At 40.6% G+C, this 59,263-nt stretch overlaps 2 protein-coding genes across 7 annotated transcripts; both read left to right on the forward strand.

Annotated features, from left to right (window-relative positions):
* Positions 1-4,785: 4,785 nt before the first annotated feature.
* SPAST (spastin) lies at positions 4,786-36,689 on the forward strand. 5 transcript variants are annotated; one of them, XM_084512469.1, is made up of 17 exons: positions 4,787-5,307; positions 8,433-8,519; positions 9,831-9,914; positions 14,954-15,049; positions 21,906-22,093; positions 22,873-23,006; positions 23,304-23,397; positions 26,283-26,357; positions 27,631-27,702; positions 28,209-28,284; positions 28,851-28,942; positions 29,650-29,729; positions 30,525-30,567; positions 31,224-31,303; positions 33,539-33,609; positions 34,434-34,474; positions 35,544-36,689. In XM_084512469.1, the coding sequence occupies exons 1-17, from the start codon at positions 4,866-4,868 to the stop codon at positions 35,664-35,666; spliced, it is 1,878 nt and encodes a 625-aa protein (XP_084368595.1). In that variant the 5' UTR covers positions 4,787-4,865; the 3' UTR covers positions 35,667-36,689. The 5 variants fall into 5 exon arrangements, with proteins under 5 accessions (XP_084368597.1, XP_084368598.1, XP_084368599.1 ...); XM_084512470.1 differs by having other exon boundaries at positions 8,436-8,519; XM_084512471.1 differs by lacking the exon at positions 14,954-15,049 and having other exon boundaries at positions 4,786-5,307.
* Positions 36,690-42,233: 5,544 nt separating this feature from the next.
* On the forward strand, positions 42,234-56,271 carry SLC30A6 (solute carrier family 30 member 6). Of its 2 annotated transcripts, none has more exons than XM_084512475.1 (14): positions 42,234-42,329; positions 43,310-43,396; positions 44,241-44,325; positions 45,258-45,300; positions 47,974-48,039; positions 48,489-48,569; positions 49,737-49,772; positions 50,886-50,980; positions 51,804-51,852; positions 52,727-52,846; positions 53,139-53,241; positions 53,519-53,566; positions 54,174-54,242; positions 55,753-56,271. In XM_084512475.1, exons 1-14 carry the CDS (start codon positions 42,327-42,329, stop codon positions 56,248-56,250), a joined length of 1,383 nt encoding a protein of 460 aa, XP_084368601.1. In that variant the 5' UTR covers positions 42,234-42,326; the 3' UTR covers positions 56,251-56,271. The 2 variants fall into 2 exon arrangements, with proteins under 2 accessions (XP_084368601.1, XP_084368602.1); XM_084512476.1 differs by lacking the exon at positions 42,234-42,329 and adding an exon at positions 42,557-42,696.
* Positions 56,272-59,263: the final 2,992 nt, after the last annotated feature.

The raw sequence follows: 59,263 nt of genomic DNA on the forward strand, positions 1-59,263 counted from the left end.
CCTGGTCCCCAGTCCGTCCTGGTCCCCAGTCCGTCCTGGTCCCCAGTCCGTCCTGGTCCCCAGTCCGTCCTGGTCCCCAGTCCGTCCTGGTCCCCAGTCCGTCCTGGTCCCCAGTCCGTCCTGGTCCCCAGTCCGTCCTGGTCCCCAGTCCGTCCTGGTCCCCAGTCCGTCCTGGTCCCCAGTCCGTCCTGGTCCCCAGTCCGTCCTGGTCCCCAGTCCGTCCTGGTCCCCAGTCCGTCCTGGTCCCCAGTCCGTCCTGGTCCCCAGTCCGTCCTGGTCCCCAGTCCGTCCTGGTCCCCAGTCCGTCCTGGTCCCCAGTCCGTCCTGGTCCCCAGTCCGTCCTGGTCCCCAGTCCGTCCTGGTCCCCAGTCCGTCCTGGTCCCCAGTCCGTCCTGGTCCCCAGTCCGTCCTGGTCCCCAGTCCGTCCTGGTCCCCAGTCCGTCCTGGTCCCCAGTCCGTCCTGGTCCCCAGTCCGTCCTGGTCCCCAGTCCGTCCTGGTCCCCAGTCCGTCCTGGTCCCCAGTCCGTCCTGGTCCCCAGTCCGTCCTGGTCCCCAGTCCGTCCTGGTCCCCAGTCCGTCCTGGTCCCCAGTCCGTCCTGGTCCCCAGTCCGTCCTGGTCCCCAGTCCGTCCTGGTCCCCAGTCCGTCCTGGTCCCCAGTCCGTCCTGGTCCCCAGTCCGTCCTGGTCCCCAGTCCGTCCTGGTCCCCAGTCCGTCCTGGTCCCCAGTCCGTCCTGGTCCCCAGTCCGTCCTGGTCCCCAGTCCGTCCTGGTCCCCAGTCCGTCCTGGTCCCCAGTCCGTCCTGGTCCCCAGTCCGTCCTGGTCCCCAGTCCGTCCTGGTCCCCAGTCCGTCCTGGTCCCCAGTCCGTCCTGGTCCCCAGTCCGTCCTGGTCCCCAGTCCGTCCTGGTCCCCAGTCCGTCCTGGTCCCCAGTCCGTCCTGGTCCCCAGTCCGTCCTGGTCCCCAGTCCGTCCTGGTCCCCAGTCCGTCCTGGTCCCCAGTCCGTCCTGGTCCCCAGTCCGTCCTGGTCCCCAGTCCGTCCTGGTCCCCAGTCCGTCCTGGTCCCCAGTCCGTCCTGGTCCCCAGTCCGTCCTGGTCCCCAGTCCGTCCTGGTCCCCAGTCCGTCCTGGTCCCCAGTCCGTCCTGGTCCCCAGTCCGTCCTGGTCCCCAGTCCGTCCTGGTCCCCAGTCCGTCCTGGTCCCCAGTCCGTCCTGGTCCCCAGTCCGTCCTGGTCCCCAGTCCGTCCTGGTCCCCAGTCCGTCCTGGTCCCCAGTCCGTCCTGGTCCCCAGTCCGTCCTGGTCCCCAGTCCGTCCTGGTCCCCAGTCCGTCCTGGTCCCCAGTCCGTCCTGGTCCCCAGTCCGTCCTGGTCCCCAGTCCGTCCTGGTCCCCAGTCCGTCCTGGTCCCCAGTCCGTCCTGGTCCCCAGTCCGTCCTGGTCCCCAGTCCGTCCTGGTCCCCAGTCCGTCCTGGTCCCCAGTCCGTCCTGGTCCCCAGTCCGTCCTGGTCCCCAGTCCGTCCTGGTCCCCAGTCCGTCCTGGTCCCCAGTCCGTCCTGGTCCCCAGTCCGTCCTGGTCCCCAGTCCGTCCTGGTCCCCAGTCCGTCCTGGTCCCCAGTCCGTCCTGGTCCCCAGTCCGTCCTGGTCCCCAGTCCGTCCTGGTCCCCAGTCCGTCCTGGTCCCCAGTCCGTCCTGGTCCCCAGTCCGTCCTGGTCCCCAGTCCGTCCTGGTCCCCAGTCCGTCCTGGTCCCCAGTCCGTCCTGGTCCCCAGTCCGTCCTGGTCCCCAGTCCGTCCTGGTCCCCAGTCCGTCCTGGTCCCCAGTCCGTCCTGGTCCCCAGTCCGTCCTGGTCCCCAGTCCGTCCTGGTCCCCAGTCCGTCCTGGTCCCCAGTCCGTCCTGGTCCCCAGTCCGTCCTGGTCCCCAGTCCGTCCTGGTCCCCAGTCCGTCCTGGTCCCCAGTCCGTCCTGGTCCCCAGTCCGTCCTGGTCCCCAGTCCGTCCTGGTCCCCAGTCCGTCCTGGTCCCCAGTCCGTCCTGGTCCCCAGTCCGTCCTGGTCCCCAGTCCGTCCTGGTCCCCAGTCCGTCCTGGTCCCCAGTCCGTCCTGGTCCCCAGTCCGTCCTGGTCCCCAGTCCGTCCTGGTCCCCAGTCCGTCCTGGTCCCCAGTCCGTCCTGGTCCCCAGTCCGTCCTGGTCCCCAGTCCGTCCTGGTCCCCAGTCCGTCCTGGTCCCCAGTCCGTCCTGGTCCCCAGTCCGTCCTGGTCCCCAGTCCGTCCTGGTCCCCAGTCCGTCCTGGTCCCCAGTCCGTCCTGGTCCCCAGTCCGTCCTGGTCCCCAGTCCGTCCTGGTCCCCAGTCCGTCCTGGTCCCCAGTCCGTCCTGGTCCCCAGTCCGTCCTGGTCCCCAGTCCGTCCTGGTCCCCAGTCCGTCCTGGTCCCCAGTCCGTCCTGGTCCCCAGTCCGTCCTGGTCCCCAGTCCGTCCTGGTCCCCAGTCCGTCCTGGTCCCCAGTCCGTCCTGGTCCCCAGTCCGTCCTGGTCCCCAGTCCGTCCTGGTCCCCAGTCCGTCCTGGTCCCCAGTCCGTCCTGGTCCCCAGTCCGTCCTGGTCCCCAGTCCGTCCTGGTCCCCAGTCCGTCCTGGTCCCCAGTCCGTCCTGGTCCCCAGTCCGTCCTGGTCCCCAGTCCGTCCTGGTCCCCAGTCCGTCCTGGTCCCCAGTCCGTCCTGGTCCCCAGTCCGTCCTGGTCCCCAGTCCGTCCTGGTCCCCAGTCCGTCCTGGTCCCCAGTCCGTCCTGGTCCCCAGTCCGTCCTGGTCCCCAGTCCGTCCTGGTCCCCAGTCCGTCCTGGTCCCCAGTCCGTCCTGGTCCCCAGTCCGTCCTGGTCCCCAGTCCGTCCTGGTCCCCAGTCCGTCCTGGTCCCCAGTCCGTCCTGGTCCCCAGTCCGTCCTGGTCCCCAGTCCGTCCTGGTCCCCAGTCCGTCCTGGTCCCCAGTCCGTCCTGGTCCCCAGTCCGTCCTGGTCCCCAGTCCGTCCTGGTCCCCAGTCCGTCCTGGTCCCCAGTCCGTCCTGGTCCCCAGTCCGTCCTGGTCCCCAGTCCGTCCTGGTCCCCAGTCCGTCCTGGTCCCCAGTCCGTCCTGGTCCCCAGTCCGTCCTGGTCCCCAGTCCGTCCTGGTCCCCAGTCCGTCCTGGTCCCCAGTCCGTCCTGGTCCCCAGTCCGTCCTGGTCCCCAGTCCGTCCTGGTCCCCAGTCCGTCCTGGTCCCCAGTCCGTCCTGGTCCCCAGTCCGTCCTGGTCCCCAGTCCGTCCTGGTCCCCAGTCCGTCCTGGTCCCCAGTCCGTCCTGGTCCCCAGTCCGTCCTGGTCCCCAGTCCGTCCTGGTCCCCAGTCCGTCCTGGTCCCCAGTCCGTCCTGGTCCCCAGTCCGTCCTGGTCCCCAGTCCGTCCTGGTCCCCAGTCCGTCCTGGTCCCCAGTCCGTCCTGGTCCCCAGTCCGTCCTGGTCCCCAGTCCGTCCTGGTCCCCAGTCCGTCCTGGTCCCCAGTCCGTCCTGGTCCCCAGTCCGTCCTGGTCCCCAGTCCGTCCTGGTCCCCAGTCCGTCCTGGTCCCCAGTCCGTCCTGGTCCCCAGTCCGTCCTGGTCCCCAGTCCGTCCTGGTCCCCAGTCCGTCCTGGTCCCCAGTCCGTCCTGGTCCCCAGTCCGTCCTGGTCCCCAGTCCGTCCTGGTCCCCAGTCCGTCCTGGTCCCCAGTCCGTCCTGGTCCCCAGTCCGTCCTGGTCCCCAGTCCGTCCTGGTCCCCAGTCCGTCCTGGTCCCCAGTCCGTCCTGGTCCCCAGTCCGTCCTGGTCCCCAGTCCGTCCTGGTCCCCAGTCCGTCCTGGTCCCCAGTCCGTCCTGGTCCCCAGTCCGTCCTGGTCCCCAGTCCGTCCTGGTCCCCAGTCCGTCCTGGTCCCCAGTCCGTCCTGGTCCCCAGTCCGTCCTGGTCCCCAGTCCGTCCTGGTCCCCAGTCCGTCCTGGTCCCCAGTCCGTCCTGGTCCCCAGTCCGTCCTGGTCCCCAGTCCGTCCTGGTCCCCAGTCCGTCCTGGTCCCCAGTCCGTCCTGGTCCCCAGTCCGTCCGCACTGGTGGGTTTGCTGAGAGTGTCAGGAGAATATGTTGCTGCATGTGTTAATTCTATGCTTTATGTGCTAACAGAGCTCATACTGTTTTGAAAATAAAGCTGCCCTCCTCCTTTGAGAAAAGCAGTGCACGTTACCAGGAGCGGTTTTCTTTACTAGGAATGTTTGTATGTGGCATTAGCAGGCACGAAAGAAACATAGTTTAATAATAACTTAGCGAAAGATTGAGACATTTGGGACAGCAGTCATTTCAGTTTGGTGTGTCCCCCCAGTTGAGCCCTTCTCCTGCCCCTCCAATTCCTTGCTCTAACCCGGCGCAGCTGCTGCACTGCACTAATTGCCATCTCGGTACGCCCCGGGGACAGACTGGATCCCTGTGCACAGTTCTGGGCTGTGGCAACGCCGAGTTCGTGCCGCAGTGCTGTGTCTGAGGGCCCGCAGGGGCACAGGGGTGCGTGTGGCGGCAGCGGACACAGGAACAAAAACCTCGCTGTGGGGCGGCCGCTCCCGGGCCCACCCTGCCCCCAGCCTACAGCTCCCGTCAGGCCCTGCTGCGCTTCGCGCGGCGCCGCGCCGTTGTTTTGCGGCGCGAGGCATGCTGGGAGCTGTAGTCGCTGCGCGGCGCCATCCCCGCCTCCTATTGTGGCCCGGCCCGCGGCGCGCCGGCAAGGGCGGGGAGGGAGGAGGAGGAGGAGGAGGAGGAGGGGGCGGTCGTCGGGGCGTCGCCGCCGCCATGGCCGGTTGTTGTCAGTCGCTGGCAGCGGGGCATGGCGACGGCGGTGAATGAATTCCCCGGGCGGCCGAGGGAAGAAGAAGGGCTCAGCCGGCTGCGGCTCCGCGGCCTCCCCCTCCCCGCCGCCCGGGCCGGCTCCCCCCGTGGCGGGGGCGGCGGCGGCGGCAGCGGCTGCAGCAGCGGCGGCGGCGGCGTCCCCACGGTCTCCCCGGTGCCCCCGGTCGCCGTCGGCGCAGAAGCGGAGCCTGTACTACTTCTCCTACCCGCTCGTCGCCGCCTTCGCCCTGCTGCGCTTCGTGGCCTGCCAGCTGGGGCTGCTCCTCGCCTGGCTCTGCGAGCGCCTCTCCCGCGGCGCCCTCATGGCCGCCAAGGGCGGCGGGGCCGAGCCCGGCGGGGCCGAGCCCGGCGGGGCGGCCGAGAGGGTGCGGGCCTGCCACAAGCGGGCCTTCGAGTGCATCTCCCTGGCGCTGCGCATCGACGAGGACGAGAGAGGTGAGGCGGTGCTCGGTGCTCAGCGGCAGGCCTCGGAGTGCGCTCCCGGCCCGGCTTCGGGGAGGAGGAAGGAGGTTGGAGCAGTGCGAGGGGCCTTCGGGAGAAAGGGCCTGCCGGAGGGGCCATAAAACCGAGTGTGCGCGTCTGGCGGTGCCTCCACAGCTTGGGAGTGGCGGTGGAAATCTCTGGGGAGGGGGGGGAAAAAAAAAAGAGCGTTATGGGCATCATGGTTAGCTGCCAAGGGATGCGCGGCCCCAGGGGTGGCCGTGGCTGCTCAGTGCCAGGTAGCCAAGCGTCCAGCTGGCAGGTACAAGCCACAGCAGGTAGCTCGGTGGTTCTAAGGGTAAACCTTCGGATCCTGAGCCTTGTCAGTGATTTGCTTCATGGATACTTTGTCACGTATGAATTAGTTGCACAGGTCATGGATTTGAACGAGAAAAAACCTCTGCTGCTAGCACAAACAGTTGCAAAGCTGTTTTAACCCTGCAAACGCAATAGCCATCTCATGGAGACAGGAGCTCACTTTGTTTTAATGCATAGCCTTGTTATTTGCCTATCTGTTTTTATTGGCTGTACCACTGGAATATGTGGCATAGTTTTTAATTTATTTGTTAATTAAATAGATTTTCATAAATTCCAACAGAAAATAATATGCCACGTATAGTATATGAACATTGGGATTTTTGGACTGCTTAATACCCTGTCAGTTACATGGAGTTGTTGCTGTTCTGGAGGCTGTGCATACTTCAGTAGTTATCATATCAGTTCTGATAACTTATACTCCTAAATTATTGTTGAGTTGTTTTGTTTTGTTTTGTTTTTTTTTGCTTTGGTATTTTCAAAATCAAGCTTAATACTTCATTTTTCTCTGGGCAACCACACTGAGGCAGCAGCAACTGTGGTGAGTTTTATGGAAACCCCAGCGAGCAGTTGAGCACCCGCAGAGCTGCTCACGTATTCCCTTCAGCAGGGTCAGAGGAGAGCAGAAGAGAGAAAACCTGTGGGCTGGCGTGAAGGCAGTTCCATGAGTGAAGGAAAGGGGAGGAGGGAACAAGTGATGGAAAGGCAATTGCTCACCACATATTTGCACACAGAGCAATGCCTAGCCAGTTTCTGAGCAATGAAGGTCAGCCCCCTACAAGTACACCAGCCCTGTTCTTCCCCTACCTGAGTCTTTATTTCTGAGCGTGGCATTATATGACACGGAATATCCCCGTGGCCAGTTTGGGTCGGTTATTCTGCTGCTGCACTCCCAAGGGAGTAGAGTGAGAAGAAGAAATCCTTGAGGCTGTGCAAGTAGCATTCAGCAACAGCCAAAACATTGGAGCGCTGCCAGCGCTGGTGTAGTCACAAATCCAAAACAAAGCTGCGGACAGGCAGCTATGAAGAAAACTAACTCCTTCCTGGCACATCAGAGACTCGTTTCATGTCTTCATCAGTGAGAGCTGGCAAATTGTTCCGTTTGGACCCAGAGCACGGCCCTTGCAAGCAGCTCGGCTGGCTGTCTCGCTTTCAAAACTCCAGCTAGAAGGTGGAAGCGGGATTTTAATGATGTGCTGGGCACATTTGCAGCTGCTCTTCAGAATAGCAGAGCAATTCAGGCAATAGCAAAGGTGGCTGGAATCACCTCCAGTTTGATTTCTGATGGCTTTCAGCAGCACTGAATTTACACTGCAGTTGAAACTGCTTCTGTAGGTGACAGGGGAAACTTAAAAAAGGCTGCAGAGGAGATCAAAGTCACAGCTTTTGCTATCTCATTTCAGTAGCGCTCTTTAGCAGTCAGGCTATGTGATACTGGTGGGGAGAGGGCAAAAATAAAGCGATTCCCAAGGTGTGTGATGTACGCAGCTCTAGGGAGGCGCTGCTCCTGTGGTTTCTGTTGTTAAAAGAGCAAAGTAAGGAATTGCCTCCCCATGGTAACTTGCCAAATGTTGCTAAAAGATTTTTGCATCTGCAGAGGAGGAAGAGAAAAACCTTAAGAGGCTTCTGGAAATGTATTTAAATAATTTCCTGGCGCTGCAGTTTCATAGAAAATAGGTTTGGGAGTGAAGTTACGAAATGGTTTGAATGCAGAAGCAACACAATCTTTGGTACATGGTATTCAGGAATATTTTTATCTTTTCTGAAACAGGGGTAACCAAGATTTCATTCTGGGTTTATTTTTTATTTTATTTTATTTTTTTCCTAGTACTGGTAGCTTGTTAATGCTAGTCAGGTTTAAGTTGTGGTACCTTATGTGCTATATTCCTTTGTGGAAAAGCACGCTCCGTTATGACATTGCTACCTTAAGAGTGCATGCTTCAGCGTGCAGTGAAATATATCCTGAATAGAGAGTATTTATAGAAAGGGAGGGATGGGAAGTAGATGTGAGTATCTTTGCGATAGGGCACTTGATCTCAGGGTGCCAGGTGGTGCGGGTTCGGTGTGGGCGTGCTCGTTGCTGCATGTGCTGTAATTTCCCTTTTGGACGCTGTTGGTACACCAGCGTGCTCCCAGCGCTATGTGCATTTTATTTCACGGAGAAGCTGACGTTCACCTGCAATACAGCAGTTTCATGATAGGATGAACAAAGACATATTGCTGTGGCAAATGAGCTGCTGTACAAAATTAACCAGAGGAAAGGTATCTCCTTTCACTTGGGGAGTATCTCAGGCTCGTTGGTTTCCTTCCTGAATTTCCATGCTTCCAGTGTTACTGTGTTGATGAATATCATTGGAAGATTAAAAGGCATGGCTTGGTTTGATGTTCCAGAAAGAAAAATAATGTTAACTTTACCATTTCTATTGTGAATATGTGTAGGATACCTTTTTTTGCCTTATTTTATTTTAATTTTTCTATGTATATTTTTTTTTTTTAGGCGAGATGATCTCTTTAAGGTAGATGGAGAAGGATTCCTAAATCAGGCAAAAGTGATTTGAGGCTGGTGTAATACCTGTTTATAATAGAAAAGCTTATTTGAAACCACATAGCTACAAAGTTGACAGTGTCCCTTTAAATGTTTCTTTAAATCATAGAATTTTGTTCCAATATATCTTCCTTCATGTTACTTGTTTTACACAATTATATGGAAGCATTCCTGAGCTTCAGTTCGCTACGCAAAATAATGGGTTCACTTCCTTTTTAAGCAGGACAAAAGGAACAAGCTGTTGAATGGTATAAGAAGGGAATTGAAGAACTGGAAAAAGGAATAGCTGTCTTAGTTGTTGGTCAAGGTAAGCCAGTTTTGGGTTTTGTGGGAAAGATTTGCCTTATTGATTAATTCTGGTTTATGGCTTCCTCAAAGCGAGAAACCGATACTGCTAAATACGGAAGGTGCTAGGAACAGCCTGCTCTATGAATTTATATGGGTGTATTTCTTGTTTCAGCTGTAGGTGAACACTGGTCCATTTCTCTGTGCTACCTTAACATTCTGGTCTGCAATGCATGGGACTCCTACTCCAAATATTCTTGGGTTGTACAAAGTCATAAGCAGTTCATGAAAATAAGTCTTAAGTAAAATACCTTCTTTCTGAATATTTTGGCATTCCCATTAAGAGTCAGGTTTTGGTTTTCCAAAGCTGACAGAAGTGGTTTAGTTCATGTCTTCATTTACTGTCATTTGGAATGGCCTGATGTTGTATTTCTAGATAGCTTATGCCAAAATATCAGAATGCTTCCAACACAGGAAGAAAGTCTATGTATATGGAAACATTTTAAGCTGTAGTCTAGAAGGGAATATGCACAATGGAGAAGTAGCTGTAGTGAAGGACTCAGTAAGAATCTCTGTCCTCAAAATAAGTGTGTGTGTGTGTGTCTGTGTGTATATACATATGTACATATATATACATTTATACGTATGTGTATATATATGTATATATTAAAAAAAAAAAGAAAGCAAAACAAAATGTAAGATTGCTTTGCCAGACTGCTGTTTTGTTTCTCAGGTATATTTAGAAATGTTTGTGAACAGTATATGCTGACATTTTTCTTATCGAACAGCACCAGTGGCATTTGATATAACCTAAATTGCAGAATTGGGAGGAGGGGGAAAAAAAAAAGCTTGACTTGAACAGACCACTTTTAAAGTGATGATATCACTGCCTGTAATTCTATGCCTTTTGAACTGTAAAGGGACACGGTCAACTGAATTTAAGTCTCTTAGTTTTGTCAAAATGAATGATTTTGAATTATACTTGCCTCTCAGTCACTTTTCAAGCTTTTTGAAAATGTAATTTATATGACCGCTGTTTAGAAAAATGTAGTGAAAAGGAGCATATATTAGGTCAGCATGAAGTGTCAGAGAACAGGTTCCCACCTCTCTACAAGCGGTATTGTAAAAGAGATGGTGAAAACAAACTTGAAAACTTTATTTAATCAAACTAAATTTGGTTAAATAAAAAGCTTCATTAGTTTTGCAGTGACAGTTAGTGGAGGGGTTAGCTAAGGGGTGGGAGGGAGAAGAGGGTTGTCTGGATGTCAGTTTTGTAGCTCTTTAAGAGGTTAATTTGCCAAATTGTGTTTTAACATTGATTTTTCTTTGTAAGGTGATCAGTGTGAACGAGCTCGACGTCTGCAATCTAAAATGATGACAAATTTGGCAATGGCCAAGGATCGCTTGCAGCTTTTAGGTACCAGTTACAATTCATGACTTTGGAAAGTTTTTCATTACTTGCACAAGTTGATGTAATGCGTTCTTCTAAACTATGACTTGTGATTTTTAAAGTGAAGAAGTCTTTCTCTGTGTAGGCTCTCTTAAGTTTGGTTTTTAGCTGAGTATAAGTAATATTTGTCAATGCTGTTGAGTTCTGAAATTTTCTTAGAAAATAGGTGTAAAGGTAACTGAAGTCTTTTTAACACAGCATGCTTGACTTGTAAACTGGACAAGTGTTATAGATGTTGGAGTTAGTTTAGGATTTCTGTGTCAGAACTGTAGTAGAACTTGTGATATATTGCTGATCATGAGTGAGAAGTGCACCTTCTGCAAGTGTAATGTCTTATTCCTCTTAGTTCTGCTGTCACATTTACAAAAAAAAAATATCCTGATTATTCATATGTACTTACATATATACTTAAATAATAATTCTTCTGCATTATGTAGACCATAAGGTTGTGAAATCGTAATTCTTGTAATCTTTTTTCTGGTAGTGTTCTGTTTAATACCTAGCAGGTAAGGTTACTTCTTTTCAGAAGCATAATGTTGCATAGTTTGGGCTTTCCTGAATTTAAGTGGTGTATATAAGCTCTTAATGGAGAGAATAAAGCAGGCAGTCTTGGCAGTGACATCTTACAGTGCATGATAAACAGAGAAAAGCCCTCCCTTCAACTCACAAATCCACAGCTTTGTGTGCTGTAATCCTCTACCTTGAGAGTTTTGAAGATGCTTCCAGTTCAGTAAGTAGAGTGGAAATAAGGATATATATTGTTCTGTTAGGGTAGAACTAACAAAAATACTGTTTAACTTGCACGTTTGTAGCTTTATTCTTGCACTGTGGTCTTCTCAGTTCTACTAACGCCCTCTCCTAGCAGCATGTAGAGCTGGCAGGAAAACTTACTTTTTTTCTGTGGTTATACTTTGTGAGTGGTGATTGTGGTTGTCATAACATCTCTGCCAAAGTGAATTCTTCTGGTTTCTGTTGAGTTCCTGGTGTCCTTAGCTCTTTTTGTCAAGATATGTAGGGAAGGTGGAATAAAGGAGGCATGTCTGTAGAACCCTAGTATGTGCGGAAAAGATATCTCACCTACAAACAGCTATTTTGCTCGTTAGGGTTGGGGCTGACTACCAGAGGTAACAGAAACTAAGCAACAAAAAAGTGAAAACGATTGCATGCTAGCAGTATTCAATAAGGCAGGGCTTGTTGCTGACATCCTAATGGCAAGAAACTGTGATTCCTTTAATTCACTGTTCTCTGAACCTTGAAGTAGTAATGTGTCAAATTTTGTGGGTAGTGCTTCATCCTTGCGTGAGTGCCGGCAGTAGCACTTACGAAGTAGAGTTGCTCACTTGCTGTGTTCTGATTGAGAGGATAAAATGGGTAAACTTTGCAGATGAACCTAAAGTCAGTTGCGGTCAAGCTGGTGTCCTCATCTTTACCACCATAAAGTCTGATCACATGCTATTGGTATTCTTCATTCAGTGTGCAAGTTGAAAGGTAAGCAGGTAAACTAGTGTTTATTGCATAAGTTGCTGTCCGATATGATTTTCTATTTTATTTACTTTGACATTATTAGAGGCTTAGTACTTTGTTCAGCTTAGGCTCTTGTTCAGTTTGCACAAAGAATCTGCCTCAAGCAAATACATGGGAGCGAACCTTGGATAGGAAGGAGCAAGTGAAATCATCTGCCCTGTATGAAGGAAAAAGATGTTTTTTGGGGAGATTTGCCAATTAACTTAAATCCCTACAGGCTTGATTGTTATAGATCTATTTGAGTAATACGTGCTTGATTTTACAAGTCATTTTACGTGGAATTTGTGGAAATTTAAGGTGATCTAGAGTTGAATTGCATGTATAGGTCTAAACATAGCTCTGAGCTTGCTACTTAGGGTAACAAATTATCTGGAAGCTTTCCAGTGGTGCCTAGAGATGCCTGTGTAATGGGGCTAAACCTGAGGCTCGTGAGGCTCTTAATTCTGAAGATCAAGGAGTAAACTTCTTTTCTCTTGTTATGGGGATTTTCCCTGTTTCTTAAGGGAGAATGAAATAAGTCTTTTATTGCATTAGCTAGAAGGATCAGACGTGTTTAAAGTAGACAATCATGTGAAATATCCTGTTTGATAGACAAAGATGTGATTGCAGATTGCTTAAAATTTGACTAAGTCATCAAGCTCAGTGACATTGGTAATATGTATAAAATGAAAATTAAGTTGTATGGATTATAACTGTCACTGAAAAGCACTCGTTGTTCTGTCTTTCGAAGTGCGTTGGATCATCAATGTAAGCTTAACTTACATGACACTGCTGATAGTAGTGGTGGTCTTGGCTTTCCTATTTTGATCCCTATTTCATCTTGTTGTAAATTACTGTCTGGTGTTCTGTTCGCTGAAGCTGAAGGTACTCCAGGAAGGCTTCAGTGGACCTCAGGGTGACTCAGGCACTCTGGCAGTTCAGTGGCAGTGGTGAGTTCTGCTGCCTGTCAGGGGCTTCCAAATGTTACCACACTGAATTGGTGGGGGCCCTGGTTTTTGAGAGAGACTCAGTGCACAGTGTTTTAAGGGATGCTAGCTGTGCAGTAATTAAGATGAATAGATAAATCCTGCTCTGATAGCCTTCATAGATTTGATTGCTCCTGGATGGCTGGTCACCCATGTTAGAATCGTTTTCTATTTTCCATTGTCAATACAAAAACTCTGTTTTTTTCTTCATAAAGATAGACAATCACAATGTCCAGCGCAACACCACTCAAGTTTAAAGCTGTGTGTGTTTTGCACCATCTGTGTTCTTCAATTTCAGAGAGATTTTCTGTGGGGGGACAGATTTTTGTCAGCACAAGTACATTTCAGTGTACTATGTGTAGCTTCAGGTGCTCTGCTTGAAAGATCTGTGTGGCACATAGCTCCAGTATCTTCCACCAATATCCTATTTGGTAATAATTCTGCCCAGGTACAGACGTGAGCTTTAGTGGACACCTCTGGGGGCTCTTCCAGCTTCTTGGAGGTGCTGTTTTTGTTTTGGGCTTGTGTTACATGATGATTTCTCTTACTAGAAATCAGTTGCCTTGAACTCATTGCTAAACGTAATGTTGCATGAATAAGATTACAGCTGCAGTGGTGCTTATTTGCTAGGATTATGCCAATGTCGTATCATTAAGGAGAAATAATGAGATTCTGTAAATGATTGTTATCCTTTTTTTTCCTAATGCCTAGAGACATAGGAAAAAAGCATTAAAATGGAAGGTGATAGTATCCTATTAATCCCCTGGAATAATATTTAATAGCTTTATTTATTCCAGAGGGCTCTGCAGCTCCACTGCCTCTTAAGAAAAGTGATATAATTGCATGATGTCATTTTATGTGCAATAACAAAACTGCATACTAATATGTAATGTGACGGGAGGACACTGTGAATTGAAAGAGGGCAACTTTTGGATTACTTTGTTGTTGCAGTTTTGGAGTTCCTAAATCTGTGCAACTGTTTTGGATATGGCAATTGATAAGTGCAGTAAAACCCCAGTCTCAGATTGCATTGCAAATTGCATTGCAAATCTCAATTTGCATTGAGGCAAGTGGGATCTCCTGAATTCCTGCCCAAGCTAATTGATCTTGTTATGTTTACTCACTAGAGCTTTCTTCATACAGTTCAGAAAATAAACCCTGGGTGCCTGTACTACTCTGAAGTTTGGGTTTTCATACTTGCCTGTGGTTGCTAACCTTTCACTATAAACTACCTGTCATTCATTTTGGATGTTATTAGTTGAATGTTATCTTTTAAACAACTGGATATGAAGGTACTTCTTGGGAAAGCTGCAGTGTGAGTGATCTGCAAACAGGCAAAAGAAGGAAGGAATCAAACAGTCTGGGAAGAGAACTGTGCTAGATGAAGAAGCGGATTTAAGGAAGTGGTTTTGCTTACTGGTTCTATGCTTGACAAGCTCTGAACGGCAGTCCTCCCTCCAGTCAGGGCTTCTACATTCTTGGGTGTGAACTTTCTCAGTAGAATTCAGCTTCTTCTGCAGAAGTTCTTTGTTGCCAGAGGACCTCCCTCCTCTACTTGGCCATCTGTTTTCCTGCACCTTGCTGACCAAGTACGCCTTGCAACCTTACCACTGGTGTTTTGCTTTTACAAAAAGGGGTGGGGTGGGCGCAAAATAAAGGTGGAAGATCTTGTAATGGAGCTCAAAAGCAAGGTCTAGGGTGTTTTTTTTTTTTTTTTTTTTTTTTCCCCCCCAACTGCAGTGGTACAAGCAGGACTGGTGAGCTACACAGAACAAATAGACCTGAGACTTAACTCTTGTTTCAGTGGGGTTTGCAGCCTTGTACCTCTTTGATTTATGCTTCGGCTAGTTTATCATGAGTTCAAGTTCATTTCTTTTTCCTTAATCTTTAGTCTCTTAAATCTTGTATTCAGATGTTTCTGAAGTTAATCCTCTTAGAGAGCACAGCTTGCGTGACAATTTTATTGACTTCCTTTTTCAATTGTATTTCTAAATAGAAATCTTTAAAGACATCTTTATCATGTCTACATGGTGGTTTTATTGAATAAATGAGGTTTCTGTAAAACGTAGATTGGCTATTACTACTTCAGTGAAACATTTAATATGTAGAAAAGTGACAACTGCAAGGAGTCTTCAAAAGTAAGACTGTGGGGAGGACTTTGAGAAACGGGTTATCAACACAAATCTTAGTAAATGAAATATGAATGAATCCTGATCATAGCTTGTGGCAAGTAACTACAGTCACTAAACTGGAAAGATTATTTTAATGAACTTCACCATAAATGACTACTTTTTAAGCAGTTTTCATTCATGTACATACTGACAGAATTTTCTTTCAACATTGCTGAATGTGTAGAATAGATAGAAGTAGTCCTTTTATCTTTAACCCTATGTTGAGCGTAACAAAGCCGAAGCTGACATTTGTGTGTTTGGCATACATAAGTTTTCTTGGTTCATTTTTGTTTTTTGTTTGTTTATTTTGTCCTTTTTCCTCCCTTCCCCTCTGTCTGTTATGTAGAGAAGCTGCAGGCAGATTTGCAAATTTCCAAGCCGCAAATGGAGGTCTATAATGACAGTACTAACCTGGCATGCCGCAATGGACATCTCCAGTCAGGTGGGTTTGGTTTTACCAGCACCTAACAATTAAGGGGATGTTGTTCAGTTTCTGGTATACTACAAGGAAAAATATGCTATGCTGTGTGTTGGCCCCTCAAACTTTAAAAAAAAAAAAAGTTTCATATTTCTGTTTTTGTAAAGGCTTTACATTAAATACATCCCATCCTTTCTATGGCTTTGACAACACTTTTATTTTGTAGTATGAAGTTCTGTCTTAAAGTAACTATCCTTGTTTCCTATTCATTAAATCAAATATTAGAATCCAAAACTACTTACAAAGACCACATCTTAGAAAATTATTTCTCATGTTATTTACTTAAAGGAATTAAACCTGTTTTAGAACGTGTCAAAAATCAATGTAGGATATATAGGCTATTTAGTGTGCCTAAATAAGCAGCTCTTCCTTTCCGATATTGTGAGAGTGAATGTGCATTTGCGTTAAGTTTCCTTACATTTCAGGGACTTTTAAGCTGGCAAAGTGATACACAGTTAAAAACAAAGGGGAAAAATGCTTGTGCTAGAAGGATGTTTTTATCCTTTCCTGGAAGTAAATCTCTGTTTGTCTGTGTACAAGGAGTGAAGTTACTGTGATGTTTGTGAATTGTTTTCAAGGAATGTTTTAAGCCAGCAGTAAGCTATTATCAGTTGAGATGATGGATGTGATAATTTGTACAGTAGACCATAACATAACGAAATTAAGTACAATAGTGAGCCAAGAAGCAACAGAATTCACAAAGCTTGTCTATTGAGTGAAGAGTAGTATTCAGGTTTTCAAGTAATTAAACTTGAAGCTTAGTGTAAACTGTATGCTTTTTTTTATTATTATTTTCAGCACTATTCCTAGTTCTGAAGTCGTCTTAGTGTTTGTTTTATTCTTTCTGATGTATGAGGAGTTAAACTAGTGGAACTATGAATGCAGTGATATAAAGGTGTTTAACAAAACACAGTACTTTTGTCAAAACAGCATTTGTAGAAAAGATGTAGCAAAAGTGGTTCTTTGTTGTAAGTTTCTACGTAGACCCTACATAGACCAAATCTGAGAAAACTTCAGTTTAAATGATCTGATAAAACCACTTTACTTTTACCAGGTTGGCTAAAGATTGAACGAGTAAATACATGCATACACAAACGTTGATAACGTGCTCCATCTGATTCAATGTGAACGGCTTTTCTTAAAACCCATTCCTTCTGATTTTTTTGTACATTTTCTCAACATAATCTCAGAACAGGATGCTGCAGAAGAAGGTCAGCCTGAACCTTCTTTCCTGTTAAAACTGTTACTTGAGTTACTTCCATTTGTCAGTAAACAAAAAAAAAAAAAAAAGCATTAGTATCTACTGGAGATGAAGAAACACTCTGCCTGCTGCTGGTTTCGGAAAAGCTTAAGGCTGTGTCAGATGGGTGCTGCAGAGTCCCTCTCTCAGGAGTGTAGGCTGAGAATCCTTCATATACTCAGCTCAGTGGGAACTGAGAGGAGGCAGAATGAGTGATTAATTTCAGCAAGACGTCCAGAGGCTTGTTCCATTTCCATTTGCCATTTACCTTGCAAAAGCTAAATTTTGGTTTCATAACATGTGGAAGTCCAGATGTTTACCCAAAGTACTGAACTTTTCCTGCAGGTTTTAGATCCCTGCTAGGGCCGGAAAAGACAGCCTATTAATTGTCCTGTGAATTCTTTTTAAGAGGTTCTTGATGCATTCTCTCTCTCTCTCTTAGTCTTGTTTATGTTGGTGCTGTGCTTACTTCTTGAAGTATTAGTTCTGCTTCAGTCCGTTAATTGTTTTGCCATTGTGCTTCCTTAATGCATCTTGTATTAAGGATGGTGTTTTTCACACTGACAGCTGCACTTATTTAAAAGAATGCAAAATACACAATAAATCCTTAGAAAAAACATAACAAATAAACCAGCAGGTCACTTGGGATTGGATTACTGAGAAAGCAGAGGTACTAAGACAGAAGAGTCAGGTATAAGGTTCATTTTTCTGTCTCTGTGAAGTATTACCTGTGCTATTGCCTAATAAAGCTGGGCTTTTGATAAGTCTAGCATTTCAGGAGGTATGACGTACAGTCATTTGGGTTTAATGTCAAGAAGGGGCCTTTTTGCAGAAGGACTGAAACATAAGAAATGTTTTCCTTTATTTGCTCTTAAAGCTGGGACTCCTTACAGCATCTTTTTGCAACTTAATTCTGCCTGGTATTATATTTTTACTTTTATAGTGCACAGTTCTTACATTTCCAGAGTGTTACTGATTTGAGATTCATGCTTCTTTCAAGATACTATTTCTATCAGCCTTCTAGATAAACATACTTGATTCTAGCAAATGTGACTAACTATCCCTGTCGTCTTCATTCACCGCTTTCTAACTGAACTGAACACTTGGAAATTCTTCTTGAAAATGTGTGTTATGGGAGTTCTGTAAAACTACGTTATAGCCGTATCACCTGCCCTACAGCTGCAGGAGACTATACAGGAACTTGTCTTAGGAGTGATAACAAGTAGCCTCAACCCAAAGCTTTATCTTGGAATAAGTATTTTTTTAATATCCATCAGCCTTGAATCAGATGTAAAACTAGCTGTCTTGAATCAGATGTAAAACAATTTATCTGGATCTCTTTCTTCAGACATGCTTGTTTTCCTTTGTGTTGTGTTTGTTTGTTTTTAGTGTTGTTGTTTTTAAGGGAGGTGCAGAGGATTATACCAATCTTGCCAAAGGCAATACAAGATTGTTAGTGTTGGAGTAATTCCAGTATACCATTTTACATTTCACCCATAAATCTCAGCATGATATGCAGTCAGCAAAGGTGTGATATTTCTCTTAATGATAAAGTTAGTTTGGCACAAATAACTAGTGTTTATTTTAGTTTTCACTTGGTAAGATTTGCTAGTATCTCTCTAATGGTGTGTATATATTGGCAACGTTTTTTGAGTTGTTGCAAAAATTCAGCAATTAATACTTAGGGTTTTTTTTTTTTTTAAGGAGTTTCCCAAAACAGGAAAACAAATAGCAATAAAATTGGTTTTAACACCATAACCTGGTAGTAGATGTTTGGCTGACATGGCTCTGCCAACTGAGAAAGGAAGACAACTGTATCCCTGAGTGGTGTAGTTATGCTACCATTGAAAATACGGAACAGGTTCTTGTTAGCTGCTGAAGTTCTGTGTTTTTTTATTACTTGAATACTTGAAAAATCTGAATGCTATCTTAGAAGAAATTATTATTTTGGGTGATATTGTAAATGTCAATCCTGTATAATATTGGCTTGGAATTGCTGCATGAATTTTGCTATGCAGTATTTGCAGAAAACATGTAGCTATACTTCTTAATTTTATATATATATATATATACATAATAACTACGTACATTTCTAGTCCAGTCTGTTTTTGTTTTTTTTTTTTCCAACTTGGGGTCCACAGACCACAAAGGAAACTTTCTTAGTCACTCTGTATGTTATCAATAGCCATATGCAGGGAATTCCTGAGGAATATTCCCTGATGATTTTCAAGGTATCACAACTAAAGGCTGGAAACTGTTCTGCAGTGTTGGAATCGCTGCTGCTCATTTTTATGCTAACTTTTTTTTTTTGATGTTTAAGGACTTGAAAAACAGCAGAAACTTCTTCATTTAGACAGGTGTTAATAGGTTTTAGATGCATAAAAGAAAATATAACTGGGGTGCTTTTAGAAATGCGGAGCATACTGTTATCTTGATTAAATAAGCTAGAGCTGCATGCTTCACAGAATCACAGAAATGTACGGATTGGAAGGGACCTCAAGAGATCATTGGGTTTCCCTGATTATTTCTTTGTTTCCAGGGGTGTAGTTTAACCAACCTTCTGTGAAAGTTGTTCAAATATATCCTTGGTTTGTCTTTAAAAACAGTTAAATATAGTAAATGAATTTTAATGTTCCTTTCTGTAAGGGAGCTTGGAATTAGGCATGTATGTCTGCAGCTTATCACAGTTTAACCAGCAGAAAACCTCACCAAAAATGATGCTCTTTGCTTGTTTGTGACTTCTGATGTGTATATATATTTGGATGGAGGATTAAGATTGCAGGGCTGTTTTCAGGATCAGAGAGTGATTTCTGTATGATCTAGTGGCATTTGCCAGAAGTCTTAAAATAAATTACTCTGTCCAGTCAAGAATGGGAGAGTAAAAGTAAAATGTTCAATCTCTGATTACTCTCCCTTGTAAAGCAATAGTTTTACTATTTACAAAAACAATAGAATTGTTTAATGATTTAAATACACTTGAAATACAATGCTCTCTTTTTGTGATCTCTAGGGCCTTCTTTACAATTTTATATGAAATAGTGAAACATTTGGTGAAAGGCTGCTAGAGATACTACAAAGGTTTTATGGCCTCTTGCAGCATATATTAGCTTTAAAAGTATGTAGCTGAAAAATAAGGAGAAGACATTTTACATAATGAAGCTGTAGGGGCCATCAGTCTGACAAGTGACATACATACATTATTAAACACTTCACACTTCATAAATCAGTAATCTTAGGTAGCCTTTCATTTTGAAAAAGTTTGATCATGCTTTTTTATTTACCCCTTCACTGAGAATTTGTTTATAAAGCAGAGAATGCCGACGGAGTCGAAACTGAACGCCTGTGTTCAAGTCCAGTTCTTCAGCATTTCTTTCTGTGTTCCCCTGTATATTCTGTGACCACAGAATATATGTGAGCTTAGTGGGTTTGATTCCTGCAGGTACAAGTAGAGAAAACAATCACTTATTTTTAAACCTTTCACACTTCCCTTTCTGGGAGAAAGAAATTATAATTTGCTTTGAAAATTTTGTTTACCCTTTTTTGTTCTTCCCGTGTTTCCAGCTTCCTGAATTACTCCTTATCTGTGCAATTTCTGTGATACTAAAAATGGCAATGTGTGCCTGTATTCTTCTTAATAGGTGGGGAAAGTTCTGGAAAAGGGTGATAATTGAGCAACGTGTTGGGGTGAAGGAGTTAAGAGAGAAGTTATTTTAGCTTCTTGAAGCCTTCCCATGTTGACTTCACACCAGCTGTGCAAATGGAACCTTAAAAAAAAAAAGTGCCTTCTTTTGATTAAATTGGGCAAGTCAAAAGCAGTTGGGGTTTTTAACAGATTAATAAGCTGTGTTTTGAACTTGAGTTACTAAGCATGCCCAATTTGAAGAGCTTTTGACTTGGAAATTACTGTGCAGGAACAGCTAAGTGAATTTATCAGCTCCAAATCTGTGTGTGATTTGGTCAAGTAGCTGCTTCTTGGAAGAAGTCACATCAGACCTGTAAGATAATAGTTAAATGTATTCTTCAAGTTCCCCTGTGTTTTGTGTATTGATGCATCTGCATTATTGATGATAACCCCTGCAGAGTTTCTTTAACTCTCCAAAGGGGTAGATTTGTTACTGAGAGAAGGTTTTAGAAGATTGTTAGCCAAGTAATTCATCACATGGACAACTGCAGACTGTAAGGATTTGCTTGTGGTAATATGACTTTGTTTAAAGAGGCTGAAAACGTGGTAATAACTAATTTGCCTTTTTATGGTAACTCTTTGAAGCATTTTTACTTGAATTTTTAAGCAACTGTCAAAGTGGTATGGCATGGCTTTCTACCTTAAAGTATTTTTCACTAAACTGCAATTTTGTAAACAAAAAAATCTTCATAGAGGTGTTAGTCACCTTAAAAATCAGTTTTTGGCCAGTTGTTAAACAAGACCAATTGAGTTTCAGATTTCTAAAATCATACTGAAGAAACTTGTACCTAAAGTCAGTCCTGAGCTTCCTTACCTCTGATGCCATATTTCTCTACCTAATCATAAGGTTTCTTAATCCCTTTTAAAGGATATAAAATAAGGCAGTGTTTACAGTTTTCACTGCAGACAACAGTACTGTACAGAGTCCAGTACTGTGCTCCCAGCACACAAAAAGACAATCAGATGGTGCACTCAAATCATGAACAATTCGCCTGACCAGGCTGTGTGCTTGCTTCTTACCTCTCGATGTTCTACACTTGCCAGTTCTGAGCGAATGGACCTTATTGCATCATGTATCCCAGGTGGAGAACATAGAAATCAGGCCACTTCATTTGCTCTAGACCAAAAATGGTCTTCGGTAGCTTGATCGCCTGTGGCCAGTACGTTAAATTACACGTCCCCAGATGAAAGAATGAAAAACCTTCCTGCTCCATCACAGAGGTTGGAGCAAGTATAAGTATGAATGGAATGAGTGGTGATGTTTCAGTTCGGTGGTGTAAAATCTTAAAACTTTATTTGAAGTGTAGGAAGGGAATCCGTCCATTCAAGTTTACTACTTGAGATTGCTGAAGTGAAACAAAATTGTAAGCAAAAGCTTTCAGTAGTTGCTTCCAGGTATAGCTATTTTAATTTTCCCAACTTCAAGTTCCACAGTAAAACTTGTGTGTGTGGAAGGTGCTGGACAGTGTTAGCTAGTGCCTGAAGTAACTAGCCTGCTAACATCACTTAATGAACAAACAGTCTGAGTCTCAAACAGCTTGAAATTTGCTGTTTTATTATAGTGATTGTTTATAGAAATTCTGGGGAAGAAAAATCTTCTGGCTGGCATTTTAATGACTTCTGTCTTAAGAGAGAGATGCTATTCTTTCCTTGCTACACAACTTGGGTGTCCCTAGCTTTTGTAAGCTGGGTTTTGAGAGCTCCTTAAAAAAAAAAATACAAAACTTTAGGATGAATTTACAATTAATATATCCTTGAAAGTAAGAAACCTCTTCAAAAATTTGTATTATTCTGGTGTGATAGTGTACTATCTGTCAACAGCACTATCTTCAAGTTAGGATTGATGGTGAAGGTACAAATGCTAAAAATGCTCTAATAACATTTGGTTTTCTTTATAGAAAGTGGAGCAGTTCCAAAAAAGAAGGATCCCTTAACACACACAAGTAATTCCCTTCCACGTTCAAAAACTGTTGCAAAAACTGGATCCACAAGCCTTTCAGGTCACCACAGAACACCTAGCTACAGTGGGATATCGACTGCTCCTGCGTCTAGACCAGCAGTAAACCCTACAACTTCAACTCACAAGGTATGGTGACAACAGATAGAGCGCTATATGCTGGGGGAGCTGATGTAAAATCAAGAACAAACCCTGCATTTATTGCTTTTGTGGCAGCATTGCATTGGTGTGATAGCAACAAGATTTTAAGGAAAAACGAATGACTAAAACCCTAAATTTTTGGACAAGCCTTTTGAAGTAGGCTGCACAGTGGATTTTAGAAATCGGGGGCATTGGGTGGCCAGGTGGGCAAGTGGAGTTGAGTTGTAATGACAGTAGAAGCGTTAATACTTTGTTCTGAAAATTGCATGGGAAGCTGAGGAAAACTGAGCTGGGATAAAAATAAATGATACTCCCAGTTATGTAGAAGGTGGAGGGAAGGGAGGAAGTAATCTCTTGGTCCAGACCTATAGATTTTTGCCCACATGTTCCTTCTCCAAAACATGCATGCCTAGGTTGTATTGCAACCATATAGAAAAGTAAATGTAATTTAAATTATGGTTGAAATACAAAAGTAAATTCTGTACTAGTAAGAGGAAAAAATGCTGTATTTCTTTTGCCCTATTTGTTTCCTTTTCCTCCTTATTTCCCCACCCTGTCCTACCCCTACAGTAAAGTAGAACAAAGAGTAGAATGTGCAGACAAGAACATCAATGTGGTTACATGTTACTGTTTCTATAACCTGATGGCTTTTAAGTGGCCTGCTGTCAAAGTACTGCAGCAGTAGAAATTCTCGTTTGTAGATATTTAGCATCTGAAACAACGTGCTTAAAAAGTATTAAGTTGTTTTTTATTTTTCTCCCCCCAAGGCTGTTCCTAAAAATAGCAGAACAAATAAGCCTTCTACTCCTACCCCAGCTGCTCGAAAAAAGAAAGACATGAAGATATTTAGAAATGTGGACAGTAATCTTGCCAATCTTATCCTGAATGAAATTGTTGATAGGTAAGTCTGAAGATCAGTAGTCTTTTTCAGAGCAGAAAACCAGTTCTTCATTCAACAAAATCCTGGTGCTCTTGAAATGAAAAATTGCACTTCTTGTTTGTTTCTTTTTTTTGGTTACCTTGTAAAATGAAAGAAAATTCACATATGAAATGCTTATTTTTTGAAATGCATAACAGTGTAAGATGTAGATTTCCTCAAAATAGTTCTTTATAAATCGTCAAATACATTAAATTAGTCAGCTGCAGCTGAAAAGAGTATCTCATTGTTAGGCTAATTAGTATTCCATTTCTTTGTTAGTGGGCCAGCTGTCAAATTTGATGATATCGCAGGACAGGAACTGGCTAAACAAGCCTTGCAAGAAATTGTTATCCTTCCTTCTCTTAGACCTGAGGTAAGCAGCTTGGTATTGTTATTGCTCTGACAATCAATGAAATTTGTTGTTTAACACACAAAGTGGTGATTCTGTTACGCTATCTTTGCTGGTTATGGTCATTATCTATAGTCAGTGTAGCAGAAAGTGACCGAGGAACAGCTTCAACACCCACCACTCAAAACAAACAAACAACAACAAGCAAAAACCACCTGAAAATTGGTGAGGCTGACTGTTCCAGATAACTATAGCTGTGTGTGTGGAAGTGTAGAGGACAAAGCTCAGAACTGGAAGAGTGAAACATGGGAGATTGCATAGGTGACTTACCTCATGGCATTATCAGATTTAGAAAATATTAATTTTTTATTGTGGTCAGTTCTCTGGATAATCTGAACAGCCTATTCACAGCAGGAAAGGATGCAAGGAAGTACAGCAGTGAACAAGTATATTGAAGTGTATAACATCTGAGGGTAGATTTGCTTTTTACTTGGCTGAGTGGAGATTAGTTATTTAGGTTTTTGATTAATCTATTGTAGGTGGTACCCAAATTACTTTGACTACTCGGATTGAGGTCTAGCCTATATTACATTGGAATTCTGAGCTTTTTTTGTGTGAAGTTAGTGGTTTCCTATAGTTGCTGCACTTGCTAGAAACTCTTGCAGAGACTGCATGCAGTGCTTTACTGCAGCGCTGATTATTCAAGTGAAATTGCCATTTGTTCTTTGTTTCTGGGGAGTCTTTTGTGACATTGGCTGGTGACTGGAGTTGCTCTCTGCTCTTCCTGTTCCATGTAATTCAGTTTCTGGATTTGAAGTGTGGTGGGGAAGAAACTTAAAGCTGGCATTGCATCAGAGGAATACCAGACCCATGGGAAAAAAAGCTTTGGCATTAAATATGCATGCTCAGGTGTTCTCACACAGAAGGCAAATGTCATTATACCGTCTCTGTTATTACAGTGCTTTAGTATGTAAAGTTGGTTGTTCAGTAACGCCAGTACAATGAGCTCTGGGTGGGAAGGACTTTGAAATGTGAGCCTTGGAATAGTTATGACTCTTTCAATAATAGTTGCTGTTTTCAGTAAGATCTCTTTCATAATAGTGTAGTTAGCAGTGGATCCGATGTTGGTGTAGGTTGAGATATAACAAGTACAGAGAATCCTATGAATTCTTAAACTTCATTCCCTGGAGGAAAAAAGGCATTTTTTTTCTTGTAAGCAAACATGGTAAATGTGGCAACTATAGGGGGGTTATTTAATCAATTAAATAGTACTTCAGTTTTAACCTCAACATTCTTGTTTAAACAAACCAATTAACAGTATTTTTGTAGGAGAGAAAAAACTGAGGTGAATGAATATGCTGGCTAGAGATGTGATGGCAACCATTTCAGCAATAAGATGCCAATAAAACAGTAGCAATTAGTTCAGACCATATTTAATATTAGTCTATTAATAAAAACTTCAAAAGCTTAGTGTTTCTCAGTGATAAATAACAGTTGTAGGTTAACTGTATAGGAGAAGATAAAGGTGAGAGTTGTAAATTTGGTCTGGAATATCTGAAAATGGTAGAACTCTGAAAGAACAATTCCTAATAAAAAAGAGTGAGGAGGGGGTGCATGGAAAGCAAAAATACAGAGTCATCCAGGTGAATAAATCGTTGGTGCAGGTGGTATGTATTAGTTACCATGTTAACATGTTCCTGTGCCCTGTTTTTAGGGATCAAGCACAACAAGCAATGCTGTTTCTAATGAAATAATAGAGAAAATCCATGTTGGTTGGTCATGTTATAGAAACACTAAGTTGTTAATAGAACCATTTCTGATGTTGGATAATGAGGAAAAGGAGTGTCTGTTGCCAGTGGGCTTCAGACATGGTGCATATATAAGTGCCTCCATACTGTCCATTCTCTTTGTTTATTGGAATTATTGGAAGCTAGAATGGAGGAATGAGAGTGAAGCCAAAAACAGAACTCTGAAACTCTTGAAAGTGGTAAAACAGGCTACAGAAAAAACAGATGCATTGTGTGAGAAAGCGTGCACTTGCTTTCTGTGATGGGAGGTATGATATGTGCAATATCGTAGTGTAGGAAAAATGAATCCAGTGCGAAGTGGGAGTGAGGAGATTATCAGTGGAATTTGGAGGGAGTAGGTGGTGGTGAAGTAATACTTTAAATACCCTCAGGTTAAGGCGTAAGTCTTCAAGATCTTCATTTAAAAAAAAAAAAAAGATGAAGTGGTTTTTCTATGTGGAGTTAATAGGAACACTGCTTTTACCCTCCTACTGCACACCTGCATGTGCACACTGCCTCACATTTTTACATGGAATTTGTTGCTTTAGCCTGATAGGCTGGTCTTTGGGAATATATTACTGCCTCTTCTGCTCCTTTCACAGTGTGTCCATGCCCAAAATGATCATGGTGTAATTTAACCATTGTGTGAGAGATGATAGGCACCTGCATTAGGGCAAGTTAGTAATAAAATGTAGAAATTCCCTAAAAATACATACAGCTGGAGAACTGTTGCTATCATTGCCAGTGTAAGCCATTCCTTAATCTTTAGTCATTTTCTTATAAAGGTATATCAGCATTTCTTTATGTCATCCCCCAGCCAAGATTAAATGGCTTGCTTTTGGATGCAACAATCATCACTGTTGATAAAGCAGAATTGTGATCCTAGGATTTAAGCTAATTGGAGACTGTTAATATTGGTAAGGCTTTGAAACAGACTTTAGGATTTCCTTTGGTATTTAATAAAACTCATATTTTTTCATAGTTTTACAAAAAAAAATAAATTAAAAATCATCGTCACGAGTTCTCCATTTAGTGATCTAGCCAAGTGTTTATATATTTATGCTAAGTTTCTCTAGCACTTCAGTGCTTCCAAGGTAATTTATGATTATGTATTTTTTAAAGTTATTTACAGGACTTAGAGCTCCTGCACGTGGACTGTTGCTGTTTGGCCCACCAGGAAATGGGAAGACAATGCTGGTGAGAAAACTCTACTGCATGCATGAGTTGGTGGGCTTAGAATGTAACCATGTGGGGTGGCTTTCAGTTTTTCTGCACTTGTTTTTCCAAGTAACCTTTATGTTGCGTAATTTAGAACTACTCTTAAAGTGCCATCTTTTATGGAAAAATTTAGATGTATTGTGCTTTAACTGGGAAGCTTGTTGGCGTTATGTCTGTACATTGCTCTGTGAATGCTGTTAGAACTTCTAGCAGAGCTCCTCCAGCTGTGTATGTGGAAAAAATGTAATGTCTAAATTTCATTTTCAGAGAGAATGAAAGTAACATGGTTAATTGTTTGTATAAAGCAGCACTTAAAAATAGTCTGCTCTCCACTAAAACACAGCAGAAATGTGAGTATTTTTTGGAACTGGGGAGAGAGCACAGTAGCAAGAAAGGAGTTGTCTGCCTTCCACACCGCTGTGTGAAAAATGCAAGTGCTGGAGAACTGCCTGGCTCCTTGTTTTACAGCCTGATGTGCAGGGTTGAGGGAGCTGGAGTGAAATGGCTGTGTAGCAGCCAGGGAACACTGTGTGTCCTGGTGCAGCTGAGCTAGGCGCATCCTCCCGCATCACGTGGCAAGCTGCAGCTGCACGCTGCCTTTGCTGAAGCTATGAAACACATGAGCAGGAATGCTGAGCGGCTCACTTAGGCTCTTCTGTTAGGTTTACCTATTGGAACTCAATTGGTAATCAGTTCAAAACAAACAAAACCCACAACCCTCACCTCACCCCTGCCAAAAAAGCCCAGTAAAACCAGGGAACCATAACTTCTTGAGTATGGTGAGGCTGTTAAGGAAGAAGGTAATGCATTCTGGCTGAACTGATTCTTTTTTCTAGCTTTCCTCTGAAAGCAGTTTTTGTATAGATGGGATGAGGAGGAAAAAATAATAATTTTAACGTGGCTCAATTCAACTGCTATCCTAAATTACCACCCTAAATAAGTCAAAACAGTTTTGAGTGCCTTCTCATGATACATTGAAAGAAGTTGGAGACCGGTATTCTTCAGTAAGCAAGTTGTAGTTGGCTGTGGAGATATGATTAGAGAAGTGTAAGGCAGTCTGGAAAATTCTATAGTGGTTCAGCTGCTTACGTATTCCTATTTGTAAGCGGCCTGTACAGAAGTTCTGTGAAGCATCTACAATGTATTCCCTCTGAAGGAATAGGGGTTTTCAAAGCACTGCTAAGAATATCAGTGAGAGCTACAGAGGTCTTGTCAATTTGATGTTTTAAAAAGTACTTCTTTTCTGTCTTAGGCCAAAGCGGTTGCTGCAGAATCCAATGCCACTTTCTTCAATATAAGTGCAGCAAGCCTAACTTCAAAATATGTAAGTAAATTGTATTAATCTGAAAACACATGTGCTATAGTTGGGGCTTAAGAAGGCCAGGACTTCTGACAAGTCTTTGAACTGGTTGCATATAGTGAATATGAAGTCCTTAGAGAAGTGACTTGTGAAGTAAAAACAGTGGTTTGTGCTTGTGATAACTCAGTGTCAAAGGCTTTTTTTTGCAGTTCAGGATGATACTGGCTGTGATACGGAGGAGTGGTGGTTGTTTTTTTTCTTTTAAGAAAATAATGGTCTAAGATCTCTCACGATTTAGGTACCAAAACCTCTTGATGTCCCAACTGGAATCATAAGTGAAGTTGTGTTATACACTTTTTTTTTGTCTTAAATATAACACTCAGCTACTGGCAACCTAGCTAGGCATGTACTAGCGGGTTAAGTGTGTTTGTTTTGTCAGCATATTTTTTTTTCTGGAAGTCCTTGTGTTAGGGGTCCTCTAATAAATGCTTTCTAAACTCCTTCCAAAAAACAGTTTATTGTTGTTTCAGGTGGGTGAAGGCGAGAAACTGGTGCGTGCTCTATTTGCAGTGGCAAGAGAACTTCAGCCTTCTATAATTTTTATTGGTAAGATGTTAAACGCTGTTGACCTTTTGTGTACTTCCTTAAACATTTTGACGACTTAAGTTTGAATTGCCAGGTGAACTACTTGGGGTAATTCTGTAGTGTAAAGGCAATGTCTTGGTTATGATATGCTGGCTAATCAGTTCCAACAGAACATGTTAGATTGCTACTGTTTTAGTGCTGAGAGGGGAAAAAATAGCACCACGAACACACAGCCTTTACTACCTTTACAGAACAAGATCATTTTAATGTTAAACTTCAAACACAAAAATAGGCTTTGCTTGTCCTGAGTTACAGTTTATTATCCAGCAGGATTTTTTTATCTGATCTATGGTTTGTATTGCATATTTAAATGACGACGCACAGCAGCATGGTAAGTCTAGTCAGAAAATTTGACAAGCTTTTAATGTCTGCTTATATATTAAAGATAGATGTGTCTGTCTCCTACAGAAAAAAGAAAATTTGATCTTTCTTGCTGGAGCCCTATATTAGTGAAAGAACTTAAGGAGCTATGAAGACTTCAGTGTTGTCTGCATAACTAAGGTGTATTTCTTCTGTTGTTTTTTTAGATGAAGTCGATAGCCTTCTGTGTGAAAGACGAGAAGGTGAACATGATGCCAGTAGGCGTCTAAAAACAGAATTTTTAATAGAATTTGATGGCGTAAGTATATAGTCCTAGGTGTTGCTTGATTTAGCAGAATTGGCCAACATAGTAGATGCCAGTAGAGGTTGCAGATGAAGCACAAATTCTATTTAGCTGTTTTTTTCTCCAGTGTCCCCACACCACCCCCTTGGCTGGCAAACTTTTTTTTTATTGCTGTTAGTTTTTTGCCTGCGTACTACAATGTTCTGGAAAATTTGGTCTGGGTTGAAAGGTAGGAGACGGTAATCTGGAGCTGAAATAATGGGTTGAACAGAGAAAAGAGAGGAAAGGATAACAAATGGCTATAATAAAGGAACTTTGAGAACAAATTATTTTACAGAGCAAGGACACTTGGGAGGGTTAGGCAGAGGTGAATCTTTGTTTGCAATTGCATGTTTCTTTTTGGTAAATAGAAGAGAATCAAATGAGTTTTAACTAGTATCCTTTTTTTTCTTTAAGGGATCTGCATCATAAAAGTGCACTTTGTTAAGGGGTAACGTGAGACTTAAGTGATAATTTCAGACAGACTAGTGCAGATCATTGGTATACACAATTTATTAAAATTTTTTACTTTTTTATTATTATGCCCTTAAAATATTATTTATATAAAAGCCAAGTTAATTGCCTTTAAAAACAGTAAAATCCCATCAGTGCACTGAATGCATAACAAGTCACTAACTAAATGATGTTAACTGAAAGCTGTCTTGCCTTTCTGTGTTATGTAGGTGCAGTCTTCTGGAGAGGACAGAATACTTGTGATGGGAGCAACAAACAGGCCACAGGAGCTTGATGATGCTGTTCTCAGGTATCAAAACGTCTCTTCTCTTCTTTGAATGCAATCATATGATGCTTGTTTTATGAACAGCAGGTTTTGATGTTTAGTATCCTGCTTGTTCTAAGTCTTGGACTAATTAGGCAAAATTGTTTTGGCAAAAGAAAATTATTTACCTTCTCAAGGAGGTGCTTGTCTCTTCTCTTTTGGGATACATCTGTGCAAGGATGGCAGTCTTCCTGTTGTCTAACGCAGCAGTGCCTGTGGAGACTAACTCAGCGTTTTCTAACTCTCACATATCTTACATACTGCTTCTTTTATGTTCGGAACTTAATGACAGGCTGAAGAAAGAAATGTCATGAATGAAATCTAGTATTTCTTCCGTGCAAATATTGGACTTTCAGTGTCACCTGTGGTTGAAGATCTTGCTGTAGATTTGCCTTAGGACTTTTTTTTTGCTGCAAATTCTCATATTTGCTTCTCTTCATTTTTGATTGAGGAAAATAGGCACTGTCTGAACAAATGAATTGCATTTTTAATAATTCAAAAGTCCTCCTGTGAGGAGATGCTTCATTTATTTATTTATTTATTTTTGCTGGTAGTCAGTGATATATTTACCTTTAGATTGTTTTCTCTTTGGAAGGAGTTTCATGACTTCAAGAAGAGTAAGGTGACACCAGCAGCTCATGCATGTTATTTGTTTAATTTGTAGTTCTACTCTCTAGAATTAGATTATGTAAGTGAAATTGACATATCTATCAAACCTAGATCTGTATGCACCACAAAACAATAGAAGTGCATGTGTTTATATATGTGTGTTTTTCCTAGACGATTCACTAAACGGGTATATGTATCTTTACCAAATGAGGAAGTAAGTATTGGTTTCCATGTATTTTCTTCAATTTTAGATCAATTGTATTTGAAAGAAAAACAAAACAATCCCCCAAAAAGCATTTTGTACATTATCCTTAACTAGCCCTAATGGATGACTGTTGTTTTTTTTTTAATTTAACTTCTGACCCAGCTTGGCCATATACACTGTGTTTTAATTCTGGCAACTACGTTAATCAGTTGCGTTTTTCTACCCTTGATATTAGCAAATCTGGTAGTATCTACTTAGCTAGTGCGGTGTTGCCTTACATACAGGCAGGCATTGACAAGTCTGAAATATGGCATGCAGAAGCAGGTTTGTTTGGCTAGGGGAGTGTTTATTGCAAAAGATGAAAGTAGTTCTCTTAATATTTTTTTGCTGAACAGCAATTTAGGGCTTTTGATGAGGATTGTAACATTCTTATTATTTAGTGCCTTTTTAGAGCAAGCATGACCCTTGTCCTCATTATTAGCAAATCCCTATCTCTTCCTCTGGGGAGATTATCGTGTACAGTCTAATCCACAAAAGCTCTATAGGCAAGTTTAAACCAGTGAAGCGCAAAAGCTAACCTGACAAACAGATAGTTCTGTTGTTGCAATTTTGTGTATCATAAAAATCAGTTTTTACATATAAATCTGTTTTCTTTTTTTCTTCAGACAAGGTTGATTTTGCTAAGAAATCTTCTAAGCAAGCAAGGAAGTCCATTGACCCAAAAAGAGTTGGCACAACTAGCTAGGTAAGAATTCTGTAACTATACTAAATAAATACTTATCTACTAAATTCATTCAGACTTTTATTCATTCCAAATGTAACTGATGTTGTTGATCATACAAAAGTGATAAAACTTACTGTCAATGCATTAGATGTATTTTAGGAAGGTTTCAGGCTGTAGGAAATTGTTTTCCTATACCCTTGTATACATGTGTGCTTGTTTTTTCCCTGTACTAACTGGTTAGGCTTCTGATGTTGAAACATGCTGTTCTGTACTTCTTTCTGCGGAGATGAGAGGGAGATGCTTCTCTCCACTAATCCCTCAGGCAGTCCAGCTCTCCTCCATGATGCAAATACTGGTTTTGCATTGCTTATGCATTTCAAAAGCAACTTTTCTTTGGTTGTCTGCTGGGTTTATTAAAGATATTACCAACATAACAGAGCAAGCACTGGATAATTTTAGGTTCTTCTCAATTTCAGGTATGTTTGGAAAAATGCAAGTTAAAGGCCTTTCCTATGACAAAGCTAAGTGTTGTGTTTTGTTTTTCATCATTAAGGTTGACACAGCAGTGCTGTTCTCCATCTTCAGAAGCAAATGTAGTGGGTGTGAAGGAAGGTAGACTAACAAGTAGGTAAAGTGCCTTGGGCAGGAAGGAGTAAAAACTGACTGTGAGTAACCACATATTCAAGTGGATGTACTTCAGTCTCTGTTTCTGTTTGTGGTAGTACACAAGAGGCGAGTACACTACTGGGTGTGGCATTTGTCAGCCTCTTAATAATGTTACAGAAACTTGGCGTATAATCCACCTGAATAAGTACTCTGTAATTCAGGGATGCTAGCTGAGGCCATACTTAGGCTGCAGTGATAGCTAGCTGGAGGAAGAAGGCAGTGAGTTGTATTCTAACTGCAAATTTACACACCAAATTACAAATGCAACTTAAGTACACTTCTTCTGGAAGAATTTAGACAAAAGACCAAAGTCAAGAGCCTTGTGTGTTCCATCTCATCTTTTTTTCCGCTCCAGAAGAAACAGGAATTTAACCTTCTTTATGATGCTGTGAACTTCCTTCTCTCCTCTGCAATTCCTTGTAAACTATAACATTTAGTTATCTCCAGAAGACAGGGCTATGAAGTTTATTATAGAATATCCCAATTTGGAAGAGACCCACGAGGATCATTAAGTCCAACTTCTGACCACCTAAGAGTTAACCCAAATGTGAGCGCTGTCCCAACACTTAGAATCATAGAATCACTTCTTTGAATTGTTTTTTCTTTTTCTTTAGGTAATCCTTACTTCTTTTCACCTGTATTAGCAGTATTTGTGGCTTCTCAGTTCAGTGGAGAGCTTTAATCTTTGAAATATTTAAGGCTTCAACATGGGAATAAGTTGACAAGTTAGACTTCGGCTATGAGAGAGAACTGTTTTCCATTGTGTACACTGTAGGAGGCAGTTTCGGTTCTCTACTAAGATGCAGACTGCCAATCCTGAGAATTGCTTGCCAAGTACATTGAGAATATAGTCTATCTTACTGAGTATTCAACACTGGAAAAAGGTCTTCCACCAAAATTAATGCTGTTTGTACTGCAGCTTGCTAAGCAACAAGGTGCTGCTCTTCAGACTTGTAGTTACTCTGCTGAATTAATAGAATGTTTTCTTTTCTGGCATCCACTAGTCAGCTCCTGCTGTTGCTTTCCACAAAAGGCATACTGTGAAACTATCACTTTCAAACCCAAACGCTATTAGATTTTTAGTAATGCCTGCTTTTACCCTTTGTATGGCTCCAGTGTCGACCAGAAGTTTTATTCAGAAAACTGGTCACCTGATCAAATCATCATAAATGCGTGGTATTGGATTCTCATTGTATTGATTTACAGGACAGTTACTTTTTGGTTTTATACTCATCTGCAGCAAATCGTGACAAACTGGTGGTAGGACATTCTTGTAACAGAAGTAGTAACGTTCTTGGGGTTAGTTTTCATCTGCAAATCTTAGTTGGCTGCTCTTTTTACTTTCCTTAGCAAATTATGCAGGACTTGAATATCTGTACCTAAATTTAAGCTAGAGAAGACTTTTAAATATAAATCACCTAAGTTGAATGCACTTGTCGGTTATTAATGTGGTTTATTGAACTCGCAAAACCAACATTTTAATAGTATTCTTTTTCTGATTAAGTAACATGTTAACCATGTGTAATTAAAATATTTAAGCATTTAAAGCTTTTTATTTTTCCTTTCTCCCTACTTTTTGCTTTTACAAAGAATGACAGATGGATACTCTGGGAGTGATTTAACTGCGTTAGCAAAGGATGCAGCACTGGGTCCTATCCGAGGTAAGCTGGATGGCTTTATATTTAGGCTTTGCAAAAACTCAGTGCCCTTGGAGACTTTGAAATGTTAATTTAGAGTGGTTGATTAACAATGTATGCATTAAGGTATGCAGGCTTTACTTTGGCAAATCAATTCCCATGCAAGTCCATTTTGAGAAGAGACTGCATAATGTTTCTTCCACCTGTTCCTGGTTTACAAATAAAACGTTTTTTAAATGTCTTTAATGTCAGCCTTGGCAATCCCATCTATGTTTCTTTTTCCTGTGCCCTCAGAGCAAAAAGTGTGCTGTAATATGTTGATACCATAACAGTATTTCAAGTAGAAAACTGTAGAATGGTGAAGAGTGATAGAATGATTAGAACACCCCCAGCCCCCGTACTGTGTATGGCAAGATGTAATCTTACGTGCGCTGCCTGATTTGATTTTTATATGCTTGGCTAATGGTAGCTTTCAGTTCCCTGAGAATTATGCATGTTTTCAGGCTGGGGAGGGTTGTAGATTCCAGGAATAAAATGGTGGAGCGCAGCTGTTATGTTTGGATGGTGTTCCTGTACTTTCTGAGGAAGGAAGTAGTTCTGCCTAATGCCTTGTACAATATCTGCAATGAATCAGTGTGGGAGGAGCCTGGGTAGGAGTTGATAAATGGGGAGGAAGGAGAGGAGAAATATCACAGTCCTGTACAGGAGGTTATGTTGAGGCAGGGGGAGGTATAAGTCATAGCTGTGGTTTTTTTTTTTTTTCAGGTTAAACTACTTCTATCATGCTTTAGCTCACAGAAGTGATGAGTTTTCCTATGAAACTCAATGGTCTGTCTTTATTTTTACAGAATTAAAACCAGAACAGGTGAAGAACATGTCTGCCAGTGAGGTATGCTATTCCAGCAGTTCTGTTTCCCCTTTTGAATGGAACGTATGCTCAGCAGGCATTTGTCATGTAGTCAAATAGTGATTGAGAAGAAAACTCTGTGCTTAGATGTCCGAGGTTCTTTGCATGGTTTTGGTTATCACACTTAGGAGCACCTCTTTCTGATAATAGGCTTCTGCTTTTCATAGTATCAGGTAACTGCCCTATCTTTCTCTCACACTGAATTGCAACTTCATGTTACCTTCCAGATGATGTCAGAGGCATGACTTTCATTTTCTTGGTGTTACTCCCCCAAAACCTTCCTGGAATTATTACATCAAATTATTATTTTTTTCCCAGCTTTACATAAGACAAGTCATCTTAGGAAGAATGTCTGAGTGATTTTAAAACAGATCTGTTTTTATTTATAAACATAAAGAAAAAAGAGATTAGTCCTCTATATAAAAATTTCTTTTCAAAATGTACGTGGAAACGACAGTTATGTAGGGAAAACTATGAAGAACTTTATTTCCATGTTGCTTTCTACATTAAGCCTTAGAGCATGGCTAAGGCTACAAAGACATGAAAGGATTTCTTCCAGGAAGAACAGTCCCTTTTTTGTGAATGCAAGTTTCCCTCCCATAGTTTGGAAACTCCAGTCCCAACAAAACCTGGGGGATCTTCACCAGTTGTAATGTTAATACTTGTTTAACGATGAGACTGCTCTTCCATGCACTTTGCTCATCTTCCACCTACTCTCCTGGTCTGCAGAGCTTTACCACAAAGACTTTAAAAAGTCACATGTCCAACTACTCTTCACTCAGTCCTGTGCCCTAATAGGCACTGGCTTGCACCACCTAGTGGAATAGGAAGTAGTAACACAGTTTCATATGCTATTAAGTCTGACATGACTACCAAATGTTACAATAAAACTCTAAATGCTGATAATCTTAATTTACAAAAGACTTATGTGTCAGATCAGATGAAGCATCCCTAGAACGTTGTTTGTTAAAAGTGAATACTAAATTACTTCGTGAATAAACTGAAGGGCATAAACCACTTGTGACCTAGAGGTATTTCACTTTTCTTTTAGATGAGAAATATCAAATTATCAGATTTCACCGAGTCGTTGAAGAAGATAAAGCGCAGTTTGAGCCCTCAGACCCTGGAAGCATATATTCGCTGGAACAAGGACTTTGGAGATACCACAGTGTGAAACACGACTTGCTGTGAAACAAAGTGCTGCCTGAGGAGCAATTGGTACAGGCTACTGGAAAGCAAACAGTTTACAGGACTTTACAGATCTTTAAGTATCTGCATTAAAACTTGAGAGCAAGAAGAAATTATATAATGTGAAATGTGTTCATCAAAGCCTCCTTACCATTTAGGGAGGATTTACACACTGTAAGTAAGAGCACAATAGGACTTGGGATAAGATTCCTAGCAATCTGATCATAGTTTGAACAATAATATGTGTATTTTGTTTCAGCTAGAGGGCTCTGATGATATTTATCATTGGATGACCTTTTCCTTATGTTCTGTGTGTTATCTTTGTTTTTAATTTTGCCATGACACACTAATGTCTGGCTTTCTTCCTGACAACTACTAATTTACGGTTGGATTTTTGTAAACTTCGGCTGTTTTTGACTTTTTTTACCCTTAATGTGCCAAATAAAACAATTTCCCTATGCAAAGACAAAGAACAGCACTGGGAGATTAAGATTATTAAAATGTAAAATGCAGCTGGTCTGTTATTATTTGTCTTTTTGTTTAGTTGTAATGTGACTGCATTGTTCACAGAACAGTTTTAAAAAAGACCTTTGATAGCAGAACAGCAAAAAAGCGTATAAAACCAGTTCAAACTGTTTTTAAAAAAAAAAAGACTAAATAAAAAATAGACTAAGACATTCATTTACTGGCAGTATTTTCTCTTCATGCATTTTGTAACGCTTCCATTGGTAGAATGTTAGCTTACGCTTATGGTGTATGACTTGAAGCCCAGCTGATGTCTGAGAGAGTAAGTGATGCTAATTGTCAAGTTTGAGAAACAACGTGTTTCTACTTTGTATTTTGGTCTGGTCTGGTTACAGTAATTGAAAGTAAAATTTCCATTGTGATAACTTTTTTTAATCTACACATGTAAGCATTAAAACAAGGCTACATGTTTAATACACGGCACACATTAATGTTTTTATAGCTTTCATATGTTTTGGATTATGTATTAAAGTATGAAACACTCGACTGATCTGCTTTTTTAAAAGAAACTGCATCTTTGTACAAATACTTGGTTTTTTATTATATAAATGACAAGCTTTTAGAAAAACACAAGTGATAGCCTTTAAATACTGTAATAAAGGAAAACATCCTTGCCTTTACTTCTAAAGGCCTGACATCTTGTTTACAAATTCTGCATCAATTAAACACTGAGATGTTTGTAAGGCAGAATACTAGTTCCTTGTTAGAACAGTTTTAAATTAAAAAAAAAAAAAAGACAACTCTCCAAACTTAGTGATGTTACAAAGTTGCATATTGTTTACAGTTGTTTTTAACTAATTTGATTTATTTATTTTGTTTGCTCTTGGTCTTAACAGGAAATTTTGTTCTTAGCTTTTCCTTATTTTTTTTATTGGTAGGAGTAAGTCTCAAATATTTCTGGGACTACTCATCTGAAAAATTGACTATATATAATATATTTTATATATGTGAAAAAGACATAGCTGATGCAGTGCAAATATAGTAATACCAGCAGAGGACTCAGTGCTTACTGTGTGGTATTAGGTAAAAAAAAAAAAAAAAAAATAGCAGAAGCTGTATAAAAATTGAGACACACACGCAATATGTTTGGTATTCTGTTTTTTGAACCAGGGATGCTTTTAACTTATTTCATTGTTTTTAATATAAGAGAAGATTGTGTTACACTAGTATGCCTTTTGAAATAGTCTAACCAAACCAATTCTAGCCTTCTAAGGGTATGACTCTATAAAATGTATGTCTGGTGTAAATGAAATGTGATTTCTGTTCCCCTGATTCACCTTCCTGGAGAAGTAAGAAATGTTAAAAGATTTCAGTTTCTCAGATCTCATGTCTTGGTTGCTTTGCCTTAGTTCTGTCTTCAGTAGAGTATCTTTGTCTAAGATTCCTGGCTGACTTTATATGTATTTGTCATAGACTTCGTAGTGCTAAATACAGATACTATTTTATTACCATCTGCCAAAAAGCTAAGTAAGGCCCCCAGTCTTCCCATTGGTATAGTTTGTAAATTTTCACTGAGATCCTTAGCAAATGGGGACCTCTAAAACCAGAAGCGTTACCTTCAGTGTTCTTAAATATTCGTTATCAAACTCAATTTTCCTTCATTTAATTTTGAGGAATATACTGGTATTGATTTCAAATATGTGTGTTGGCATGTGATAGGTACCTGAAGAGTAGGGACAGAGCTTCCCATCTGCTAAAACAGTAGCAGCATGCAGCACGAAGGGTCGTAAGTCTGAGCTGCTACCTCAGAAAGAAATTAGTCCTTTCACTTGTTTGTATGACCAGATTGTGTCAGGAGTCTCTGCGTGATGTTGTACTGCTTTTTGGTACCTATCCTGCCCGGATTGTTTCCTGCCTAATGGCTGAACCTGAAGCTCTATGAATGACTCCTGAAATGCAGTAATAAGAACTTAATCTTGTTCTGCAACATCAATTTGCCCCACAGCTGCTGGATTTTAAGTCCATGGCCAAGTGCCATTGGGTTCATAAATTGCATTTACACCCTTTTCTGAATAGTGTCTTTGAATAATAATTATGTTCCCCTCAAGGTGTTACATCACATTTTCTGGTTTCTTGTGCTACATATACTAATTCCCAACACAGTGATTTTCATCTGCATGCTAGATTAACCGTGTATGAAGGATCTAAAAACAAAAAAATCCATAAATCTATGGTATTTTTATATAGAACTTCACAACCATATTTGCCATAAAATCAGATTATGTTCTAATACATAATTTTGAATTAGCACAGGATTATCAGGACAGCAGCCTGGATGTTTTAGGATTGCATTACCTCTCTATTGCATTAACTCTCTAAACTGTCTTTATTTTCTTCATTTTCCTGAACCTGCCCATTACTAATGAATGAGTGACTTGACCTACTTCTTTGAGATGATTAGGAAGCAGCTTGTCTGGCCCTCTGCATGTGTTTTACTGATGTAAAATTTAACAGTCCTGACTGGAGGGAAGGGGAAAAAAAAAGTAGAACAAGCCCCTTTTGTTTTTTGACAACCTTCCTTACACATCTTTGCCTCTTATTAAGCAGGAAATGCCTGTTCTGTGCTTCTGCCTGTTGGTAACAAAATGTGCTAAGGCAGAAGGTTACTGCTTCTGGTGGCAAAACAGTAGGGGGGGAAATATGAAGCACTGTATGTATGCTCTTCCTTAAAATGAGAGTATCTCGTGTTATGATGTTCCCTTTATTAATGTTGACTCTTGTGGAGAGTACATGAAACTTATACTGGTTCTCTTCATGTGGCTAAGAAAATAATATGGAACATGAAATAGAAGCTGAAACCTTGAACTAGGATATTTATGCACATAGTCTATTCTGCTCTCTCTTAGATTTATGGAGTTCAGTACATTAGGAAGAGGTTTCAGGGCAGAATGCTTATCTCTGACTACATCAGAAAGTCGGGCACTAATACAGTTTTGTTGAATATGGCCCTGCAAATTGCTTTATGTAGATAACAAATGTGATAGCAACACTTGAAAACTGAGAAGAATGGAATCTCTGAATGGAGAAGGAAGTGCTTGTCACTGCACGAATTAGAGGCACATGCTGATGACACTGTTAGACTCTCTTGAATGTGATTAAAATGATGGTTTTTATGCATACAACTTCCTGTGACAATTAAACTTACCTTCTGGTGTAGAATAAGTTTCTGTTGTTTTGTTTTTGTTGTTGTTGTTTTGTTTTTTCCTATTCTAAACAAGCAGGTTTTAGCACCGGTTGGCACTGCTACAGGGTACACTTTGTGAAATTTCAGTATAAGGCACCACCGGGAATACTGAAGCCAGATATGTTGCCAAATTTAACTGAAATATCCGTTCTGCAACTGATATGGAAAGCACCATTCTACTTAAGACTTGCTTAACCATCTGTGGTGAAACTTCGTGCCCTAGATTTGTCTACTGCTTTCCTACCCAAGACAGGGATAATGCGTAGTTGTGCCTAAGATAAGTTTAGCTTTTCTAACGCTTTAGCGATGCTTCTGCATGTGGCAGCTCTGGGAGATGGCAAGCACTGGCACTATTGTAGGTTACAGACCTTCACTGATTCTGTAGCAGTCTTAGGCTCCTATATTTTTAGTATCGGGGTCCTCTACCAGCTATCAGAAATAGAATGAAATGTGGCAGGCAGGTAGTACATGCAAGAAGTTACTTTGGTCATAGTGCTAATTAGAGGCAGTTGCTGATTTCACTGTTAGATTCTCCTGAGCTGCGGTTCAGTGTTGAAGGATGTTGTTTCATCTACTTGAATTTCCATGCTTGGAGTAACTGTTGGTCATCCTAAGAGATGACCAGTAGATTTTTTTTTTTCCTTTAAATACTGTAACTGTAATTTAACAGGATGTTGAAGTAAACTTTAGTTTCCTACAAAGACAGGATCATCTAAAGTAAATGTGTATTACGTTCTTACTCCTTCTCTTGTAAATTAACTGTTTTGGTGAAAACTGTGTAACTTGTCAATAACTACCTCCTGAGTTCAGCAATAATTGGCAAGGTAAACACTCTTGTGGGGGTTAAATGTATTGGCTAAACCCTGTGGGTCAAATCAGAATGCTTCAGTTTCTTTTGATTTGCAAATTCTTGACATGATACCTGGTGATCAGTTGTAAGGTATTTTTTTTTGTCTTCATAAGAAGCACTTTTAAAAGTTCTGTTTCAGAGGAGTGGCTTTGAGAAAAGATCAACATTATTAGTAGATGGTTAATACAGGTATATTCTTTGAGGATGCTAAAGGTGTTGCCTCTCAGATCTGCAGGACTTTTATTATTTTCTGCCGTTAGAACTGGGAAATACTTTATCTAATACTTGAATGCCTATCAAAGGCACTGGGAACACAAACTGTTCTTGTCACGATTCTTTTTTTTTTTTTTTTTTAATCTATGTGGAAGGCTAGTCAATGTTTTTCAGCAATCTGGACTAAAGAGACAAAAACCAAAGGTGGAGACAAAACAACTGCCCCCATTAAATACCATTGAGGGACTCCTGTTTAGGATGGGGTTAATTCTTGTATTTTGTTGTTTTGAAGGACTTTTGCTTCGGAGTGTTCTTTTAAGAATGTTTTTGGAAATGTTAAACACAATTTTATCAATAAGTGATGTAAAAAAAGCATGATGAGCAGTCACATAGCTTTAGCTTCACAATAAAATGTTGCATTTATCCTGTTCTTACTGTTTTCTTGTCTGTTTATCAGATAAATGTCCAAAACTAAGAACCTTTGCATTAAACCTGAAGCCTATAAAATTACTGCTGTTTTTTAAAAAATAAAGTGTATGCCAGATGATGGAACACTAAATCATCAATACCTCAATTTCTAAAGGACGTGAGTCGATTCTTAAAACTAATGCAAACAAGTGCTACCTCTTAAATCTGTTGAGACTGAACACATGCTTCTCTTAGTCTTGCTAAAACTAGAGTGGAAAACAGGAGCTTTCACATCAAAATTAGTCATGTTGTGTGTATGTTAGATATCAGAATACTTTACTTCTTTTAGAGAAAATTCTAAAGTAAATGTAGTGAAGAACCACAAGGCTTAAACCAGTGTTCCTGTGCTTGATACATTTGGATCTTTGTGGATTATAGACTCAGTAGCATACCCTGATCTCATTGAAGTATGCTAGACTCCTTAGAAGACAAATCTCCCATTACAGCCAAGCTAGTGTGAGACAGGACTCCCTGCCTATCATTGGATGCAGGTACATAAAGAGATTTCCGTCTGAAATATATTTTAATGTATTGGGTTTGCCAGTCACTGTGAGGGTTTTTCATTTTTATCCACTCCTGCTATGTTTCTGGAAACTTCTAAATATTTTAATTTCCAAATAATTTACAAACTAGTGAAATCCAGCCTCTTTCCCACAAGGAGTGCACATTACTCAGGGACGGGTCAGAGTTACACAACCTCCTCTCAGTCACTTTTCTTTGTGTAATCACAATAGAGAAGATCTTGTGGTGGCAAAGGCAGAAAGGTAAAATCAAACTAAAACCCATCCACCACAGCCGGTGTAAGTGATTTACTGCAGGTGCTGTGGTGGGGCAAGAGGAAAAGAAGTGGGAAGTTTCAAAGGGCTGTAAGCTGAACGAGCAAAGTGTGTTGTTTTTCCCAAATATATATTGTAAGCACAATATGTTTTAATGTGACTTTATTTTGAAATTTCATTTTAGTAGTTTGTAAAAGGCCTATTTTAAGGTACTGGTGAAGGCTGTTAGGTGTAAACTAGTAGCGTCAGCTGTGCTATAAACCGTGGTGTTCCTTCTGAGTGGTCTAAGTGCACTTTTTCCCTTTTCTGGAGACAAATACCCTAAAACGTTAATAACACCAGCCGCTGAGGCGTTACTAATGAAGTAACCCACTCTTGGCACTCCGGGAGGGCACCGCGCACCACCTCCCAGTGCTGCTTTTCCCGCTCCGTGTAGCCGGGAAACCCACCGGGACTCACCCCCGGCGTTACCGGCCGTTACTGGCCGTTAGCGCCCGTCGGCCGCCTTGTGCGTCACGGCCGCTTCGGCGCAGGGCGCGGGGCTCGGCCCGTTGCCGGGACGACGGGGGGCCTCCCCCCTCCGCCTCTTCCGGCCTCGCATGGCGCCTCTCTTCCGGCGCGGGGAGGACTATGGTGAGCGGCCCCGGACGGGGGGCGGCGGGCAGCGGGGCGCTGCCGGGCGCGGCGGGGTCTCGCCCCGGGGGCGCGGAGGGGCTGGGAGCGGCCCGCAGGGGGCCGCAGCCCCCGCTGCAGGGCCCTGCCCTGCCCGCCCGCCCGCCCGCGGTGACGTGGCTGCTGGGGGCTGCCCCGCCGGGCCGGGGGGGGTCGGGGGCTGTGGGGGGCTCCGCGGGCCGCCCCCTGCTCGCTCTGTGCTCCGGGGCCGGGGTTCCCCTGCGTGGCCCTGGGGAGGGGAGCAGGGAGCTGGGAGCCGGCCCTGGGGCCCAGGGGGCGCCGAGCTTGGGGTCTGTGGCGCTGCTTTTTTAACTCGCGACACCAGAAGGTGTGCGTTTGTCTGCACGTGTCAACATCAGCATGAAATTAAATTTCCACCTGAATAAGAGAGGGCACCTCTTTACTGTGAGGCTGGCAGGGCACTGGCACAAGTTGTCCGCAGAGGTTGTGGGGTCTCCTTCCTTTGGATGTGTGGAGACATCCAAAACCCGCCTGGGTGCCATCCTGCGCGGCGTGCTCCAAGTGACCCTGCTTGCAGGGGGTTGGAGCAGGTGATCTCCAGAGGTCCCTGCCACCCCTGCCCGCTGTGTGCAATACAGCTGCCTTGGCAGGCGTGGGTGTGAGGTGACTTTGGCCTGTTCAGGTGGCCAGCCTGTTGGTACCTCTTTGGGTCTTGAAGTCCAGTCTGTGTTGAAGGGAAGCTTGATTCTAAGCCGTTCATCATTCTGTCATCACATGTAAAACGTAAAAAAAAAAAAAAAAAAAAAGTATTCAAGAAGTATTGTTGAATTTAATGTTTGGAGGCTATGTCTAGTTAATTACGTCAAAGTATCACAATAAGGTTTCTTTTACAGAAGTGGTTCATAAATGAAGGTTCCTATTTTGGCACTTTACAGTATGGTTTAAGTAAAATATTTCATTAAACTTAATTTTTTTTTAAGGGGACAATACATCTGTTCCGCAAATCACAGAGATCGTTGGTCGGAAAGTTAACACATGAATTTAGGCTGGTTGCAGCAGATAGAAGAGTAAGTATCTTTTTTTTTTTTTTGAAAAAGAATAATAAAAACTGTAGCTGTGATAAGTTAAAATACATTATTAATTTAAGCGTAGTTCAATGTACGTGTAAGTTCTGTTATTTTTGGAAAATTGACCTCAAGTTTCATATGTACCATTGGGACTTACTTTTGCAAGAACAAGGCACTGGAAGTAACGTGCCTTTCTGCTGGACAAACAACCTTGAAATTACCTTTATGGGGTTTCATGTGTGTTTTTTGTGGCATTATATTCCTTGTAGTGAATTTGCAAGTGAAGTATTGTCTTACTATTAGCCTTAATACATCGTGTAGTTTCTTTGAAGTTGGATTACTGTGGGTTGTCCCTCTTAATTAATTTCCCACAGAACTGTACTTATGTTTGATGTGTTCAGTAGAGCTGTAAGCTGGAGATGCACAGATGTTTTCGGGTCCTAAATTCAAGCACAAAGAATGGAACCCACTTCAGTCTCTTGGCTGTTTCTTCAGGACTAAGGGCGGGAAATAGAAAGCTGTATAATTCTGTCTTCAAAAGTCATGTGGTGTGTGTGATAAGAAAATGCAAATATTCTATAGGTGTGATTTTTCAGACCAAAAAGATATTATAAGCCTAACACATAATGATGTTTAAAAATGAGTTTCGGGATAATCTGTAAAATAAAAACAGAATATGAGATTGTTGCCCTAAATGAGTTGCACATTTCTGGAAGGGTGGGATGGAGGGAGAAGACTGCTTGCATGATGAAATACTACAATGCTGTTTTTTAAAACAAGATAGATTAAATTTTTGTCTTGTACGTTTTGGAAGATGTAAATATGTTTTTATTCTCATCAACAGTCCTGGAAGATCTTGCTGTTTGGTGCTATAAATTTAGTATGTATTGGCTTCCTGCTCATGTGGTGCAGCTCTACAAACAGCATAGGTAGGTGGCTCTCTTGCACTGAAGCTGTGAACAACTACCACGTTTCTTCACTCATGAAGTTCCAGTGTGCTAAAAATCGCTGCACATAGTGGAGTTAGGTGACTGCACAGCCAGGTTTGGACAGGCCTCCTTTTGATGTCCCATGGTCAGTTGAGAAGCATTTCTTGCAGACAAGTGTAAGTGGTTGAAATGTCTTCCAAGTGTGCGAGGTTTTCCAGACCTGCTCATATTTATTTTTTTTTTCTATGTGGTACGCTCTTTAAGATTGCAGGAAGTAGACTTCTAAACTACTTTTCAAACGTGTTCCTTATATAAGTAGTACTAGTGGCACAGAGAGATCCTCACTTGCAGTTGAATGAAGGCATTTGTAGTGTGGCTAAAGTCTTCTTCAATTTCAGGAGCATCTCTTTTTAATATTTTCTATTATGTCCTACTTTTGTAGAGGGGCTTCAAGATGCTCCCTATCATCAGTACTGAAAGTAGAATGTCCGATATTTTTACTTTGCGACATAGGATGGAAAACAAAGCAAGTAGAAATGCTGTTGAACCTACTTTTTCCTGCAATAATATGCATAAGAGATTTGCTTTGGGGAGGGTGTGTTACTAGAAGGTCTCCTGACTTTTCTGATCTTAAATTCTTCGTCACAACTTTATTCTTGGTAGCTGAATACCTTATATAGCTGGGCATTGTTACGTGCTTTATTAGAAGTAAGATTGCCATAATCAACCTGGTGATGAAGTGAAATGCATTGTGTGTTTAGAACATTCATATTACATACACATACATAAGACAGACTTGAAGTGTCAACGGAGATGATTTGTTTATCTGGAAAATGGCATAGAGATGCAGTAGAGGGACTTAACAGAAGAATATAAGTGATTGAAAAATTGTATTAAGCTTTAATACTTACTTTTTTTTTTTTTTTTTACAGCTTTAACTGCTTACACATATTTGACAATCTTTGATCTTTTCAGGTGAGTTTTTTTTCCCATTTAGTCTTACAGTTCATTTGTGCCTGTCTTTGTGTATTTCTATACATACAAAATTTATTTACAAACCCATTCTATTTAGAATCATCAGTGATGAAACACTAGCTGGTTTAAATGTATGTTATGTGAGTATAAGATGATGATAAACACCATAACTGTATGGGCAGTGATTAGTAACTAATCCATTCAGTTGTGGATTTCTACATGCACGTGCCTAATGACATGAAACGGAACCTAGCATCAAGCTATCATCTCGTGCTTCACTCAGAACATCACCCAAGTGCCACAGTCATTGCTTCTGAAGTATCCCTTGGTCTTTACTTCAGGAAGCAAAGAGTATATAATGCTATTTCTATTCCAGAATATGTCAAGAGATAGATCCCACGTTCTTCCAATAAGATTGTTAAAATAGAATCTCAGCTGCAGTCTGTTTAGGCCAGGTTCTAAAGACTAATACTGTAACTTTCCTACCTGCTATTGAATGATACCTATAGCATTTTTTTCTGTTCCCTAACAAAATGTTAAAGCTATTTTAAGTGTGAAAATTCTGGACACTTCTGATAATATTGGTAATAAGACATTAAATACATTCAGTTCTCATCCGATGCTGGCTGGTAGCAGTGACTGGGAAATAAACTGTGAAAAACGTAGTCATTTTTTTAATGATTAAACCATGTTATTTTCCTTGCTAACTTACAGAAAAATATGGATCAGCTATCCACAGAGACTATTTTTCACGCTAAATGCCATACTATATCTGACTGATAGCGAAATAGTGAAACATTTGGCATTGTACTTCATATTTGTATAGAATACTATTTTTTAATTTTAGGAGAAGATGGTATAGCCCTAGCACTATGATGTATTAGGTTAATAGGGAATAGACTAGAAGATTAACAGTGAACTCTGTCAGGAGTTTTAACTTGCTGTAAGGGTGAGCGATGCTCAGTAATTCTGCTGCAAAAACAGATTTTGTGTTCTTTCATTTTTGTCATCTTACCGGAAATTTATGACAATGTTACTGAGTATATGACTACTATTTTGTATACAAGCAGTAGTATTTCCTCTGCTTTCGCTTGTACTCCAAGCAGCTGTGGTTCAGATTGTGAGGGTGTGATTATTCAGCAGCTATGGGGATGGCTCCTTGTTTCCGTCTGATTTAACGTCATCATTAATTAAAAAAGGGCTTCATAAAGTCACAGACAGCACTGATTCCATGAGTATCAATTAAAAAAAACTGTCTGAAGGGGTCAATAGTGGAAAAATAGGCAGAGGAAATAAGACTCACGCTTGAAGAATTCAGTCTAGTACCATTGGGATAAAAATAATGTGAATTTCAGACATTCAGCGTGAGAGAAAAACTTGGAAAGAAAAAAGCAAGAGACCTGTAGCTGTCTGAGAATGGCCATTTACATGAGAGCTGTGTGGAGATGAGTGTAGCCAAAAAAGTAAATCTGTTCTGGCAACACATGTAGATACGTTATACTGTGGAAAAGAAAGGCCGTGCTTTGCATAGCCCAAGACTTACTCTTGAGTGCTAAATCTAATTCATGATATATCCTTATAGGAAGGGTTTAATGGAAAGTTTTCTGCTCTTTTTGAGTAAGTGACACAAATATGACACTACTGTCATCTTGCTTAGTGCGTTCCTTCTCATTTTAATGGCCTTTCTCGGGTTACGTATTTCTAGGCAAGTTCATAAACTGTAAGTTAGTGTTTACTGGGTGTTTGCTTTGTTAATTTCATAGGCTTTTGCTTTGTACTCTTCATTAACACGTGATACCAGACAGCATGAAACGGATTGTCTCATACCACCTTTCTGTGTTAGTCAGATTCAGTCCTGGCCTCCTGTTCTCCAGTTTCCTTTTAGGAATTCATGGAGCGCATGCAAAATAAACATTGGTTGTGCTGTTGTGTTTCAGGATTTCAATGGCCTGCATTGCGTTTGAGGTTATGGTAAAGTTGAGTTAGGCTGAGTGATGTTCTGTGTGGAAGAAGGTTGGTGGTAGCCTTTGGAAGTAAAGCATGCCATTAATTACGGCATTGGTCCATCTCCTGATATCACAGAATCACAGAATTGAAGGGGCTGGACAGGACCTCGAAAGATCATCGGGTCCAACCCTCCTGCCAAAGCAGGTTCCTTAGAGCAGGCTGCCCAGGTAGGCAACCAGACGGACCTTAAATATCTCCAGAGAAGGAGACTCCACACCCTCCCTGGGCAGCCTGTTCCAGTGCTCTGTCACCCTCACCGTGAAGAAGTTCTTTCGCATGTTGATGCGGAACTGCCTGTGCTCTATCTGTGCTCTATTACTCCTTGTCCTGTCAAGAATTAGACTGACTTACCATTTAGCTAAATTATTTGCTGCCTATTTTATGGGGACAGCTGAGACGTCATTGCAATCCAAGTTTCATTTCGAAACCTCACCACCTCTGGATTAATTGGAACCCACATTGTGATAGTGATAAACGGGTTGAGTTCATTGTAAGATGAACTTAAGATTTGTTTATTCATTTCTGGTGGCTGAAGTGTATGTTTGTACTAATTTATAGTAGCAAACTATAAACTAAAATACAAACAATTTTATAATTTGTAAAGGTAACCGTCGTTTATCATGGTGTAATTCTCCTTTTTTTTTTTTTTTTTTTTTTTTCTTCCAGTTTGATAACATGTCTAATAAGCTATTGGGTAATGATGAAGAAGCCCAGTCCAGCCTATTCATTTGGGTAAGTACTAATAACAAGATTCAGTATTAGATAATACAGCATTTGATTCATTGTTGGTCTTCCTTGCCTGTATTCTTTAACAGCCATGACAAACAAAGTGTATGTAATGAGCATGAATATTAGAGACCCAAGATTGGTTGTGTAAAAAAGAGTTGCAGAACAGTAAGAGAAAAGGGCAGGAACAGCAAAAAGAATTAAGAAATCCATAATTTTAAGCTGAAAATTATGGTCTTTTGTCAGAACAAAGACTTGTTTTTGATAATTGGAATGTTGTTTTAAATGAAACTGAAAATTGTACCTACTCCATGACCTTTCAGTTTCTCCTCATCTATCTCCATTTGAAAGAATTAGAAATAGCAGGTCTGTTCCACTTGTTCTTGCACAGACCAGGATGCATGTGATGAATTGTTGAGCTTTCACTGTTTCTAAACTTAATTCTTAAATTTCAGGTTTGAGAGGTTTGAAGTTCTAGCTGTATTTGCTTCTACGGTTCTAGCACAACTTGGTGCTCTTTTTATACTGAAAGAAAGGTAGGGATCTGTACTTTTTTCTTTGCATTTTTTTTTTTCTTGTATGAGTAGAAAGTTTGTGTTGAGCAAAAGCAAATGCGTTCCACAAATGCTATCTGTAGTGATACAGTGTAGAAAAAAATCTGTTTTTTTTAAATCCTGCTGAACCCTACTGCTAATTTATATTGATTACACTACATGGAGACCTTAAATAAAATAACAAGATCTGGTAAATGTAATTAAACAACTTTCAGGGAAAAGACTCCATATTCTTAGGAATTATCTTCTTAACACTGTTAGAGACTTGATTAACTCTTGACTTTTTAAGTTAACCGATAAAGAAAAGTGTTGTTTCCCTTCTCTTATATCATGAAGTAAAGCAATTTCATAATGTATTAAGGATCCAAATGTTTAAAGTATCAGCTTCAATAGTTCTCAACATTGTGTAAAGCATTAATTTAACATATAAATTGTTCCAAATGTAGATGGTATTTCACCTTAAAAACTACTTAATTCTTTAAAAATGAATTTTTCTTTTGTTGACATCTGGAATTTAAAACTGAGGGAGTTTACCTTCCCTTCTCCTCTTCATATTTTCTTTATAAATGGATATGTTAACAACTTAGCAGCGTTACAATATAGGTAGATCTGTTGCATCACTGGAATGAATTTTGATAATGAGCCTTCAGGCTTTCTAGCATCAGTTTTAGGGAATTCCCAAAACTTATGCTAGGTTTTCCTTTGTTACAGCAGCAGGTTATTTTGTATTTTACTGGTGCATTAAAAAAAAAAACACATTGTATCTCCACTACAGAATCCAACATCTGTTTTATTTAGCTTTGCTTAGTGAGCAGCTCCAAGTCAGGGATTTCAAACTGTGTTTGTTTTGCTTACCAGCACTAGTGGCAGTAGCAGTATTTTCTGGCATGTTCATTTACAAGCATCCTTTTACTAGCACCAATGTGGCACGTATGGAAATGGTTGGAAAATCTAGATTATATACTCCTTTATTATAGCAACAGATTAAACTAGTGTGCTTAATGAGTAATTAATTTTTTCTGATGCTGTATCCACCATTTTTATTGATGAATGGCAGATAATTAGCCATTTCAGAATACAAAAAAGTATCCTTCAGGTGTCAAGGTTTTATTGCATGAATGTAACTTGAATTTTCAATTGTTTTTGTAGTGCAGAGCGGTTTCTGGAACAGCCTGAGATACACACGTAAGAAATTTCTGACATGTACAATGATAGGCTTTTCAGTGTCCCTTTGTATATCTAATTCTTAATCTAGCATATATTAATTTTAACAAGTTCGTTCAGCACCAAATTGGTTTTGGTGCCTTGCTATTTGTTTTGAATGATGCGCAAGCTATATTGGAAACAGTTTCTTTTAAGGTACAATTTAAATGTAATCCATATCTCTTCATAAATAATAATTTAGCTATGTGGTGCTCGTTTTGATAATTTAATTATTCCTATGTTTGTAATGTGGTTTCTTGAGGACATTAGGCATTTGTTATTAGTTTTTTTCTCCCTATAATTGGATAACATTTTGAAGACAGTAAATTAATGGTTTTTTTTTGTTTGTTTGATTTTAACATTTGGAGGTTTAGCAGAGAGGAGAAAGCCAAGTTACTGCTCACATTGTAGGAAAAACTGTGTGAGCTCAGCAGTTACTTTTTAACATAGAATACAGTCTGGCTGACTGCCCTCTGAGCACATTCATAGTTTGGAAAGAGTTGTAGCCTCTGCTGCCTCTTGCTAACTCACAAATTAGGAGGCCTAGTATGTTGGGGGAAGGATACCGGGATCATACCAGGAACTGGATGTATTGCAAAGGTGATTACAACTGCAAAGAACGTGTGGAAAGGAGGAGGAGGTGTTGACGTATGGTGAAGTTGTAATTCTCCTAGGAAATGGTGGGGACGTAAGGCATAGTTCTGTAGGAAACAAGGCTGAGGAGACAGTGTATTTGTATCTTCAAAGGACAAATGTGTGTGTATACCTGCATATATTTGTATATCTGTGTTTGTACACAGATATATGCAATTAGGTAAGAACAGTTACTCAACGCTATGAATATTGTGTTCAGCTTAATGTGATAACATGAGTATGATGTATGGTGTTTGGCGATCTCATATATCCCCCTAAAATGCTAATATGCTGCCAGTTATTAGACCTTGTGCTAATTTATCTTACTCTTATTTTCATGCTCAGTGAGAGATACCAAGCAAAGTATTTTGATATTGTTACTATTAATTACAGTTCGATTTCATGTATTGTAATGGTAATGTGAAATTAAGATGCATCTTTTTTTTTTCTTTTCCTCCCTAGGGGGCGACTGCTGGTTGGTACTTTCGTGGCTCTCTTTTTCAACTTATTTACAATGCTTTCCATTAGGAATAAGCCTTTTGCTTATGTCTCTGAAGGTATGTGATAAATTGATCTGTACTGAGAATTATGAAAAAGTTTTAATATTCTTATTTTATCAATGTGTAACTAGTCAGATAACTATCTTAACTAGCAGTTATAAATTATTATAATCTCCATAGATATAACTTGATGCAGTTTTGAATTGCTTTCCGAAGTTCATCACTGGTTTGCTTACGTGACTCAGTATTTAGTTATTACTGGTAAACTGAGTGATAAATTCTGCAGTATCCTTAAATTTCTGTCCTCTAAATTCAACCAGTGAAGGTCATCTTTTAGATTTCAGGTGTTAATTTAAGAACATTTTATTGACTTATTAGTGGATTAAAAATAAATGAATGTAGTAATTCATCTTAATGGCCCTTTTACCTGGAACTATTTCACTGTGAAGTAGACTTGTGATCATTCTCACTAGCTGTTGGGGGACTGTTGAGCATTGTGAAAACTAGTAAATTGTGAGAGGTCCTCTTTTTTCCATCGTGTTCCATGTATTTTGTGTGCATAATGCTTCATTTCAGTGAATACAGTTCAGATTAAGTTGTAGATATAATTACTGTATATGTATTATACTTTATCTAATATAAAGATAATAAAAAATATAAACTGCAATTACATTTGTATTTAATCAGGTTAGGTTATTATATGAAACAGGCATTTTATGTGCTGCCTAGAGAAGTCAGACTTTGCTTTTTCTCAGGCAACAGTGAATCTGTTGAGATAAATCTATTCATTCATGGTGTCATAAGTCCTTCCCTTAAAATAAAACTTAATTTTGAAATGGATTGCTTTACTTGTAGTCATTTTATTAACTTTCCCTTGCAGCTGCCAGCACAAGTTGGCTTCAGGAGCATGTTGCAGATCTTAGTAGAAGGTAATTCTCTGTAATGTTTTTCAGAATTGTTAGCTTCTGGAAGGCAATGTTGTTTTTAATTGTGTACAACAGCAATTTTAAACACATACTGAGACACGAACTGTTGTATTTTAGAGTTTTTAAAATACCTTTAATATTGTAGATCTAGTGTATGGACTCTAGTCCAAACATCGTCTCTCACGTTTCTCAGGTGTGTCAACTTAGTAGAAATACATCTTTCTACATAACCTTTCTTTTGAATGCATTCAGCACATTGTATGTAATTCTTGAATGAGGTGAAAGAAACTAGCTTTGTTTGGTACAGACTCGAACTGCATTCTCAACAACTGTTACCTGTCTGATTAATGTATCTTAGAGTAATTTATTTTTAATTACTCGGTGGGGTGGGTGAGCAGTTGGGATGATTGCAGCTTGAATGTGCCGTGTGAGATAGGTTTCTTGCTGAAGCATAGCTATGGAAGTTCCTCACCTGTCTATCAGGAAAGTGGAGGGTCTGTGTCTTCCAGGCACTGACTCAGTGTTTCTCATTCATTGCCTGTTAACTCTCAGGCTGTCCTGTTATCTGAATGCAAGATAACACCATTTGCAAAATATTTTTGTCAGATAACAGAAGTGTTTACTTCTAGTCAACTTTTGAGTATTGATGCTGCCAGTATCAAAATAAGAATGTCAAGCCATATTGTATAATGTTAAGTGTAAGCAGAATTAGAAGGGCTTTTAGGGTCCTCGGAGCCATAATTTGCTGTGGCTGCAAGGTGTACTTAATGTCAAATTCTGAAGTAAAGTGTGTAACTCTTATGGGTTTTGAAGTACTGACGAATGACTAGCTGACCACTGCTTGCTTGCTTTTTTTTTGTTGTTGTTGTTTTTACAGTATTTGTGGAATCATCCCAGGATTGAGCAGCATCTTTCTACCACGAATGAACCCTTTTGTCTTGATTGATATCGCTGGAGCTTTAGCTCTTTGCATTACATATATGCTCATCGAAATCAAGTATGTATAGTTGTTTGATGAGTTCCTTTTATGTCCTCTTCATGAGAAACTGCATTTTATTTTATTTTATTTTTTACCTGAAAGGAATGATCTCATCAAAAGCTGTATTGTGTATGTTTGCGAATGCAACTGCATGAATATATTTGGTGTTTTTCAAAGATCTGTAGTTCAGATAAAGGTTAGCATACATAATGTTAATGAATTAAAAAAAAAAAAAAAAGAAAGAAAAATTCCTTATGCCTTTCAATACCCTAAGTACCTGTTTTTCTGTATTGTTTTTCTTTTTCTCTAGCAATTACTATGCTGTAGACACAGCCTCAGCTATAGCAATTGCTTTGATGACTTTTGGTACCATGTATCCTATGAGTGTGTACAGTGGGAAAGTATTACTCCAGGTAAGGCAGTGTTGCAAAACAATATTTTTTTGTTTGTTTGTTTCATTTTTGTTAAATGTCCTTGTCTGTTCTAAGGATGTGTATGAGAGATATTCTAAGGAGAATATATGATAAAGGGCCAAAGGAAAGGCAGTAGAAGTAGGTATCATGAACTTACAAAAACGTTATTATGTAATGTCATTGGTCTTTAGGTAGAGGGGATTTAAAGGATCTCTTACTTAAACAGCACCGATTAATCTTTATTGTAACTTTTTTCTCTTTTTTATGTGTTTTAAAGACAACTCCACCTCATGTGTTTGGCCAGTTAGATAAACTTCTTAGAGAGGTAAGTTGGTGTATAATACGTGACACAGCATGCACAGCCAATGTTAAATAAGCATTCAGAAATACAAAAAGATTTTGTGAGTGAGTAGTCCAAGAAAATCCAGTAGGAATTTACAATAATTTTTTTTTTTTGCATGTAGAAAATGTGGAGCTTATTAACTAAGATGAAGTGTCATACAGGTGTATGGAATGCATCTGTTAAAGCAGTGCAGGTTTTTGGTTGTGTTTTTTTTTTTTTTTTTTTTTTTGTTTTCAGTTTAAGAAGATATTTACAAACATGATTTGGGGGGAAAAAAAAAGAAGTTAAGAACACTTTGCATACAGCATGTGAAGTTGAGAAAACGTTGCAGTTAGACAGCAAGAGTTACCTAAACTTGAGTTACTTAAATGCAATTTTCTGATGGATTTGGATGTTTACAGATAGCAAAAGTACAGTAGATAAACATTAGTGGCACCATGAACAGACTTGTTCCATTCTGCAGTCTGGAGGCTTTTATTTCATTACTGAGAATGCTGTTACTCATCTACATGAACAAGTATATCACTAAAACAATTTGAAACATCAGTTCTAACTATTTTAATATTCCTGTATATTTGTGGAAAATTAGGTTTCAACCTTGGATGGTGTCTTGGAAGTTAGAAATGAGCATTTCTGGACATTAGGTTTTGGCAATTTGGTAAGTTATGTCTTTATCATCTTTTAAAAAAGTGTTGGTTACTACTTTTAGGTTTTTATTTAAATGAATTAAGATATTTATTTTTTATTTATAAAAGCAACAACAGAAAACAAAAACAAAACAAACAAAACCCTAAATGATCCAGTCAGTACTTAGTGTTTCCCTGTGACTTATTGCAAAACTTCTCTTCCCCCACCTTATATTTTTTTAAAGCTTTATTATTGGTTCTTACTATTTCTGTGTATTGCAGCTCTGAATCATAGCATGTATTTTGCAACTTTAGAATTTCTCTTGTATTTTGGCAAGGAAGAAAACCCCACACAATAGTAAAGACATTTTTCAAAACATGTGCTAGTGTAAATCCGCTCTGAAGGGAGAAGAAAACTGTAAACCTTCAGGTGCAAAAGGTCTGTGATAGAATCGTATTTTAAGCATTTCTGGGGAACAGGGAAAAAAAAAAAAAGCCAGCTATAGCAGTATGCTCAATTGAAAGAAATGGAGGCTTTTTTGTCATATGGAATGGTCGCACAGAAGTTGGTCATTCCTGAGTTGATGCAAGTATGTTTTGACAGCCAGAAAATTGACTGTTAGATTTTTTTTTCTACTTATGAATTCTTTCAGTATGCTACTTTCTGGGGGATCTGGAAAAAGTAAAAGTGGAGGGACTCTTCTGTCACGCTAATGTGCAGATTGCCTTCAGTTTATTATTTTGTCACGCAAAATACTGCATTACAGCATTTCTGGATTGATCAGACCTTTGCGTTTGTGTTTACTCGTCAGCATTCAGACTGTAGTAGAAACTTCAGAGACTTGGATATGCTGTCAGCTGCCCAGTCGATATAAAAATGCTCTTTATGGCACAAGCTGTGAACCCCATTCTTTATTCGATACAAAATGAAATAGGAAGCAAGGGGTTCGGTTTTGTGCCCTGTACTATTCTGCAGCAGTAGTTCAAGGTGAAGGAGATAGTGTTATTGAGAGGTAGGCAGGGGCAACCTACCCTACCATTTCCTAGCATTTTCATCAGGAGAAGCTCTTAGTCTGTTTTGTAAGGGACAGTGCCTCTGTTCTTGCTAATGGTCCCAATTTGAGTGCATCTCCCATGTATGTTGTCTTCTGTCTGCTCCAGCAGCACAGTGATTATGCGTTCTCCTGAATTTGGAATGTGGAGTTTGTCTGCATTTTGTTCTTCTTTTGGACGTTGTTTTAACCAGTTGTTCTCTTTTGTTTTCCTGCCATTGCATGTTGTATTTCCTAGTTTGGTTTCAAGACTCTAACTTTTCATGAATGATGATCTTGACGTGTTCGTAAGAGGTTAACACAGTAGCAAAGATCAAAATCTGCCCTGATTATGGAATTATTTAATATGCTTTCCAGTTTAGTCAGTGGTCCCCCCTGAGAAATGTCTTTGCATAGTTCTCTGCAGGGTGACTTACCTCTTCTTGAATGAATTTGGAGAAGCTTCACTGAAGAGACAGTTAACAGCCAACTTATTTTTATCGTTTTCTAGGCTGGATCAGTACATGTCCGAATTCGGAGAGATGCAAATGAACAAATGGTACTTGCTCATGTCACTAACCGATTATACGCATTGGTCTCTACCTTGACTGTTCAGATTTTCAAAGATGACTGGATCAGACCTACCTTATCATCTGTGCCTATTGCAAACAATATGCTGAACCTTTCAGATCATCATATTATTTCAATGCCATCTTTGAAAGCTGCTGACAACTTGAACCCTATTACATCTACTCCAGCTAAGCCCAGCAGCCCACCACCAGAATTTTCTTTCAATACGCCAGGCAAAAATGTGAATCCAGTTATCCTTTTAAACACTCAGACGAGGCCCTATGGACTGGGCCTTAATCACGGATCCGCACCCTACAGCAGTGTACTCAATCAAGGATTTGGAATACCAGGAATGGGAGCACAGCAAGGATTCAGAACTGGTTTTACAAATGTCCCAAGCAGATATGGAACAAACACTCGTGGTCAACCTCGACCATAATAAACACCATTATTTATTGTACTTAAGGGTATTGACTTAATTCTTTTATTACCCAATTTTTATAAACATTTGGAATGTCAGAACATTCTAAATGGCTGGGAACAAGTGCATTGTTCATATTCATGAAATGGTTAAATTGCTTTTTTTTTTTTTCCTTTGTGTCAGCAATAGCCTGTGTAATGCCACAAATGTTTTCCAGACTTACAATACTTTACAGGTAGCTTTTATAGTGTGTCTACTTTTATTCAGCTTTTAATTCACTTTCCTTTTTTTCCCGAGAAAGTATTAAGATATAGCACAGCTCTGTAAGAGAGTAAAATTGTGACCGGGTAATGTTTTTTCCGATGAGAACTGCTTATTGGATGTTGAATGGCTGAGAGAGTAAGAAATTGCAGAAATGCAATACTCAGTTTTTAAGGATGTTTTGATTGCTGTATTAAGTCTTCTTTTGGCAAAGTCACAATTACTTTTTCCAGGGCTGCAAAAATCCATCAATATTCAAATTGTGACCATTGTGAAGACAATCTGGTACTTCAGATTCTAATTAACTTTATGAGACAATGTTTTTACGTTTTTTTTGTTGATGCCTTTATGGAAATTCCAATGGTTCAGCAACCATTTTCTAGTTGTAAGTATTCCATATCCATCTCTGATATTTCTTTTTGATCTAATTGCAAAATTACTTAGCAATATAGTGGGAAATAAAGGATTTCAAACTTAAGATTTTACAAGCACCTCTTTTTTACAATTAACCCTACTAAAGATACAGAACAGATCTCTGTTTTGTTTCTGAAGCCAGTATTTCATTTTTCAGTATGGAAAGTATTCTTCAAATTGATTGTGACTTTGTATTTTTCCTCTTTGTATTTTTCCTGTAGTTTCAGGAGAAAAAAAATAATCTACTTATATGCCTGGTTTATATCCAGCGTACTGTCAGTGATCACTGACAGTTCTTACTGTCTGTGCTAGAGTGCTTAACCTTTGGGGCACCCTGTGAAGAAGACTCCCTGACTTGTCTCTGCCTTTGCGTTATTGTTCTGCCATGCATCCAGAAGGCCGTGTTTCTTCACAACCTTTCTCAAAGAGCTCTTATCTCTGGTTGCTTTTTCTTCATTGCTCCAGTGGTAAGAGGGAAAGGCCTTTTAGAAATACTTTAATTAATGTTTTTTTCTGTCCTCCCCTGCAATATGTATCTTTTAATTCCTTAGTCAGTACCTTCTCTGCACTTTCTTCTGCATCTCTTGGCTGTTCAGGAATGGGTTGCCCGTTCTTACTGTTTCACTTGCAACTCAGGGTGCTCTGTATTGGCTTCCACCGTGTTGATGTATATACGAAGTTAGTCTCTCCATTTGTCCAAGGTAGTTAGAGAGCTGCATTATCTCAGGGACTCCAAGTGTATTGATGTTACCTGAAGATAATGGGTTTAATAGAGAATTTTTTTTTCTCCTGTAAAAGTGAGATGAGAAGAAGCAGCCTTCATTTGAATTTTCAACATCTGTAGCCTCTTCATGTTGGCTGAGGATTTTTTTTTCTTTTTTCCCTTGTCTTCTGCCTGTGTTACTTGCTCTGACACGTGGGGAAGGTTGTCACTCTTGCAAGCAAATCAAGGTGACGTTCTGCATGATGGGATTGCTGGGATTTTGTAGGCTGAGGGTAGTGTCCAGTCTGCCACTGGTTACAGTACAAATAGGGGATCTAGTTCTGTACTTCATTGGCAGCAACAAGAATAGTTTCGCTGCTGTGTTAGAGTATGTAAGACCTGGAAAACTTCCGTTGAAAAATGGCAGTGATCCGAGGTTACCGTTCGCCCAGTAACCACCTTTGTTTCATTGTTGTCTGTATGTGTAGCCTCTTGGATGTGCCATTGCTGCATGGAAATTCGCTGAAGTACAGAACATTTGAACAGTTTCTGTGTATCTCGTGGGTGCTGAACTAGGCTGCACTCTCTGCAACATCTGCAACACCTTAGAGCCAGCAGAATGTTTACAATTACTACTCTCATGTGGCCTCTGAGAATTGTTCCTTTCTCCAGTTTCATAACCAAACACTTTCCCTTTTTGTGATATTTCGGATATACTGTATTATATTGATTGCATGCCTACTTGTTTTTAATAGAAAATTAAAGCTTCATTTTATTAAAAAAAAAAAAATACAAAAAATGAAGCTGATCTGTGATTTAAAATGCGAAGGGAGAACGGAATTCCAGAATTCTGAGTGCAATATGATCACTTTTACAAAATTATTTTTGGAGTGATTGTTTACTATATATATATGTATCATATGTGCAGATGATAAAGGTTCTTTTAGAGATTAGAACAGCTTTTTAGCTGCTTTATTGTAATGAATATATTCAGAACATTTGTTAAATCAGCACAGAGTAAAATGTCTCCTTTTATATGAGGAAAATAAAATCAGTGTCATCCTTGAATGACGAGGAAAAAAGTGGTAATTTGTCTGCAAAATGTTGTGGTTATCTTTTTGTGTATAGATACAGTTTAAATGGTGCTCTCAGGTGATACTTCAATCTCAATGAGCAGCTGTGTGAAATGAAGTGTTTTGCTGGGTCTGCTACCAATGTAGATTGGGTCCTTCAAAAAGCATATTTTGCCTTTGATTGTATTTTGCTGCTGGGTGGTCACAATCAAAATGTTTATTTGAAACATGGTGAATAAGAATTGCTAATTTATGCTGTCTTCATTCCTGGTGATAGGAATGTTGTCCCAGCTAGAGGAGAAAGGACTGGTACTTGCTGTTACTTCTGCCTACCAGAGGATTCAGCACTGTTACTCCCTTAACCTGTTCCAACTGTGCTTGCGTAGGATCACTTCGCTTGTAGGTAAATGCATCGAGCGTTAGAGAATGAGGGCTGCACACTTACGTTTCTTGTGACAGACTGCATTGTCCTGATACAAAAGGAGCTAGAGTTTATACTACATGTAACTAATGTATGGTGTTTTTTTTTTTCCAGCTTTACTTACTGAGTAATGGCTCTTGAGTTCATTCTGTTCTGTTC

Source organism: Aythya ferina, assembly GCF_964211825.1.
Source record: "Aythya ferina genome assembly, chromosome: 3".
Classification (NCBI taxonomy): Eukaryota; Metazoa; Chordata; class Aves; order Anseriformes; family Anatidae; genus Aythya; species Aythya ferina.

Excerpts from the sequence above, each read along its gene's own strand:
- SPAST (XM_084512469.1), top strand. The coding sequence starts at position 4,866 with ATGAATTCCCCGGGCGGCCGAGGGAAGAAGAAGGGCTCAGCCGGCTGC. Across the intron at positions 23,007-23,303 it reads CTGAATGAAATTGTTGATAG|TGGGCCAGCTGTCAAATTTG; the intron begins GTAAGTCTGAAG and ends TTTCTTTGTTAG. Across the intron at positions 31,304-33,538 it reads GAGTTGGCACAACTAGCTAG|AATGACAGATGGATACTCTG; the intron begins GTAAGAATTCTG and ends GCTTTTACAAAG.
- SLC30A6 (XM_084512475.1), top strand. Across the intron at positions 43,397-44,240 it reads TGGTTGCAGCAGATAGAAGA|TCCTGGAAGATCTTGCTGTT; the intron begins GTAAGTATCTTT and ends TCTCATCAACAG. Across the intron at positions 51,853-52,726 it reads GTTGCAGATCTTAGTAGAAG|TATTTGTGGAATCATCCCAG; the intron begins GTAATTCTCTGT and ends TTGTTTTTACAG.